Source organism: Oncorhynchus mykiss, chromosome 9 (assembly GCF_013265735.2).
Source record: "Oncorhynchus mykiss isolate Arlee chromosome 9, USDA_OmykA_1.1, whole genome shotgun sequence".
Lineage (NCBI taxonomy): Eukaryota > Metazoa > Chordata > Actinopteri > Salmoniformes > Salmonidae > Oncorhynchus > Oncorhynchus mykiss.
The window spans coordinates 68,119,119-68,180,066 of NC_048573.1; the positions used below are offsets into that span (position 1 = coordinate 68,119,119).

Genomic DNA, 60,948 nt, shown 5'->3' on the forward strand with positions numbered 1-60,948 from the left:
CAGTGAGCTGAGATAAGGCGGAGCTTTACCTAGCATAGACTTATGGATGACCTGGACCCAGTGGGTCTGGAGACGAAAATGTAGTGTAGAGGTGGATCAGGGAATCACCAGCAGCAAGAGCGACATCGTTGATATATAGAGAAAGGAGTTGGCCCGAGAATTGAACCCTGCGGTACCCCCATAGAGATTGCCAGAGGTCCGGACAACAGGCCCTCCGATTTGACAAACTGAACTCTGTCTGAAAAATAGTTGGTGAACCAGACGAGGCAGTCATTTGAGAAACCAAGGCTGTTGAGCCTGCTGATGAGAATACAGTGATTGACAGAGTCGAATGCCTTGGTCAGGTCGATGAAGACGGCTGCACAGTACAATCTTTTATCGATGGTGGTTATGATATCGTTTAGTACCTTGAGCGTGGCTTAGGTGCACCCGTGACTAGCTCGGAAACCGGATTGCACAGCAGAGAAGGTACGGTGGGATTCGAAATGGTCAGTGATCTGTTTATTAACTTTGCTTTCGAAGACTTCAGAAAGGCAGGGCAGGATGGATATAGGTCTATAATAGTTTGGGTCTACAGTGTCACCCCCTGGAGGAGGATGACCGCAGCAGCGTCCCAATCTTTAGGGATCTCGGACGATAGGAAAGACAGGTTGAACAGACTGGTAATAGGGGTTGCAACAATGGCAGTGGATAATTAAAGAGAGGGTCCAAATTGTCTAGCCCAGCTGATTTGTACAGGTCCAGGTTTTGCAGCTCTTTCAGAAGATCTGCTATCTGGATTTGGGTGAAGGAGAAGCTGGGGAGGCTTGGGCAAGTAGCTGGGGGGTGCAGAGGGGGGTGCAGGGCTGTTGGCCGGGGTTGCCAGTAGGAAAGCATGGCCAGCCGTAGAGACAGCTTCTTGAAATTCTCAATTATGGTGGATTTATCGGTGGTGACAGTGTAACCTGGCCTCAGTGCAGTGGGCAGCTGGGAGGAGGTGCTCTTATTCTCCATGGACTTTAGTCTCCCAAAACTTTTTGTAGTTAGAGCTACAGGATGTAAATTTCTGTTTGAAAAAGCTAGCCTTTGCTTTCCTGACTGACTGTGTGTATTGGTTCCTGACTTCCCTGAAAAGTTGCATATCGCGGGGACTATTTGATGCTAGTGCAGTCCGCCACAGGATGTTTTTGTGCTGGTCACGGGCAGTCAGGTCTGGAGTGAACCAAGGGCTATAACTGTTCTTAGTTCTATATAATTTTTTTTAAATGGGCATGCTTATTTAAGATGGTGAGGAAATTACTTTGAAAGAACAACCAGGCATTCTCGACTGAAGGGATGAGGTCAATATCCTTCCAGGATACCCGGGCCAGGTCGATTAGAAAGGTCTGCTCTCAGAAGTGTTTTAGGGAGCGTTTGACAGTGATGAGGGGTGGTCTTTTGACCGCGGACCCATAGCGGATGCAGGCAATGAGGCATGATCGCTGAGATCCTGATTGAAAACAGCAGAGGTGTATTTGGAGGGCAAGTTGGTCAGGATAATATCTGAGGGTGCCCATGTTTACGGATTTAAGATTTAAATAACAAAGATGTCAAACTGGGTAGCCCAAACTTCAATCTGAAGGATTAATGGTTTGTATCGACTGAAATGCATCAACGGTTTTGTGATCTGGTAATAAGTGTGTAGAATAGAAAATCTACATTGCTTTCAAATGTCCTGTGCGGTTTGTGAACGTCTTGAAAGCTCCATCACTCAAAAGTTAGACAAATAGGAGAACTGCTCCGTCACAACGGTTTATAGCAGAATAGCCATCTGGAATATTGGGTGGGACATGTTCCCCTCACATGCAAAATACACCTACGCATGTTATCAATGAAAACAATATGTATGATCTAGGACAGTTCTCAAACTGTCAGTCTGTTTTCTTTTAAGCTTAGATGGTCAGACTTGATCGTCGACGTTGTAATCGTGTGAGTGCACAACATATGATTAACATTTAGCACTATTATTCAGAGAGACTCAAAATGGAGCGCTCTTGTTGGGGTGTAGGTTTGACCATAAACTGACCGTAACCCTTGCTGCACAGTAGGCAAGCATAAGGGTCTGAAACTGGATGCATGCTTCTACTGGGAGCCAGCGGTGAATGCAAAGGAGCGGGGGGACTTGAGAAGGTTGACAACAGGCACGCTGTGGCATTCTGGTTGAGTTTCAGGGGTATGATGGCACGGGAGCTAGGAGCCCAGCCAGCACAGAGTTGCCGTAATCCAGACGTGAGACTAATCTTGGTTATTCCAGACGTATAGTGCCTGGACTAGGAACATAACATACTTTGATAAATCACACACACAAAAAATAAAATAAACTGAACTCAAAAGGCCAAATCAAAATAATTTATTTTTTTGGGTGACGTTTCATACAGAGTTCTAGAATTTAGTGTCTCAAACACTTAAAATCAATCCGTTGCTATATTTGCTTGTTGCCACCCCAAATTTACAGAAGAATTCTACTGAAAACATTATGGAGAAAAAAAAAAGAAAAAAAAACTATTCCTGTAGATTCTCAAGCTTGTCAACATTAATATCATTACCATATGCTTCTAAAATTCTTTTCACATTACTTGAACAGTAAGATTCTTTTTAAAAACAAGTTAGTGCATCACCACACTACATCCCTAGCTGCTCACAACTCATTCATGAATAAACAGCCTCAGCGAGTGATTAACTCAATTATAAACGGTATTACAAAACCCAAAGTCAATGCATCAAGTATTTCTCTCAGCTGAAATCTCAAACAATATACAATGTCATCATCTGCGTGCTTCTTTGCCAATTCGCTCTCACTCACACACACACACACCTTGGGGAAACCAGCCAACCAACAGTAGGATTAAAATAAATAAAATTTAAGTAAAATAATGTTGTACAGTCCAAACTGAAAATCCTCACGTCAAATTTCTGTCTGTTTTTATCCAATTTTAGAACTGCAAACTCACCCTAAAAATAAACAATATGGTGGTAGATACCCATCTTTGACAAAAGTCAGCCTCCCTTCCTCTGGATGTTCAGCATTAGAACCAATACAGTCGTCCACACACGGCTCTAGCAAAGGGTTAATAATAATAATAATAATAATAATAATACCATACAGCATAGGATACGACACCTCTTCAGTTCAACTGGGACAAAGAGTTTACCCCCTGAAGGACTACATTACTAAGCCGACCTTTCAACTCGTGTTCATCCCAAATGGCATCCTAGTCCCTATATTAGTGCAATACTTTCGACGAGGGCCCTGGTCAAAAGTTAGGGCACTATATATATAGGGACTAGGATGCCATTTGGGACACAGAGCTTACCCTACCACGTCAACTAGAACTATAGGCAGCTGGCACATAGCACATGAAAATGGTCTGATTGTTTAACCCTTTACTTGGCTGCCAAATCTACTATATAGGCTAGCTAAATCCATCTCTGTTAACAGCACTCTTTAGCCCAGGGTTCCCAAAACCAGTCCCGGGAGCACATCTTGGTTTTTGCCCTAGCACTACACAGCCAATTGAAATTACACTCATCAAGTTGATTATTTGAAATCAGCCGTGTGGCATTAGGATAAAAACTAAAACGTGCACCCGAACTGAGTTTGGGAAACACTGCACTACCCCTACCTCAATCTGATACTTCTAAACAATATTTTTTAAATTTATTTTTTACAATACACAGAAATTAGTTGCTAAACCTGAATATCCTGCATTGATGTGGGTAGAAACCAAACAGATCTTGCCAAGACCATTCAGGCGCACTTGACCGCGTCAACCTTCCAGCCTGGTCCCAGATCTATTTGTGCTCTTACCAACCCCATTGTTGTCAATGTCAAGCCAAACATGACAATTCCACAAGTAAAAGGCAGAAACAGACTGGCACCCATCAACATATAATTTCCTAGGTTTCCAAATACAAATATATCAGGAAATGAATATAAGAGATGAAATAACTTGAAAATGAACAGGAAACTGCGATCTAAACAGGCTGAGGAATGCTCTTACCCCAAGTGGACCTCCGTTTGCAACAACAAAGCAGAGTCACATACAGTTAGCTGACAAAATAAGGGAAACACTTAAGTAAATGAGATCAACACCGGTGTGGTTCCTGAGTTAATTAAGCAATTAACATCCCATCACACTTAAGGTTGAATAAATAAGTACTGGCCAGGCCATTATTTTGGCTACCATGGCTATGCCAATATAGGATGACAATGCCCCCATCCACAGAGCACTGACAATGTAAACCATATGCCATGGCTGTCACCAGATCTCAACCAAATTAAACACTTATAGTAGATTCTGAAGTGGTGCCTGAGACAGCGTTTTCCACCACCATCAACAAAACACCAAATTAGGAATTTCTTGTGGAATAATGGTGTCACATCCTTCCAATACAGTTCCAGACACTTGGAGAATCTATGATGCCACGGTGCACTGAGGCTGTTCTGGCAGATCGTGGTGGCCCAATGTCCTATTAAGAGAGACTTTATGTTGGGGTTTCCTTTATTTTGGCAGTTACCTGTATATGCCACATAGACAGCTGGGGGGGGGCGGGGCATACAACTGTAACTTCATTATTACCAATTATTTTGGTAGAATTCTTTACTGATAACATAGGTGAGCCAATCATTAACAACGCTCATATCATTAACATTTTTCATGAATAAACATTATTAAGAGGATCCTGTCTAACTGGCCAATTTCAGGTAGTTCGATTCTTGAATCCCAATGAGCTGTTCATTTGTTCCATGAAAACCAATGAACTGAACTAGCACTCTGTTCCAATCTGTTTGCTTAGCAACAAATCGAAGCAAAAAACAGATCTCAATCAATCACATCTTATTTCAGTCAGTCATTCATCCTTGACGAACGTACAGCAAAGGAACAAAAAAAAAAAGATAGTCGTTGTTAGTGATATCTTTGTTATGTACACAACATATGCATGTATGTTAAGTTCTTTAGTGCATATGCTCCTTGTAGACCAACATCTATTGTTTAAAATCTTTTTAAAAATGTAGAGGGCCCAGTGTACAACCTCTCCCCGGCAGAGAGGCAAAGGAAACTAACTCCAAATAAATCACAGATTTTAAATTGGGCTAATAATAGATTTGTTTACGAGGCCTAAATGATATATTTTTTCCTTTTTCATATCACTCCGAAAGTTAGTTGATACTTGTTTAGATGTTGGTTCTTTCTCCTGGATGTCCCCAGGCTTCCATTATAACTTCAATAACAAAGCTTTTCTTTCTTTCTCTGGGACAATGTTCCAGGAGGCAGGGGGGGGGGGGGGGGGGGGGGGGGGGGGTTACCACTAAGGTTGTTACTTTTATATGCATTGATTTTCTTTATATATATATATATATATATATATCCATATATGTCACACTTTTGTTTGTTTTCATCAGTCATATCAGAAGTTTTACTTTGGCGATACCGGGGGGATGTTCTGCTCTTTGCCAGTGTGTCGGGGGCATCCTTGGGGGGAGCTGCGTCGGGCCAGTTGGGGACCCCGTCTCTGTTCATGGAACTTGAGGCCCCCAGAGCCCCCCTGTCTGGGGGGTCCATTGTTGCGGTAGTACCGTCCATCCCGGGAGTCACGGTCTCGATGGTCACGGTCACGTGGTCGGCTCTCCTTGCACTCCCAGCCCCCATCCCTCTCCTGGGCCTTGTCCTGCCGATCTCCCCTGGTGTGGTCGTCTGGGCTGGTGGTGGAGCTGGATCCTGGCTCCTCTGCTTTGTTGACACGCTGCTCACGCAGCGGCTGGGCTGGTGTGGAGGAGGCCGAGGCTGGGGGGCCTGGAGGGGGGGCTCGCTGGCACACCTCGGCATAGCTGAGCTTGCGGGGCTCCTGAAGAAGAGAGAATTTTTAAAAAAGAGTTAGATGTAGATATTTGGGCTAAGGTCAGAGAAGGGAAATTAATTACATTTCATAAGACAAAGAAGCAATCGTTATCTAACACAGATCCAATCATGTGTAAATGGCTAGAGTAGAGGTCCAGTATTATCCATGGTGTCTTACCAGTGGTGCAGGGGTAGTAGTGGTGGTGGTGGTGGTGGTAGTAGAGGCCAGGGTGCTCGGTGTAACTGGTGTAGAGGACACTGTTCTGGGTTGGGGCTTGGGGCCAGACACAGCTGGCTGTGTGGAGGGGGGTCCGGTTGGGTTGGCCCCAGAGATAGCACGTCTATGTGGGGTGACTTTGGGGGCTGAGGGCTCTGCCACCCTATCCCACTTCTTCTCCTGATGTGGTACGCTACAGAAGAAAATTAAAAACACCATTAGGACTGAGGCAGACCTGTACCTCCCTGTTTGACCTCTACATATCGTGATTCTAGTCAATTCAACCTTTACATGAAAATGCTGAGGAGCAGAATGACCAGCTGATAGGCCTAAGACGTAGAATACTTTCCACTCGTAGGTATTCATTTAGTCTCTAAACAAAGAGTACGTGAAATGACGGAACAACTGACCCTCAAAAAAAATGAGCAGACTTCAGCCTGTTTCCTTACCTGGGGGCTGGGACAGGGGCGGGGGGTGCTTGAGGGTGTACAGCAAGTTTGGCTGTAGGCTGAACAAGACTAGAGACAGACACTGCCTCCTCATGTCCTGGGGCGGCACTCACTTCCTTGTTGGCTAGTTCCGTTGTCTACAGAGAGGAGGGCACACTGAAGTGAGCATATGACTTGATCTGCATGTGTAACTCCCATTTTCCATTGATGTGTCAAAGTGTGATTTATACAACAGTCTTAAGTTAATTGTATCCATCTCAGTATTAAGGTATGAACAACCACAGGGATCCAGTGTTTACCTTGTCCCTGTTCAGTCCTCGCACCACGTCAGACATCCTGTTCTCCAGTAGGGGCTCTCCCTGGGTACTGGCCACACAGCCCGGCAGCGGGGGGAAACTAGTAGTAGCCAGGTCAAACTTAGGGGGCGCCACCTTTACCTCAGCCAGAGGGACGGGTCTCTGGAAGGACCAAGAGAGAACATTATGAACATGTTAATGCCCTCAATGAGGAAACTCATTTTGCACCATAAAACTCAATGTACATCCACACAATGTAACAGCCATTAAACCATAAGCTTAAAAACAACAGACATGCACCAGGAAGTAGATAACCGGGTTGGTCCTAATTAAATACGTTATGCAAAAGCCAACTCTACATAGTTACTGTAGTTAATTTTGTAACGTTACCGTGATCCGCTCATCCTCTCTCCTCCTTCGCGTGCCTCTGTATGTCGTCCTTCTGTAATGGAGGACAGAAGAGATGCTTCTCTTTTAGAGATGGTGCTGAAATTTGTACACTTGGTTCTCTGTAAACTGGTTGGTTTTACATTCTCCATCTCAGACCTTCAGATCTCATAATCTTAGCCCTCATCGGGACAGGTGTAGAAGATAATAGCTTCGGGGAGAGGAGGAGCAGAGGTAGAGAGGAGGAGCAGAGGTAGAGAGGAGGAGCAGAGGTAGAGGGGGGGAGCAGAGGTAGAGGAGAAAGAATCCTAAAACCATTCTCACTCCACAGCCTGATTTCCCTCCTGTGCATCAAGTTGTCATCACTAGGTCTGAGATGACTCAGAGGAATTCACCACTTCAAAAACCCAACTTCATTGTTCCAATATGGGGGAACAATACCTCACTGTGTGTTACGTCAAAACATCGGGTCCAGATAATTTTTACCAGTTAAAACACCAAGGTTAATAATAGTGTCAGGCTCACCTTCCACGTACAGACATGCTTCCGTCATCATTGGGGTCCGAGGAGGTGGAGGAGAGGTGGGGGAAGGTTGAGGTCGGGTCCGGAGGGGTCTGGAGGGGCCCAGGGTTGGTGGTGGGGGGCTGAGGGCTCCTCAGGCCAGTCAAGCTCTCCAAGGGGACAGGGGCCACAGATGTAGGGGTCACTTCACCTGGTCTCCCCACCTGGGGTTTCACATGGTTCCTGGAGGACGAAGGAGATGTGATAACAGATCCGACCAGGTTTAGATACATCTGGGTCGTATTCAATAGGCCCCAAACAGAAAACTGACAAACAGGGAGGGACTTCCAGTACGAAACCAAAAAGAAAAATGTAATTATGTTGCAAAACGTTTTGCTACGGTGTTCCCTAATGAATACGACCCAGAGTTAGAGGCTAATCTTGGCACAACTGGGACAGGAATATGTGGTGGGCAATAAAATAATAGCATGCAGTATGTTGGCCAACTCCTGATGACAAATACAGAGGCAAGCAAAGAAAACCACAAAAATATGAACTTGGTAAGAGATTATTACAATACTTCCTCTTTTCCGCTTCCTTCCATTGGTTCATTTTTTCTAATCCATACATGAAAACCTTCAGATTTCAATCTTAGCGCTCATCAGGACAGATATATATATATATATAAAAATATAAATAAATAAATTCAATGAGAGGGAGAGGAGCGCACCAGACCTAATCTCTACAGCCTGCAGTTCCTCTATGAACATCAATGTTTTCGTCTTAAGATCCAACCAGTGTTTGCATAAGAGTACAATAGAACGTGACACTTTCATTGTGTGTTCCTGCTATGGTCGGATTCTTACAAATGTAAACTCAGCAAAAAAAGAAATGTCCCATTTTCGGGACTCTGTCTATCAAAGATCATTCGTAAAAATCCAAATAACTTCAGATCTTCATTGTAAAGGGTTTAAAACACATTCCCATGCTTGTTCAATGAACCATAAACAATTAATGAACATGCACCTATGGAACGGTCGTTAAGACACTAACAGCTTACAGACGGTAGGCAATTAAGGTCACAGTTATGAAAACTTAGGACACTACAGAGGCCTTTCTACTGACTCTGAAAAACACCAAAAGAAAGATGCCCAGGTTCCCCGCTCATCTGTGTGAACTTGCCTTAGGCATGCTGCAAGGGGGCTTGAGGACTGCAGACGTGGCCAGGGCAATAAATTACAATGTCCGTCCTGTGAGAAGCCTAAGACAGCGCTACAGGGAGACAGGACAGACAGCTGATCGTCCTCGCAGTGGCAGACCACGTGTAGCAACATCTACACATGATCAGTACATCTGAACATCACACCTGCGGGATAGGTACAGAATGGTAACAACAACTGCCCGAGTTACACCAGGAATGCACAATCACTCCATCAGTGCTCAGACTGTCCGCAATAGGCTGAGAGAGGCTGAACTGAGGGTTTGTAGGCCTGTTGTAAGACAGGTCCTCACCAGACATCACCGGCGACAACATCGCCTATGGGCACAAACCCAATGTCGCTGGACCAGACAGGACTGGCAAAAAGTGCTCTTCACTGACGAGTCGCGGTTTTGTCTCACCAGGGGTGATGGTCGGATTCGCGTTTATCGTCGAAGGAATGAGCGCTACACTGAGGCCTGTACTCTGGAGAGGGATTGATTTGGAGGTGGAGGGTCGTCATGGTCTGGGGCGGTTTGTCACAGCATCATCGGACTGAGCTTGTTGTCATTGCAGCCAATCACAATGCTGTGCGTTACATGGAAGACATCCTCCTCCCTCATGTGGTACCCTTCCTGTAGGCTCATCCTGACATGACCCTCCAGCATGACAATGCCACCAACCATACTGCTCATTCTGTGTGTGATTTCCTGCAAGACGGTAATGTCAGTGTTCTGCCATGGCCAGCGAAGGGCCCGGATCTCAATCCCATTGAGCACGTCTGGAACCTGTTGGATCGGAGGGTGAGGGCCATTCCCCCCAGAAATGTCCAGGAACTTGCAGATGCCTTGGTGGAACAGTGTGGTAACATCTCACAGCAATAACTGGCAAATCTGGTTTAGTCCATGGGGATAAGATGTACTGCAGTACTTAATGCAGCTGGTGGCCACATCAGATACTGACTGTTACTTTTGACCCCCCCTTTGTTCAGGGACACATTATTCAATTTCTGTTAGTCACATGTCTGTGGAACTTGCTCAGTTTGTGTCTCAGTTGTTGAATCTTGTTATGTTCATACACATATTTACACGGGTTAAGTTTCCTTAAAATAAACGCAGTTCACAGTGAGCGGATGTTTCTTTTTTTGCTGAGTTTATTTGTTAAAAAGCAGTGGATGCATTTCTCAATGTAAACCACCATACAATATTAACAAGTGGCTTCCCGTACCAGTTCTCCAGCTCAAATTAGATTACTTTTTAATTCAGGTTGAAATGGCAGTTGACAAATTAAAATGTACCAGCCAAATATTTTGGACTGACCAAATCTCCATTGCCCTGGCTACAGAAGCAAGTGGTCTTATTTATACAGTCATCATATGAATCAGATGTCATAGGATCTCACTCACTTCTTAGTAAAGGACATGTTTTTGGTAACATGACTACATTACCAAAGTACAGCTGTAATAATGAAACCTCTAAATTAAACTTAAGAGATAAATGAAAAGAAACCAGATGGATGGATGGTCAGGATGATGAGAGAACAGTTGACTAAATGGAGGGCTTGCTAGGTCAATTAGCCTAACTATGATATGGCCAATTTAGAGTCGCTCATATAAAACAGCGTCTATAAGTTAGGTCAAATGAGTTAAATTCTAGAACATACTGTATCTTAACATTGATTATGGTAAAGTTAATGAGCTGTACTGTTATAAACCACTATAAGATGTTATGAATGGACAAATCTTGCTCTTAGAGCCAAGGCTTGGGCCCAGTTCTAGATTTTGCCATTAGGTTGTCGACTGGTATGGTAAGAGATGGGTTAAAACTGAACTGTTATGAACTGACAAAGCGATGAAGCTGATTCTAGACAGTATAATGGCTGTACCTGAATGTATTTATTACTTTCTTTCTTGAATAGAGGGGGACACTGTGGGGACAGACCGTAAGAGAACAGGGAGCGGTTCAGTCAGTAATACCCATAAACTACTCATATTGAAATGCATCCTCTTTGTTTTTATGGAAGCCTAAATGGCATATACACTGCATTCAGAAAGTATTCAGACCCCTTAGTCCACATTAAGTTACAGGCTTATTCTAAAATGAATTAAACCCCCCCCCCCATCAATATACACACACACAATACCCCATAATGGCAACGCAAAAAGAGGTTTAGAAATTGTTATTTTAAATAAAATATATCACATTTACATAAGTATTCAGACCCTTTACTCAGTACTTTGTTTTAGCACCTTGGGCAGCGATTACAGCCACGATTCTGCTTGGGTATGACACTACAAGCATGGCACATTTGGGGAGTTTCTCCCATTCTTCTCTGCAGATCCTCTCAGGCTCTGTCAGGTTGGATGGGGAACGTTGCTGCACAGCCATTTTCAGGTCTCTCCAGAGATATTCGATCGGGTTCAAGTCCAGGCTCCGGCTGGGCGACTCAAGGAAATTTCAGAGACTCGTCTCGAAGCCACTCACTTCTGCATTGTCTTGGCTGTGTGCTTTGGGTCGTTGTCTTGTTGGAAGGTGAACCTTCGCCCCAGTCTGAGTGTTCTGGACAGGTTTTCATCAAGGACAGCGCTGTTCATCTTTCCCTCGAATCGGACTAGTCTCCCAGTACCTGCCGCTGAAAAACATCCCCACAGCACGATTCTGCCACCTAGCTTCACTGCAGTGGTGGTGCCAGGTTTCCTCCGGATAGGACGCTTGGCATTCAGACCAAAGAGTTCAATATTGGTTTCATCAAACCAGAGAATCATGTTTCTCATGATTTGAGAGTCTTTAAGAACTCTGTTAGTGACCATGTTCTTGGTCACTTCCCTGAACAAGGCCCCTCCTCCCCCAATTGCCCAGTTTGGCCAGGCAGCCAGCTCTAGGAAGAGTCTCGGTGGTTCCAAACTTCTTCCATTTAAGAATGACTGAGGCCACTGTATTCTTGGGAAACTTCAATGCTGCATAAATGTTTTGGTACCCTTCCCCAGGTCTGTGCATCGACACAATCCTGTCTCTGAGCTCTACGGACCATTCCTTCGACCTCATGGCTTGTGTTTGCTTTGACACACACGGTCAACTGTGGGACCTTACAGTATATAGACAAGTGTGTGCCTTTCCAAATCATGTCCAATCAATTGCATTTACCACAGGTGGACTCCGATCAAGTTGTAGAAACATATCAAGGATGATCAATGGAAACATGATGCAACTGAGCTCAATTTTGAGTCTTATCGCAAAGAGTCTGAATACTTATGCAAATATGTTATCTGTTTTACAGTTTTTGCTCTTTATCTCCCCAATGGTATCCAATTGGTAGTTAGTCTTGTCCGTACGGGAGTTTGAGCGATGGGACTCGGGAGAGGCAAAGGTCGAGAGCCATGTGTCCTCTGAAACACAATCACGGAAGCCAGCCGCACCAACATGTCAGAATAAGACACCATACAGCTGGTCGCTAGAGCGCAATGGGACAATTGTGCACCGCCTCATGGGTCTCCAGGTCGCGCCCGGCTGCGACACCGGAATCAAACCAGGATCTTTAGGGACACAGCTACCACTGTGACACAGTGCCTTAGACCTTTGCACCACTCCGGAGGTCCTGTTTTTTTTTTTTTTATGTTTAATACATTTTGCAAAAGGTTCTACAAACCTGTTTTCGCTTTGTCATTATGGGGTATTGTATGTTTGTTTTACTCCATGTGTAACTCTGTGTAGTTGTTGTACGTGTCGAACTGCTTTGCTTTATCTTGGCCAGGTCGCAATTGTAAATGAGAACTTGTTCTCAACTAGCCTACCTGGTTAAATAAAGGTGAAATAAAAGCGTGTGTAGATTATTAAATTAACAAAATTCTTCATCAAAGTTGAGAATAAGGTTGTAACGTAACAAAATGTGGAGAAAGTCGAGGGGTCTGAACACTTTCCGAAGGCACTGTATATCTGACGGCCACAGACTCATGAACATGAATATATGCATTCATCAACTGTCAGTCAAAAGTTCAACCCAAGTCAACCCTTTTTGGATGAGCAGCATAAAGTTAACGGCAGACATACTGTGTGCTTTTGATAGATAATCTTGAATTAAAAAAACACCCTCAATCTACAATTTCTGTGTGGCTGAAGCCTTGCTCTACAGAGAATTAAAAACAAAATATCAAAGTCCTTTTCAAGTCACCAATGTTCCTATGGTTTAACCATTTACCCCACTCACAAACTGGCATGCATGGGTTCGAAGCAGATTCACTCACAGAAAGAAACTCATTGCACTTCAGAGAATACTAGACCAACTTTCAACGTACCGGTTTCTGTTGAAGGGGCGAGTTATGTGGAGGGAGTTGTTGCCAGTCTTGTAGTGTCCAGGAGAACTGAATCCATTCACAAAGCCACTGTTGGGAAATGGTGCCTGAAGAGATGGGGAAATAATATATATTTTTTTCTTAAACAGAATTTCTCCTTTTTGTCTGATCAGCCTAACACACACACAGATGGATTGGAAGCACAGGGTCAGCCGCAGTGTACAGCAATCCCCTTTATACAGATCAATGTTGAATAAGCAATAACTTTAAATATTTTTTGATTGGAAATGTCATCTCATGTACAAGAGAAGTTACCAAGACTAACCTATATAAATGAATTAAATTACAGTTAACACAATTTACTAGGATTAATTTATAGCGTTCTGCATCTCACCAAATATTTTCAATATTATTTATAACACCATTTAAAAGGATAAAGTTTACGATGCTCACCAGCGGAGTCTCGAAGTAGGGTGTAGGAGAGGTTGTCCAGGTCTGTGGTACAATGCCGTAGAGAGGGTACTGCTGCTGAGGGCTGTACACGTGCTGCATGTACAGGTTAGGGTTGTACTGGGTCTGGGTCGGGGCAGACTGCTGGGCTGTGTACAGGCTGCTGTCCATGCTACGGTACCCATTCTTAGCAAAGAATGTGTTGATGGCTTTTATCCTCGCCTGGAAGGAAGGAGTATAACGGGTTTTTTATAAACTTGTGAAATGTGTCTTTGGCTTCACAACATAATTGGGAAGGGAGGAGAGATCAATAAAGGGATGTGCTAGTTGAGGGAAATTGCAGACTTAATTTGCAAGTGATTGATAGTGTTATAATGCAACTCACCATGATAGGTTTTCCCTGAAATGTTTTCACCTCTTCTCTTAGATATCTGTGTGCCTGAAAAGGACAGAAAGACTCAGACAGGAAGTAATTCTGATAAGGCTTCTGATTGGTGTAATGGGCATTAAGCTGTTAACACTGCTTTATAAACCAATCAGATCAAACTTACCTGTTGAGCATCAGTGTCAGATTGGAATGTGATGTACCAGTTGTTATTGTGCGCAAACTCTACACTAATGACTTTCGGACAGTCATCACTTTTAAAGAGAGCCTCCACTTCCTTAGGGAACAAAGAAGAAAAATGTGATTAAATACAGCAAATAAGATTAAATACAGCAAATGTGCCAGCGTTGTGATTTACGGAGGTGTACTCACACCAATTCACCTTTTTCAATAAGACAATGCCTGTAACATGGTTGTATATTGATTATAACATGACTAACATGGTTGTCTTACCTCTACAGGTGTCGTCTCAGGAACCTCCCTCAGTATGATGATGCAGCGTTTGTGATCAGGACGCACCTTCTCTCCTTGCTCATCCACCTGAACCATTGGAGAGGCTGAGAACCACAAGCATGTCAGGCTCAGGGACACAAATGACATCATTATCGATCCACATACAGTAACTAGCATTGTAGTGGGGTGGGTCCATCCCTCTTCTACACTGCCATAAACATAATGCCCTAGGTGTGTTTTTTTTTTTTAAACGTACCATTCGATCACAAGCCCACGTGGTCACAGAACTGTTTGTGCAGTCTTGCCGACTCCTATGGTCACGGTATTGCCATAGGAGTTGGCAAGAAAAGACGAAACAGATTTGGGACCAAGTTACATGGTTCCAAAAAAAGTTGGGAAAAATACAAATAAAAGAAAGGTTTAGTCCCCTTACATCGGAGCACGTCCAGGATGAGCTCCATGTCAGTAGTGAGGGCCTTGATGCTCTCCATGCTGGCGATGGTCCATATGGGGACAAACTGGTCACTGTCCATCTGGGACATCAGGTATAGGTCCTTGGACAGGTTCTCCCTACACAACAAACGAGGGACAACGGTCAAATCGTAAAAGATGCATGCTATCAACCATGCACACGTATTCGAAGGAATACACTCATTACAATCACTTATCCAAAAAACCACAATACTCTGGGGTCATTCAGCAGGGCATAATGTAGTAAAATGTTTTGCAACTAAAAAAATACAAGCAGTTATTGGACAAGTTCAGGTAGTATCTCCCATTTCAAACATAGGAACAACTACGCTCACCTAGAGGTAGAACACCTAACCTAAAACATGTGTCCTCACCGAGAGAAGTAGAACTCCAGCTCTTTCTTGAGGGACTCTGTCAGGTTCTCTGACGAGAGGGGCTGTTCCTCGGTCAGCTTGGTCTCCCCTTCAAATCAACATGTGTTCAGTGAGTATGCAATAATGTCAGATAATTACATAATTACATGAGGCCCGAAAAGACATGTAAGAGGTCTGCCCGGATAATGCATTTGTAACAGTGTTGTAATTTGTCAGTGAGAAACATACAGCCTTGTGGCTATGATATAATTAGACTAACAGTCTTAATCTTATGGTGGATTATGGGTACTTTAGTTTAGTCCATCATGCTTTAACTAACCCAAGGTCCCAGTTGTAGTCTCAGCAGGGGTGAACGCCAGGTCTGGAGGATCCATGCCGTTCACAGTGATCTCAGCTGAGGCTGCTGCGGAGGAGCTGCTGTCCTCCAGGGTGGTGAAGCCTACCATGTACGGTTTACAACCAGTGGAGGGCACAGACTCGGAATAACCTGGATGGGAGAGAGTGGGAGCGACAGGGGCACCATTATTATTCGATTTATTAGTTAAAAGAATAATAGTGTAAGAATATTTAGTCGCCCATTTGAAATACTAACTGCCTACAGGCCTGCACTGGGACGGAAAGAGGGTGCAACAGGGTTCCCCATGATTGACTTCCTATATGTCTCCTGCTGCACCCTCTTGGCCCTTTTCAATAAAGAGAGATGATGTTCTCAATAAAAACAGCCCTATATATATATATATATATCAGTACATGTGGCATTGATATCACGTATACTGCTGTCAGCAATAATAGCTCATCGTGGACTAATAAAGTTTATTGAATTGATTTGGTGGATAAGATGAAATCCCCTTACAATGTAAAAGTGCTTTGAACATTTGGAAAAGTATTATATAAACCAAATATGATTATGATTCTTAGATAGGGTGCCAGCAACGACAGGGTTGTGGGTTCAATTCCTACTGGAGCATAATATATATTTTTTATTTTATATGTACTTTACACGCAACAATAAGTTGCTTGGTTAAAAGTCTGCTAAATGGTACATACAGTAATATTATGTTATTAAACAGTATATAGTATATGTTATTTCTCACCTTCAGTGATGTCAGCCGGCGGCCACTGTGCTCCGTCGGGGCCATCAGCAGGGGCCTGCCACACCTTGGCATTGGGGTTCAGACCTGCGCCCTTGGAGGTGACCTTGGAACAGGGGCCCAGGAAATACAATGGAACGTACGAATTGAAAAATGCATATATAAAGCCGCTCCAATCCAAGACAACATTAAATAGATTTACATGATGTATGTTACCATACATTACACCATACACAGTGATACATACACTCTGATAAAAGCAGGATGTTCTCTTTACGGGTGTGTCCTCCTCTGATTGGCCCCATCCCAACAAGGGAAATAGACAACCACCATTTGCATTTACACATACTGAAAACAAAACAAACCCAAATCCGGTTGAATTTATGTTCTAGATTGACTCAGTTCTCAGTTAACCGAGTTAATTAGAAAATCGTTGAAATTGTGCATGCTGCAAATTGGTTTATCAATTTTACAGCAGAATGTAGCAGGCAGGTAGCCTAGTGGTTAGCGCGTTGGACTTGTAACCAAAAGGTTGCAGATCGAATCCCGAGCTGACATGGTACAAATCTGTCGTTCAGCCCCACCGTTCCTATGCGTCATTGAAAATAAGAATTTGTTCATAACTGACTTGCCAAGTTAAATAAAAGGTCAAATAAAATAACCATCATGTAACTAATCACATTTATTCAGGATTACAGGCTCAACATTTACTGAAATACAGTACACCAATAATACAAATGTCAACCGAATTTGTTATGTATCAAACGCCTAAAAAAAGTGTTACATTTGTTTCCGTTATGTAAGCATTGGCACAACACACAAACCCGAAAGACGCATAAACAACGCAAGCCATTGGAAACCAATTTAATTCGTGGTAGATTCCCATAAATGTTTTTCATTCCAACCACTGATTGATAAATACGATCACAAAACCACTATCAGTCACTGGCGAATCGCGAGTATGTTGTCCGGCCTACATTTAAAACAATAAAAGATGCTTACCTCAAGAAATAAAATCATTTTATTATACTTTCTTGATAAATAATATACAGACACATATCATATCAGACACATATCATATAACGCGAGCAGAACTTGAGATGCTTTACTTTTGTAGTTTAAAGTTCAACGTGCGGTGCTCGCTCTTCTCCACCTACATCCTTGGCAGTGGGACCCACATGTATCTGCAGAGAGCGCGCTCTCTTCCGCACGCTTTACCGCCAACCCAAATCCAGAACGGCAGTTGGTAGACAGCTTTGTCAATCTCAAACCCGACAAAAATAAAAGGAGTCTGTTGCTCCTGCTACCCCTGCTGGTGAGCACTTCAACATCTCTGATGATATCTTGAGGCACGTGCCACTTCCTCCCAGTGTTCCAGAATCGATAGAACATTCTAAAATGAGTTTTCTTCCCGAGAGCATGTGCGGATCCCCAGGCGATACACTTTAAGGATTGGGTGGATTTTTACAAAATCTCGGCACTAATCCCAACCAGGCGTAGAAATCTCTTGTTGAGCTGTCAATTATGTTGAGTAGGTGTGAGACAATAGGCCGTAGCCAGGGGTGTCAATTTTAATTTGATCTTGTTTCACTCTAGGTAGGTAGTGGCACGTGGAAATAAATAAATATTACTAAAGGCACCCTTCCACTGGGGGTCGTTCCTAGTGACCACCTGCTACACAATTGATCTACCCTTCTCGTAGTCTACTACTAGCAAGAGCAGCTGTCACATCTCAATATATCCTGTTCATGATTGAGTGGTTTAAAAATGATTGTGATATGGAACAAACATTACATTGTACACATGAATTCAGTGAAAGCTGTCTGTCTAGCGAAACAACTCGGATTAATCTCGACATATGTGCAGTGTTTGCTAGATAGCTAGTTTACTGGTTGTATCTCGTTAGCCCCAGTTTTTAAAGTCGGCTGATATTTGCTGTGCTGCATAGGCCGGGTATTTGCAATACATGTTAGTTAGCTAGTTAGTCTGGCGAGATTAGGCTAGTTTATGCTAGTTTTTATTCGGTAAATGTGCTTACTGGTGAGGTTGCACAGCTAGTTGGGCGATATCCGTGCCTGCCATCTCCAATCGATAGTACAATAAATAGACATTTGTTACTGCATAATGATTACTCAGCAAATTGCTACATTTCCTAGCTTGGCTGCTAAGCTAGCAAATTCAATCGCTGCCAAAGTAGCTAACGTTAGCTGCCTAAACTGGCAGAAAAACGTTAGTTTGGCTATTTAGCTTAACTGGCAAATTAAGTTATTGGGGGACTACTCATTACTCTAATTTTGAAGGACATAGTTAAGAACGCGTCAAACAATATATTCATGCTTTTAGCTAATCAGTCGTTACATAGTGTATCCAGCGACAGCGAATCAATCATTCAGCAAAACATATGGTAACGTTAGCCATAAATCTCGATGTGAATCAGATTGGTAGCTTGCAGAAAATATGGTAATATTCTTGGCCTCAGCCTATGACTGGAGCATGACCCTATTTAGAGAAGGGCAATGACGGCAGGCGACAAATCAAGTTGGTGGGACGAGATGGCAATGGCAGGGGATGGTGTGTGTAGACTAGCTAACGTTAGCTTAACTAGCTAGTAGGCGTAGAGGCCGCAACTCACCATGCCGCCTGATCCTCCCCCGATCCCAAGTGGTGTCTCTTGCTCCCCACAGGTCTTCGGCCCCGGATCAGCCTCCTCCTGCAGCAGCCGCGGCTCTCCGCCCTGGTCCGAACTCATCGGCCGCTCTTGGCTCACGTCTCCCCCGTCGTTTTCCTCCCAACCCCCCGGCCCGTGTTCCACCCCCTCGTCTCTCAAAGTACAGGTTGCTGTCTACAATCAATCGGGTTATCTCCTGCTAGACTTCTTTAGCCAACACCAAAAGATAGCTAGCTAAACAGCCAGGGCTAGCAAGTAAGCTATCCTACTTAGCTAGCTAGTCAGCTAGATATTAATCAACGTTGGTGAATCAAGTTCGCACGACAATATACTACAGACGAAAACTATGCCAGCGCATGCCTCTACTTTTATCAACCACCTTTTTCACTAATGTTTCTTCCACCCAAAATTTAACAAGCGTCAAAGCCGAAAGGCGCATTCCTAGCCGGGCGACCGAAGCGGACACGCACCTTTCCTAAGAGCAGGCAGACATTGGTAAAGGGCGCCACCGTCCCGACTCACACTGCGAGCTGCAAATGACCTTAGGAACGTTCGTATTTTCTGTTTCCGGTTGACAAACGGATATACAAACAAGTAGCGTCTTTTCTTTCTTGAAATACTGTACTTTTATTGTAGGCTACAATACATTTTGTACGTTTTATCAAAGAATGGCAACACATTTTTGGGGGAGTCGCTATAACGTCTCCAAACCATTGATTTTATATCAGAGGATCACTGGATATAGTGTGATGTGATGTTCTACATTTTGGCAGGATTATGAAAGCTACTATTCATACACAAAGTAGAACACCACTTTCCTTGGGTTCTTTCACATGTACATTTAACAACAAAAAATCTCCAGCCACATAAAAATCCCACCAAGTATCATATCTCCTACAACAATTCAGCTGAGCCATAATAGACCACATCACATTTGTTTTATTTTCCAAAGGTTGATGTAGCACAATCTGCATCTGGCTCCAACACTTGCATGGGGTTGGTGAATGTTGTCTTGGCCTCTTGGAACAGTGGATTTTGAGTCTGTAATAAATAAATAAAAAATGTAGGAAATAACACTTAAATCTAGCAACCCATCAACATAGTTTTTGTCCTTCAAAGGGTCAGCAAATGCCTCAAATTTTGAATCACACTCGTGCTGCCTTTTTCTACTTTTGACTGTGTTTTTGGATGGTGCATATTATAATTGTCCCTTTCTCTCTTTTCTTATACTCACGTCTTCCCAGCAGATATTTTCCTTATCCTTCAGGAAACTTCTACGCTCCCGCTGGTAGGACACTTCTAACATCAGCCGGTAAATTATTATCATGATGACACCCAGTAAAACGATTCCTACCACTGCCTTCCCCATGTTTATAATCCATGGGTCAATCCCTCCTTTCAGGAATTGAGGAAGACACCACAAGACAAGAGACAAAAAATACACAATTTATTACCAATGGGTGTTGCTTAGGATTGGCTTCGGATAATATACGGAAGTTCTCTATGGGGAAAATAAAGTTATTCTATAATTTACAGTTTGACAATATAAAACTTACTTGGAGTATCTGTGTAGTAGACAAAGATGTCACCAGTATTTATGAGGAGTTCCACATTAAAACGTACAGTATCATCCTGACAGGTGAATGATTGAGTCCCATTGATGCGGATAGGCTTGGCAGAGCCACAGGGATGGTGACACATGTTTATGGCTGACTCATGTAACATGCAAGCAACACAGGCCCTAAAACACGCACCAAGGAAAATGTTTTATTTGGTCCTTCGTACTCAAATATACAGTATATAGCAACCAACTAATAGTAATAGTGTGGAAACAAAACTGTAGCTAAAGTAATACGTTGCACCTGTTGAAATGATCATGGACTAATATTTGGAAGATAAAATGTCCTGTATAGCTCTATTGGTAAGAGTGCCATGGTTGTGGGGTCAATTCCCTCTGGGATTACATACAAGTTGCTTTGGATAAAAGCATCTACTATGTGGCATATATAGTACATCAGGTTTATCTCACCGGTATGTGTCACATGGTGCCAGGGGCTTGGTGCAGTGGCTGCCAAAGAAACCAGGGTGACAATGGCATTCATTACATTCACACTGTCCTCGGTGAGAGCAGATTCCATCGTTACTGGTCTGGCACTGATCTGTGAGGGTAGAGCATTCACATGCAGGGCCTGTGTAGTTGTGGAAACACTCACAGTTACCACAGTCACACCTCCCATTACCTGCAGAACAGACATATACACGGACAGAACACATACAGGGGCGTTAATAATCTCAATACAGACTGTACTAAAAACCCTCTCCAGCTCTTTTGAGCCAGATAGGATAATAATTTTCAGCATATTAAACTAAAGTGGTTGAGAAGAAAAAGCAGTGAAACCAGGTGATAAACACATTCTAAAGGACATTTTAAACACCCCCATTCTAAACCTAACTTCCCCTTACCGCCACAGATCATGTTGTTGTGACGGTTACAGCTAATGTCGTCACACTGGCAGTGTTGGCCCCTGTGTTGGCCCCAGCAGATACATTGGCCACACACACAGCTCCCATGGCCGCTGCACAGTGGTGTGCCTGTGCTGTTTGTCTGTGCAGGTGAACACAGGGTCTCTAAGGCCAGACTGGTGTCTTTGTCCGGCTGTGTTTCACACTCACAACGCTGGCCTGTGTGTCCTGAATCACAGCTGTAAAACAACCATGGTCAAGTAGAGAGGAGATTCAGCAACTCTTGGAGGACAATGGAATTAAATAAAAAAGCTAATTTTCTGTTAAAAATAGAGCCAACGCATTTCAGCTTTTGGCCTTCACACAGTGATTCTATAAGTCAAATGTATTCTCAAAGCCCTTTTAACATCAACAGTTGTCGCAAAGACCTTTGCAGCAACCCGGCCTAGACCCAAAGATCAAGGTTATTGGTTTCAACAAAGCACTGATGTCTGCACCACATCAATTTCAACCAACATACAGCAGCAAGATGATGAAATGTCTCTCTTCAATACACAACTTAATGCTGAAGATAGTGAAAATCAGCACGGCTGTAAGTTGGGTGCCACTACCTACCTACAGATACCACAGTGGAATGTTCCATTGCCATGACACTGGGATGACTGTTCCTCGGAGTCCTGACAGTCACAGTCACACAGCGTCTCCACGGTAACCCTCAGCTCTTCATTGATACCCTGCACTTTGATGATGAAAGACTCTGTCTTGGACAGACAGCTCGAGCTGGTCACAGTAACTGTGAAATTGACCTATACAGTCGAATGATCAATAGGGTTCATAAAAGCAGTTTTTTATTTGTCTGGTCCCCTGGGTCTCCACATGCTGTACCACATTTTTGTTAACTGTAGTGGATGACTAAGTGCAAACCTAGAATTATACCTTGGCTTTTCTGAGTCAGTTGTATTGACAGTGCTTTTTGAGTATACAGTTCACTGGGCATTATTAGAGGACGTTGCTACTGCCACAGTATTTAACCTGCCAGTTGCTTTACCTGTTGATTGGTTCTGACATCACTGCACTCCCCTCTGTCCTGCCCCTGAGCTAGCCTGTCATCACCACAGTGGGAGTTGTAGGAGACCCCCAGGCCTGGTGGGACGTCACGGTGCTCCAGGAGGATGGAGGACAATAGGTTCTGAGGAGGACATCAGTGGAAGAGGTCATCATGAATCTTTCAGTACAACTGAAATGCCATAGTTGGGTTTGTGCAGTAGGTATAAATAGACTCACGTTGCAGGCCTCAGAGATGAGCTGAACAACGTTGCTGGAGTCATCCTCCAGGAGGCCCACCACCGACTGGGGGATCATCTCACTGAGTGCCTGGGATGGGGGTTCAGAAAAGGAGTTTGAGGGTCATGTTCATTAGGGCACACTGTATCCAAAAGATTTAGAAATTGCTAAGGGAGCAAACTCAAGTCTTCAGTAACTGAATTCCTTACCTCATAGTTTTGAATATGCTGGTCTGTCACTGCAAAGATCAGCCTGATGTTATTGGCTGATAGGACCTGAGATAGGTGTCCAACTGAGGGATAGTCCTAAAATACATTTGTGTGGAGGTTGGTTTGTGAGAAGAGATAGCTTCCTAGGGACGGACATAGGGTTCACTCACATAAACGGTGTCCTTATTATAGAGCCCATTGCTATTCAGGTGGCATTTTCCGTCGTTAGGTTGGTAGATCCCAGCAAGCTTCCCATCACCTGCCAGGTGGAAGATATCGTCTGAGGTGTAGACCAGGATACGAGTTGCATTACCCCAGCCAATGTCATCCTACAGACAGGTTGGGTGGAGGGTTTTAAACTACATATACAGTACATACAATATTACAGTATATAAAAACAATGACTTAAACATTGTGCTGACCCAGGATTGACGGGCCGCCCCCAGGAAGTAAGGGTAGGAAACACATCCGCCCCACTGATCCTCAACAAGGGGGCCCCTCAGGTGTGTGTGCTCAGTCCCCTCCTGTACTCCCTGTTCACTCATGACTGCACGGCCAGGCACAACTCCAACACCATCATTAAGTTTGCTGATGACACAACAGTGGTAGGCCTGATCACCAACAATGATGAGACAGCTTATAGGGAGGACCGTGTGGTAGGGACCGTGTGGTGCAAGGACAACAACAACCTCTCCCTCAATGTGATCAAGACTAAGGAGATGATCGTGGACTAAAGGAAAAGGAGGACCGAGCACACCCCCATTCTCATGTAGTGGAGCAGGTTGAGAGCTTCAAGTTCCTTGGCATCCACATCACCAACAAACTAAAATGGTCCAAGCACACCAAGACAGTCGTGAAAAGGGAACGACAAAACCTATTCCCCCTCAGGAGACTGAAAAGATTTGCCATGGGTCCTCAGATCCTCAAAAGGTTTTACAGCTGCACCATTGAGAGCATCCTGACGGGTTGCATCACTGCCTGGAATGGCAACTGCTCGGCCTCAGACCGCAAGGCACTACAGAGGGTAGTGCGTACGGCCCAGTACATCACCGGGGCCAAGCTTCCTGCCATCCAGGACCTCTATACCAGGTGGTGTCAGAGGAAGGCCCTAAAAATTGTGAAAGACTCCAGCCACCCAAGTCAGATTGTTCTCTTTGCTACCGCACGGCGAGCGGTACCGGAGCGCCAAGACTTGGTCCAAGAGGCTTCTTAACAGCGTCTACCCCCCCAAGCCATAAGACTCCTGAACAGCTAATCAAATGGCTACCCAGACTATTTGCATCCCACCCCCACCCCCATACGCCGCTGCTACTCTCTGTTATTATCTATGCATAGCCACTTTAATAACCCTACCTGCATGTACATAATTACCACAATTACCTCGACTAACCGGTGCCCCCGCACATTGACTCTATAACGGTACCCCCTGTATATAGCCCCGCTATTGTTATTTACTGCTGCTCTTTAATTACTTGTTTTTCTTATCTCTTACTTTAAAAAAAAATGTTTTTACCTGTTGAGGTCTACACCTGTTGTATTCGGTGCATGTGACAAATAAAATTTTATTTTATTTTATTGGACTTTATGTACAGTATGCTGTTCTATGTGATTAGACATACTTAGGCCAGGCCAGTGCATAAAGGCTCAATGAAGCTTATTTGCTGTTCTTTTCCACGGTTTTCTCTCTAACTCTATTTTCAAAATACAGTTCTGAGTTCTATTGAAACACCAATCAGCCATTCGTTCTTACCTGACAGACAGCCACCTGCATGATGGCGTCAAAGCCTGACTCTGGGTTGTCTAGGTTACTGGAGATGCTCTGCTTGCTCACCTAAAGGCGTGACACAGAAGAGGAAATTAATAAAGGACTGACATGGCAATACCTTGAACCAATGGCGCAGGACAGAAGAAGAAGAAGGAAAATAAGACAAAAAGAAGAAGAAGAAGCCTGGAGTTGGAAGTGATGTTCTACAAGGAGTTCAAAGTCGTAAGTAACTCTACTGGCTCACCTTTCTCTCAAACTCTTCAACATCCTCAGTGAGCTTCAGTACATGTTTGAAGCTGAAGGCAGGCTGGCAGGGGTTCTTGTACCCCTCAATGCATGGGTTGGCCAGTTTGGCCTCCACTGTACTGACGTAGGGTACCGCCACCTTATCCACAAAGGAACCAAAGCCTGAGGGGGATAGAGAAACACTATGAGGGCTAGACTTTTGACCCCAAGTGTGAACCTCATCCCCAGGCTCAACTGCTGCAGCCGGCTGATGGATGAGATTAGCCTGAACCTGACAGGGATTGTCAACAGGTTCCGATCGGATCAGGCATAAACTTTCAGTCCAAATCAAAACGGTAAAGTGGGCAAACTTTCCTCTGCATGAATTGGTTGAGTTGGGCTGATGGGTGAATTGTATGCTCTGTTCAAGGGTCATATAATCTTACCGGTTGACGGGAAGTGATGGAGCTGAGATGCACAGACACAAGAAGTTTGAGAGCAACACCTTCCAAAGCCCCATAATGGCTGGACAGTGACACTCACCTATCCTGAGAGCACTGGTGATGTTCTTCATGGCAGTGGCCACCTCCCGTCCCAGGTTCCTAATATTCTTCAGGTCATCTTTCATGGAGAAAGACAGGTCCATCAGGTAGTACAGGTCTATGGGATAAACCTCTGCACGCCTGAACCTCACCTCAAATGACTGGGGCATGCCTGGGATTTAAACAGAAGAGGGTGATAAGAGGAAAAGTGATCAACCATCAAATGTGCATGTGATTGATCAAAGGAGCATTGATCAAACATAACATATTTTATACTTACTTAGGCCTTGGGCTATCAACAATCAATATCATATTGTATGAGATAGTAATATTAGCCTAAGATAAGTTATACTTGCAAAGTAAAATGTCCTCTGATTTCCCTATAATAATCAGTGGACCAATCAGTGGGGATAATTTGTAGAAGTTTAAATCCTCACCAGAACTGGTTGTTCTCTTGTTCTAATGACCTAATTTCAACCTGTTTTGTCTGCTGTCTACAGTCTTCACTGACTCAGGGGGGTGTGTGTGTGTGTGTGTGTGTGTGTGTGTGTGTGTGTGTGTGTGTGTGTGTGTGTGCCTGCCTGTGTGTGTGTGAGTCCTCAGTCCCTAAAAATAAATTGCTATCTAGAACCAAAAAGAGTTCTTCAGCTGTCCCCATAGCAGAACCCTTTGAAGAACCCCTTTTGGTTCCAGGTAGAACCTATTTGGGTTCCTTGTATAAACCTTTCCATGGAGGGTTCTACATGGAACCTAAAATAGTTCTACCTGTAACCAAAAAGGGTTCTCCTATGGGGAAAGCCGCAGAACCATTTTGGAATCCTTTTTTCTAAGAGTGTACCGACTCTAAGAGTGTGCCTTCCCGGCTTCCGTGTAAGTCCTAAGGCCTCACCAACTCTTAGCTTAAGGTGGAGGTTCTGTGGCTCTAGCTGAACCCCGTTCCCCATTGGCTCCTCTGCCCTGCTCCGTATTGCAGGCTGGGGGTTCAGGACCTGTCCGTCAGAGCAGTGTCTCTTTCTCAGTGCCTCCTCCCTGTCACAGCGACGCTCGTCTGGCTCCCCTTGCGCCAGGAAATCCTGCAGGTCAGAGGTCAACAGAACACAACTTTGACAGATGGCTTGAAAGTTTCTGCTTGAATAGAGAGGCATGTAAAGGATCTGAGGACTAATATGAATATTGTTGATACATACTGTATGTACATACTATGTTATTGCTATGGAGGTTTGTTTTGAGTGTAACCCACACCAAAGTAATTCAAAGCCTGGTAGAATGTTCTCAACAAATGTAAAAAATAATAACAGATTGAGATACCTTCTGTTTACACCAGGCACAGCCAAGGCTTCTCAGACACTCAGTGCAGGTGGGCTTAGACAGGCATCTTCCATCCAGGCCTAGAGAGCATGGACACAGAGGCATGCAGTCTGTCTGTGAAAAACACACCCTTTCAGAGGATGGGTTCTCCATTCGCTATGTGCATCGCCACTTACCCATAGATCCTCTCAGCTCAGTGAAGTGTATCAGAAGAACCACCACAGCCAGCCACACCTTTCTCATTGTCTGCCTATACAGAGAGAGAGAGAGAGAGAGAGAGAGAGAGAGAGAGAGAGAGAGAGAGAGAGAGAGAGAGAGAGAGACATTTTATTGTTTATTATCTATTTCACTTGCTTTGGCAATGTAAAAATATTATAGGACCACAAATACAAATCCCATCTAGACACTGTTGCCCTAGAGCACACAAAAAACGATACAGTACATACCTCGGCTAAACATCAACACCACATTTAACTTCCACAAAGCTGTGAACGATCTGACAGACAAGGCAAGAAGGGCATTCTACGCCATCAAAAGGAACATAAAATTCGACATACCAATTAGGATCTGTCAAAAAAAAACTTGAATCAGTTATAGAACCCATTGCCCTTTATGGTTTTGAGGTCTGGGGTCCGCTCACCAACCAAGAATTCACAAAATGGGACAAGCACCAAATTGAGACTCTGCATGCAGAATTCTGAACAAATATCCTCCGTGTCCAATGAAAAACACAAAATAATGCATGCAGAGCAGAATTAGTCTGATACCCACTATTCATCAAAATCCAGAAAAGAGCCTTTAAATTCTACAACCACCTAATAGGAAGTGATTCCAAAACATTCCATGACAAAGCCATCACCTACAGAGAGACAAACCTGGAGAAGAGTGTAAGCAAGCTGGCCCTGGGGCTCTGTTCACAAACACAAACAGAGCCCCAGAACAACACAATTAGACCCAACCAAATCATGAGAAAACAAAAAGATAATTACTTGACACATTAACAAAAAAACTGAGCAAACTAGAATGCTACTTGGCCCTAAACAGAGAGTACACGGTAGCAGAATACCTGACCCTGTGATTGACCCAAAATGAAGGATTAAATTGTCCCCCCGTCATCAATCTACACACAATACCCCATAATGACAAAGCAAAAACAGGTTTAGACATTTTTGCAAATGTATATAATAAAAAAACAACTCAAATATCACATTTACAGAAGTATTCAGACCCTTTACTCAGTACGTTGTTGAAGTGCCTTTGGCAGCGATTACAGCCTCCAGTCTTCTTGGGTATGAGGCTACAAGCTTGGCACGCCTGTATTTGGGGAGTTTCTCCCACTCTTCTCTGCAGATCCTCTCAATCTCTGTCAGGTTGGATGGGGATTGTCGCTGCGCTGCTATGTTCAGGTCTCCCCAGAGATGTTCTATCGGGTTCCAGTCCGGGCTCTTTCACCTTACAGTGACATTTTTTACTTACAAGCAGCAGTAAAATAACAATAGCAAGGCTTTATACAGGGGGTACCGGTACAGAGTCAATGTGGAGGCTTTATACAGGGGGTACCGGTACAGAGTCAATGTGGAGGCTTTATACAGGGTGTTACGGTACAGAGTCAATGTGGAGGCTATATACAGGGGCTACCGGTACAGAGTCAATGTGGAGGCTTTATACAGGGTGTTACGGTACAGAGTCAATGTGGAGGCTATATACAGGGGGTACTGGTTCAGAGTCAATGTGGAGGCTATATACAGGGGGTACCGGTACAGAGTCAATGTGGAGGCTTTATACAGGGTGTTACGGTACAGAGTCAATGTGGAGGCTATATACAGGGGCTACCGGTACAGAGTCAATGTGGAGGCTTTATACAGGGTGTTACGGTACAGAGTCAATGTGGAGGCTATATACAGGGGGTACTGGTTCAGAGTCAATGTGGAGGCTATATACAGGGGGTACCGGTACAGAGTCAATGTGGAAGCTTTATACAGGGTGTTACGGTACAGGTCCAATGTGGAGGCTATATACAGGGGGTACTGGTTCAGAGTCAATGTGGAGGCTATATACAGGGGGTACTGGTTCAGAGTCAATGTGCGGGGGCACCAGTTAGTCGAGGTAATTGAGGTAATATGTACATGTAGGTAGAGTTATTAAAGTGACAATTCAGAAACTTGTCCCAAGGCCACTCCTGCGTCGTCTTGGCTGTGTGCTTAGGGTCGTTGTCCTGTTGGAAGGTGAACCGCCGCCCCAGTCTGAGGTCCTGAGCACTCGAGCAGGTTTTCATTAAGGTTCTCTGTACTTTTCTCCATTCCTCTTTCCCTCGGTCCTGACTAGTCTCCCAGTCCCTGCAGCTGAAAAACATCCCCACAGCATGATGCTGCCACCAACATGTTTCACCATGGGGATGGTCCCTGGTTTCCTCCTGACATGACGCTTGACATTCAGGCCAAAGAGTTCAATCTTTTTTTCATCAGACCAGAGAATCTCAAATCAAATTTGATTTGTCACATGCGCCGGAAACAACAGTGAAATGCTTACTTACAAGCCCTTAACCAACGATGCAGTTAAGAAAATACCTCAAATAAATAAAATAAATTAAAAATAAATGTATAATTAAAAATATATACATATATAAAACAAAAACAAAAATAAATTTGATAAAAATATATATTTTTAAATTTCAATACATAAATAGATAAATTAAAAATAAATGTATAATTAAAAATATATACATATATAAAACAAAAACAAAAATAAATTTGATAAAAATATAAATATTTAAATTTCAATACATAAATAGATAAACAAATAAAATGGTCTGAGAGTCCTTTAGGTGTTGTTTGTCAAACTCCAAGCGGGCAGTCATGTTTTTTTTTACTGAAGAGTAGCTTCCATCTGGCCACTCTACCATAAAGGCCTGATTGGTGGAGTGCTGCAGAGATGGTTGTCCTTCTGGAAGCTTCTCCCATCTCCACAGAGGAACTCTGGAGCGCTGTCAGATTGACAATCGGGTTCTTGGTCACTTCCCTGACAAATGACTTTCTCCCCTGATTGCTCAGGAAGAGTCTTGGTAGTTCCAAACTTATTCCATTTAAGAATGATGGAGGCCACTGTGTTCTTGGGGACCTTCAATGCTACAGAAATGTTTTGGTACCCTTCCCCAGATCTGTGCCTCGACACAATCCTGTCTCAGAGCACTACGGACAATTCCTTCAACCTCACTGATTGGTTGTTGCTCTGACATGCACTGTCAACTCTGGGACTTTATATAGACAGGTGTGTGCCTTTCCAAATCATGTCCAATCAATTGAATTTACCACAGGTGGTCTCTGATCAAGTTGTAGAAACAGCTCAAGGATGATAATTGGAAACAGGATGCACCTGAGCTCAATTTTGAGTCTCATACCAATTGGTCTGAATCCTTATGTAAATATGGTATATATATATATTTTTTTTCTATATATTTGCAAAAATGTCTAAAAACATGTTTTCACTTCCTCATGACGGGGTGTTGTGTGTAGGTTTATGAGGGAAAAAATATATAATCAGGTTTTTTTAAATGTGGGAAAATGGAAAGGACTCTGAATACTTTCCGATACTTTGCACTGTATTTCCCTCAGATTACACAGAGCCACAAAGAATTCGAAAACAAATCCAAATTTGATAAACTCCCATATCTACTGGGTGAAATACCACCGTGTGACATCACAGCAGCAATATTTGTGACCTGTTGCCACAAGAAAAGGGCAACCAGTGAAGAACAAACACCATTGTAAATACAACCCATATTTATGTTTATTTATTTTCCCTTTTGTACATGAACTATTTGCACATCCTTAAAACACTGTATATCCATAATATGACATTTAAAATGTCTTTATTCTTTTGGATATTGTGAGTGTAATGTTTACTGTTCATTTTGTATTTATTATATATTTCCCTTGCTTTGGCAATGTAAACACATGTTTCCCATGTCAATAAAGCCCCTTGAATTGAATTGAGAGAAAGAGACCGACAGAGAGAGACAGAGAGAGAGGTAGAGAGAGAGAGACACACACAGAGAGAGACAGACAGAGAGAGAGAGACAGACAGAGAGAGACAGAGACAGAGAGAGAGGTAGAGAGAGAGAGACAGACAGAGAGAGACAGAGACAGAGAGAGAGGTAGAGAGAGAGAGAGACAGACAGAGAGAGACAGAGACAGAGGTAGAGAGAGAGAGACAGACAGAGAGAGACAGAGACAGAGAGAGAGGTAGAGAGAGAGAGACACACAGAGAGAGAGAGAGAGGTGCTGTCTTCAACAGTTTTACACTCTTGTTATTCTAGTTTCAGTTCCTCTTCACAGAGAGAGGGTCACCACACTGTTTCAGATGCTACTCAGCATGAGATACATTAATGTTGTTTGTTTAATGTACTTTTTCATAAAATATGCAATTTTAAAAAATATATGAAAACAGTCCCAAAGACACTCTTTAGTGTTAGCAATATCTTTACAAAGCAGCCAATTATATTGTTTCCTACTCCTAACCAACACAATTTGACCAGTGAGCCCAAGTTTTCTTCAACTAAGAACAATTGAAAAGTTTGACAGACATGTTACAATCTCATACCTGAGAGCTTCTGAACAGGCCCATTAGTATGACAGGTCTGTCACCTGCTCTTGAGGTTTCATGAGTTCGATGATAAAGAGTCGCGGTTACAGTAGTGTCCTTGTGACTTTTAGTCTGCTGGATTCGGACTTGAGTTGCACTTTAAGTTGTAAAAATGACTGACAAACCTGGATGGCACCAACACATCCACTTCTCTGTCTCCCAGTTCTGGAATCTCCTTCTGCAAGACAGGCTGGGGACATCAGGGACTTCCCAGGTGAAGTGAACGTTGAGGCAAGGTCCTGACAACAGAGTACATCCTAAAGGTAATGAATGTAAAGATACAGTACCAAGGTGACAGTAGAAGTAGGAGGGCATGGAGAAGGAATCCTGAGGTTAGGTTGTCTGTCTGATGGAGAGGTCCCTCTTTGACAAGTTTGGGTGAGATGTGAGAACACATGCAACTTTGGGTGTGTCCCTCCTTTGCATATCATCACGTTTAGCTTCTGAATGCTGAGTGAGTTCTCTATTTTGCAAGGCGGCCACCAGCCAATTCTCCCCTTAAAACATTAAACCTATTTTTTAAGATGATGTTATGATTCTAATGTTATTATTTTGCACTTTTGTTTTATTGGAGAGGAAAAGCATTAAAATACTGTAAGCCATGGAAAAATAAATCACAAGAGTCAAAATAGTAACAAGTGTTTAATTCTTGAAGAAAGGCAAAACTGGCTCCCAGAGCAGGGCAGCCCACCGAGTTCACTGATTAAGACGCGAAGAAAGAGTATGTGAGGAAAAATAGTTGAGAAGACCAAGGAGATCAGAAAGGAAACAACGGGCACAAAATAATGTAACTCTGGTTCAGATGATTAATTCATCCAGAAACATACATGTAAAACACACATAAATTTAATAAAAATAAATGACTATTCTTCCTCTTCCTCCTCCTCCTCTTCTTGCTCCTCATCTTCCCCCTATTCTTCTTCCTCCTCTACCTCCTCCTTGTGCTTCTTTATCAGTGGTGCGGGCATCGACACCCTCTTCTTGATCACATGTTCCATGTGGGCATGCTCAGATGTGTCCAGGCTGATATTGTATTTAGCCAAGATCTTCATGATGGGCCTCAGCTTCAGCCACCACGATGTCTTGGGGATGCGGTGCCTGGACAGGACAGCAGAGGGGGGGGGGGGGGGGGGGGGGGGGGGGGGGGGGGGGGGGGTGTAGAGGGATGTTAAAGGGACACTTCACCACTTTTTTACCTTTAAATCATTACATACCATTATGTCTACATACATAATGTGAAAACAGCGATGTAGTCAGAAAGAGAAGAGGGAATGTTCCTTTTCGAAACAGATATTAGTTGAGGGATATGCACTCACAATATCCACTTGAACTGTGGATCAGTATGAACAGGGTGTTAAAGTATGACTCAATTAATGTTGAGGAGAGTGAGCAACAGTCAGCAACTGCCACTCTCATGTTTTAGCGTCATAGTGCCTTGGGTTTCTAAGAAGAAATCTCTGAGAATGAAAGGATCTTACTCGAAGTCTGTCTGTTCATTAAGCTCAGCCAACGGCTGGAAGGTCAGTGCTCTCTTCCTCATGCCCAGCACACAGGCAGAGTCTGGGGTGTTAGCGAAGATACGACCTGGAGGAGAGAGAAGGCAGGGTGACAGATGGGGTCACATGGCGTTATACTCAATGAGACAAACGAACAACTGGTATCAGTAGGTAAAAACTTAGACTCTTGTTTAGAAAAGGTTCTATCTAGAACCTAAAACAGTTATATGGATGTCCCCATAATAGAACCCTTTGAAGAACCCTTTTTGGTTCCAGGTAGAACTCTTTTTAGTTCCAGGTAGAACTATTTTAGGTTCCATGTAGAACCTTCTGTGAAAAGGGTTTTTACATGGAACCAAAAAGGGTTCTATCTAGAACCTAAAACAGTTATTTGGCAGTCCCCATTGTAGAACCCTTTGAATAACCCTTTTAGGTTCCAGGTAGAACCCTTTTCTCTGAGGGTTCTATATGGAAGCCCAAATATTTCAACCTGGAACCAAAAAGGGTTCTACTATGAGGACAACCGAAGAACCCTTTTGGAATCGTTTTTTCTAAGAGTGAATTCAAAACGATGTGTATTTGGGTGCAGCAATATGCCTCTCATTCCTTTATCTCAGTATTTTTTAATGGTGACACCCCACAGCCTGTCTTACCATGTCTGTACATCTCCTTGAGTTTCTCTGTGAGCCACAGAACAGCCTTGGAGCCCATCTTTGTACCAAAGTTCCTGTCGAAAGGTGTCGGGGTTCCGCCCTGGGGAGAGGGAATAGGACAAAGGTGGGGGGGGGGGGGGGGGAGAAGGGAGAGTTAGAGAGGGAGAAGGGAGAGTGGAGTACAGGGGGAGAGTGGAGGACAAGGGAGAGAGTTAGAGGGGAGAGGGGAGAGTGGAGGACAGGGGAGTGGAGAGTCAGAGGGGGAGAGGGGAGTTAGAGGGGGAGAGTGGAGGACAGGGGAGTGGAGAGTTAGAGGGGAAGAGAGGGGAGAGTTAGAGGGGGAGAGTTAGAGGGGAGGACAGGGGAGGGGAGAGTCAGAGGGGGAGAGGGGAGAGTGGAGGACAAGGGGGAGAGTTAGAGGGGAGAGTGGAGTACAGGGATGTGGAGAGTTAGAGGGGGAGAGTGGAGGACAGGGGAGGGGAGAGTGGAGGACAGGGTAGGGCAGAGTTAAAGGGGGAGAGGGGAGAGTGGAGGACAAGGGGGAGAGTTAGAGGGGAGAGGGGAGTACAGGGGAGTGGAGAGTTAGAGGGGATGAGTTAGAGGGGGAGAGGGGAGAGTGGAGTACAGGGGAGGGGAGAGTTGAGGTTGGATTACTTAACTAAAGTTTATGTACTTCATGTTCTGGTTAAGTTTTATAAGTAATAAGGGAACATTGGAATTTCAGATTACTTTCTCAATTGAATTACTTGAAATGGAATTAAACCCAATTAGGAGCACTCTTGTAATTAATTGAAACTGTGGTTACATCCTAAATGGCACTTACTCCCTACATAGAGCACTTCTTTGAACACAGCCCTGGTCAAAGGTAGTGCACTATAAAGGGAATAGGGTGCCATTTGTGAGCAGACTGTTAACTGACCTGTTGCATGTGTCCCAGGATGTTCTTGCGGCAGTCGAAGACACCTTTGCCCTCCTCAGAATAGAGGGCGAAGATGAAGTCTGTAGTGTAGTTGGCATTGCATTTCTCATTCCTGAGACAGAGGAAAACATGAATGTACAGTATATTTACAGTTGAATTGGCATGGCATTGCAGTTCTCATTCCTGACCACAAACAGGATACAGAGCACGAGCACTGACTTTGCTGATAGCTGCTTTATGGAGGAATTATTTGCTTACCATAACCGGGTTTCCATCTAAGCATTAAAGGGGTTTAAAACTATCCTGCTAAGGACTCTGGTAGGATACACATGACAATCCTCAATGAAAGATGGATATGGAGGCAGGGCTGACACTCAAGGGTTTTCTCGTTTGGGCAAAGAGATGGCGGGATCGTTTTGAGTAGGTAAAATGTATTATGTGTGAAATAGGGGTGGAAACGCCTTTATGAGCAAATATTCATATAATAACCATGATACTGATGTAAACTTGGAGTCACTGATATACAGTTAAAGTCGTGAGTTTACATACGCTTAGGTTGGAGTCTTTAAAACTAGTTTTTCAACCACTCCACAAATTTCTTGTTAACAAACTATAGTTTTGGCAAGTCAGATAGGACATCTACTTTGTGCATGACACAAGTCATTTTTCCAACAATTGTTTACAGAAAGAGTAATTCACTTATAATTCACTCTATCACAATTCCAGTGGGTCAGAAGTTTACATGCACTAAGTTGACTGTGCCTTTAAACAGCTTGGAAAATTCCAGAAAATTATGTCATGGCTTTAGAAGCTTCTGATAGGCTAATTGACATAATTTGAGTCAATTGGAGGTGTACCTATGGATGTATTTCAAGGCCTACCTTCAAACTCAGTGCCTCTTTGCTTGACATAATTGGAAAATCAAAAGAAATCAGCCAAGACCCCAGAAAAAAATTGTAGACCTCCACAAGTCTGGTTCATCCTTGGGAGCAATTTCCAAACGCCTGAAGTTACCACATTCATCTGTACAAACAATAGTACGCAAGTATAAACACCATGGGACCACGCAGCCATTTTAGAGCTCAGGAAGGAGACGCACTCTGTCTCCTAGAGATGAATGTACTTTGGTGCGAAAAGTGCAAATCAAACCCAGAACAACAGCAAAGGACATTGGGAAGATGCTAGAAGAAACAGGTACAAAAGTATCTATATCCACAGTAAAACGAGTCTTATATCGACATAACCTGAAATGCTGCCTAGCAAGGAAGAAACCACTGCTCCAAAACTGCCATAAAAAAGCCAGACTACAGTTTGCAACTGCACATGGGGACAAAGATCGTACTTTTTGGAGAAATGTCCTCTGGTCTGATGAAACAAAAATAGAACTGTTTACCAATAATGACCATCGTTATGTTTGGAAGAAAAAGGGGGGGGGCTTGCAAGCCGAAGAACACCATCCCAACCGTGAAGCACGTGGGTGACAGCATCATGATGTGGGGGTGCTTTGCTGCAGGAGGGACTGGTGCACTTCACAAGATAGATAGCATCATGAGGGGGAAAATTATGTGGATATATTGAAGCAACATCTCAAGACATCAGTCAGAAAGTTAAAGCTTGGTCACAAATGGGTCTTCCAATGACCCCAAGCATACTTCCAAAGTTGTGGCAAAATGGCTTAAGGACAACAAAGTCAAGGTATTGGAGTGGCCATCACAAAGCCCTGACCTCAATCCCATGGAACATTTGTGGGCAGAACTGAAAAAGTGTGTGCGAGCAAGGAGGCCTACAAACCTGACTCAGTTACACCAGCTTTGTCAGGAGGAATGGGCCAAAATTCACCCAACGTATTGTGGGAAGCTTACCCGAAACGTTTGACCCAAGTTAAACAATTTAAAGGCAATGCTATCAAATACTAAATGAGTGTATGTAAACTTCTGACCCACTGGGAATGTGATAAAATAAATAAAACCTGAAATAAATCATTCTCTCTACTATTATTCTGACATTTCACATTTAAAAAAAAGGGGTGATCCTAACTGACCTAAAACAGGGAATTTTTATTAGGATGAAATGTCAGGAATTGTGAAAAACTGAGTTTAAATGTGTTTGGCTAAGGTGTATGTAAACCTCTGACTTCAACTGTATTGTGTGGTTCTCCCACTATGATTGGGGAAAGCATACCGTTTTTTAGGCTACAGATTAAATAAATTGTGATGAACTTCACAGGGTGGTGAAAGTCCCCGTGATGAGCTTGATGGTCCTTTCCAATAAATACATCATGTTCTCGTGACATGATGATCGATGCTTGGCTGCCGTTTGACAAACAAAATTAATCTAGCTCTTATCCCTAATAATCTCATCATGTACAGTAGGCTAGCCTGTATTTTCGGGCTGTTGGCTAGAGCGCATTTGCAACCAGAGTGGGCACATTTGCTATATAACACAACCGTTTTTGTGACAGCCATTATGGGCCCACTAAGGAAATCACTCTGGATAAGAGCATCTGTTAAATGCCAAAAATGTAACATGAGGGTGGGAGGGAGAGAGTTTTGGAAAATAACAAGTATGGCAGATTGAGATCTAGATGAATGAATGAATGAATAAATAAATAAATAAACAAATGAATAAATTACTGAATAAATAAATTAATGAATGCTTGGATGAAACCCACCTGAGAATCAAACCTCTCTTCACGTCTGTCTTCATCTTCTGCACGAGATGCTCTACGTTCATCTGTAAACCGGAGGTAGTCAGTCAGGACACATTCATATCATGTATACTTTTATATAGAGGAATCCTATAAACATTTATATAATGTATACTTAGTCCCCTCCTGTACTCCCTGCTCGCCCACGACTGTGTGGCCAAGAACGACTCCAACACCATCATTAAGTTTGCTGACGACACTACGGTGGTACTGTAGGCCTGATCACTGACAACGATAAGACAGCCTATTGGGAGGAGGTCAGGACCTGGCAGTGTGGTGGGAGGACAACAACCTCTCCCTCAACGTGAGCAAGACAAAGAAGATAATGGTGGACTACAGGAAAAGGAGGGTCGAACGCCCCCATTCACATATTCAGGGCTGTAGTGGAGCGGGTCGAGAGTTTCAAGTTCCTTGTTGTCCACATCACCAACAATCTATCATGGTCGAAGACAGTTGTGAAGAGCGAATGACAACACCTTTTGCCCCTCGGGAGACTGAAAATATTTGGCATGGGTCCTCAGATGCTCAAAAAGTTATACACCTGCACCATTGAGAGCATCCTGACCGGTTGCATAACCACCTGGTATGGCAACTGCTCGGCATCCGACCATAAGGCGCTACAGAGGGTAGTGCGTATGGCCCAGTACATCACTTGGGCCAAACTTCCTGTCATCCAGGACCTATGTACTAGACGGTGTCAGAGGAAGGTCCCAAAAAATTGTCAAAGATTCCAGTCACCCAAGTCATAGACCGTTCTCTTTGCTACCACACGGCAAGCGGTACCGGAGCGCCAAGTCTAGGTCTCAAAGGCTCCTTAACAGCTTCTACCCCCCCTTTCTACCCCCCCCCCTTTGTTTTTACACTGCTGCTACTCTCTGTTTATTATCTATGCATAGTCACTTTACCCCTACCTACATGTACAAATAACCTTGACTAACCTGTACATTGTATAGATTGTATAGATACATTATATACATTATATAGAGGAGACCTCATGTTTACTTTTATATAGATGTATCGTCAATAATTATATATTATACATAGGAAAGGTCTTGGTTTAACAGACACAGATTAAGCCTTGTCCTGGACTAGAAATCATGTTCAATGAAGATTTACAGTGCTCACATTTTTTAAAACCTTTATTTAACTAGGCAAGTCAGTTAAGAACAAATTATTATTTTCAATGACGGCCTAGGAACAGTGGGTTAACTGCCTTGTTCAGGGGCAGAACGACAGATTTTTACCTTTTCAGCTCAGGAATTCGATCTTGCAACCTTTCGGTTACTAGTCCAACAATCTAAATACTAGGCTACCTGACGCCCCAAAAAATACTACATTTTACTATAGTAAAAGTATACTATTGTATACTATAGTACTTACTATAGAATTATATAGTAAACTGTAGTATACTGCAGAGTACTATACTACACACCAGTGGAGGCTGCTGAGGGGAGGACAGTTCATAATAATGTTGGAAACCATGTGTTTGATGTATTTGATACCATTCCACTGATTCCGCTCCAGTCATTACCACGAGCCCGTCCTCCCCAATTAAGGTGCTGCCTACATAACATGTGTACAGCAGATCCCATTATTGTATGGGACACAATAATAATAATAATAGAAATGCTACCAAAAGTAATTTACTGAAACTTGTTACAGTCACCCATGATTCGCCAAACAATATTTTGAAAGAGGAAGTAAAGTACTATATGCATCTGTTATTGTTTCAGTATCCTCCATCTCCACTAACCGAAGCTCGTTGTATGGATTTTTTTGTATTAATAATGTAAAATTAAAAGCTGTACGGAAAGACTCATGTGAAGGAACAATTACAGAAGAGGAACTTCGAGATGCAATTAGGGAAAAGGAAGGTGGGATACCTAGTCAGTTGTACAACTAAATGCCTTCAATTGAAATGTGTCTTCCGCATTTAAAGACCAAAATTGGTTAAAGAAAATTGTGATAAATAAAAAAATATACCCGTTTCATTTAAGGACCAAAGAATTGGCAGCTGTGCCATATAGATTGCAAAATAGTTGGGAAGAGATTTTAGATGTACTGATTCCATGGCACATGATTTATGAACTGATATGCAAAATGATGCCGGATTCAAAACGTAGTATTGTTCAATTTAAATTATTATACAAAATTCTTGCAACCAATAGAATGTTATATATAGCTCTGCAGATTCTGATGCGAGGAGGCAGAGTCATTAGATTATTTATTTAGGCAATGTCCATATGTAGCTTGTTTTTGGTCACAGGTCCAGGAATGGCTGAAGAATTGCAACATTTACAATGAGCTAACTCTGCAGACAGCAATACTGGTTTGAAAAGTCAAAGTCAATCGACCAATAATATAACAATAATACTTTTAGCAAAAAATTGTATCTTTAATTTACGATCTGTAGAAACTATGAGAATAGAAAGGTTCAAAACGTTTGTGAAGTAACACAGCACAGTTTAAAGATATATGGCAAAAACAGGTGTGCAAAGCTGTCATCAAGGCAAAGGGTGGCTACTTTGAAGAATCTAAAATAGACTTTGATTTGTTTAACACTTTTTTGGTTACTACATGATTCCATATGTGTTATTTCATAGTTTTGATGTCTTCACTATTATTCTACAATGTAAAAATAGTACAAATATAGAAAATCCCTTGAATGAGTAGATGTGTCTAAACTTTTGACTGGTACTGTATATTTACAAACAAATACATATGGGGGATTGGAAATGATGCAGACAATTACTTTGATGAAAAACACAATCAATCTGCAATATTAAAGCTACCTCCTAAAAAAGTATATTTAAAAAAATATGTATATATTTTTTTAAAGGTGTACACACTGTAGTATCCCTCGATAATTTGTAGTACTTACTATAAAATGTTGTAGTATACTGTAGAATATTATAGTAAATACGAAAGTATTATATGCAAAAAAAAATGTAATAAATACTACAGTAACGTCCGCAAAAACACAACACCTTTTTAAACTATAGTAAATACTACAGTATTTCATTTGTATATACCCTGCAAATTCCCCTCCCCCATATAGCAATCTGTGTCACCCATAAGTGAGAAACCTACATGCAAGTATAGACCATATATTGTGTTCCTAAAGGTTATATAAAAGAGCTGAATCTCTGAACTATCTGTTCAGACCCCAGTCCTAACTACCAACAGGTTATATAAAAGAGCTGAATCTCTGAACTATCTGTTCAGACCCCAGTCCTAACTATCAACAGGTTATGGAAAGATGCTCTTCCAGTAGGTTTCCTGAAGGAGAAAGCCTCCACTTCTATGTCAAAGATAATAAAACAAAAACACTACAGTAACTACTTGTATAGTCTGCAAAAATACTACCCTTTTATTTTACTACAGTAATTATACTATATTTAACTGTACATACTACAGTATACTACAGTATATACTAAAGTCCACAGAAACACTACAGTGAATAGTACACTATAGTAGTTTTTTTTTAAATGTGGGATAGTCCAGGACTAAACTTAATCTGTGTCCGGGAAACTGGCCCAAAGATTTTCACAAGCTAGCATAATGTAGTGTTCTTTATGTACACGGTGTCTAAAGCTCTCAATGTCATCGGAGAGGGAGAGCGAGAGAGAGAGAGAGTGTATCCATCATCTCACCTCGAGGTCCCTGATTCCAAACTTGTCCTCATAGATGTAAGCAGCATCCGCCCCTGCAGCCAGACCTGCCATGGTAGCCAGGTAACCACAGTACCCTCCCATGGTCTCAATGATGAACACACGACGCTTGGTGCCTGCTGCTGACTGCTTGATCCTGTCACAGGTCTGTTATAGGGGAATCAGGAATCAAGAGAGGGGGAGAGAGGGAAGAAGCAAAAGTGAGCGTAGCGAGGATAGGGGCATAGTGATGATTCATTTGATGACAGTGAAAACACATATTAAACTGCTTCAGTTGAAGACAGACATTACATACATTTTAAGCAGGTCTCACAGGTGTTACAGAATGTGGTAGTTATGGTTTGGACTGTGGGATTGAGTTGGGTGATGTGATGTGTGACTCACATCATAGGAAAATGTTTTGCAATGGAGAATTGAACATTTGTTTTCTTATGGGACGAGCTCAGGTACAGCACCTCACAGTTTCAAAACATTTTCTCTCTACTGAACACAAACCAAATGTTGGTGATGTAATGGGGATGGTGTTGATGTATTACAGTACTGACCTAGGTGATGGTGTATTACAGTACTGACCTAGGTGATGGTGTTGGTGTATTACAGTACTGACCTAGGTGATGGTGTTGGTGTATTACAGTACTGACCTAGGTGATGGTGTTGGTGTATTACAGTGCTGACCTAGATGATGGTGTTGGTGTATTACAGTACTGACCTAGGTGATGGTGTATTACAGTACTGACCTAGGTGTTGGTGTTGATGTATTACAGTACTGACCTAGGTGATGGTGTTGGTGTATTACAGTGCTGACCTAGGTGATGGTGTTGATGTATTACAGTACTGACCTAGGTGATGGTGTTGATGTTTTACAGTACTGACCTAGGTGATGGTGTTGGTGTATTACAGTACTGACCTAGGTGATGGTGTTGGTGTATTACAGTACTGACCTAGGTGATGGTGTATTACAGTACTGACCTAGGTGATGGTGTTGATGTATTACAGTACTGACCTAGGTGATGGTGTTGGTGTATTACAGTGCTGACCTAGGTGATGGTGTTGATGTATTACAGTACTGACCTAGGTGATGGTGTTGATGTTTTACAGTACTGACCTAGGTGATGGTGTTGATGTATTACAGTACTGACCTAGGTGATGGTGTTGATGTTTTACGGTACTCACCGAGGTGATGGTGTTGAGGGCGGTGTCAGCTCCGATGCTGAAGTCGGAGCCGGGTACGTTGTTAGAGACAGTGGCGGGGATGACCACCATGGGAATGCACAGCTCCTCATACTTCTCCCTGGCTGTCACCAGCTCCAGACCACCCATAAACGCCTGGTGAGGGGACAGGAGGAGAGGGGAGAGTCTAGACCTGATGTTTACGAAGCATGTGACAAATACAATTTGATTTGATTTTGAGAGGGAGGTGAAAGGAGGGGAAGTGCAGCAGTGGGAGACACTACTGAGGTACCGGGCCTACTTGTCTTTTGTGGTTTTGTGGTTATACATTACATTGACACCTTAGTCATTTATCAAATTGAATTTAATGTTCTGAAGTAGGTAAGATAACCATATATCAAAGAAGACATACATGTGATGGGGTAGTCTTAGGACTCTTACCTCAAACCCTCCAATTATTACCAGAGAGTGGATATTGAACTTAGCAATAGTCAAGCTGATTTCCTCAATGTACTTAGAAGGCAGGACTCTTCAAATGAAGAAGCAGACAGCAGTTATTGTGTGAAACATCAGTGATATACAGTACTCACAAGCAGGGGAAGGGTTCATATTTTTTAATCTCTGCTCAAAAAATATTTTTACATTTTTTTACATTAACCCTGGATTGCTGATAATATGTATTGGCCAATGAAAGGCTTTGAAGCCAACAGTCGGCCGTATTGACACTCCCAAGTAGGAGCAGTCCTCCATAGGAATGAATGGGATTCCACAGTATAGAGAGAAATAGTAATGGCGTCTTTTTGTAGGCACTAAAGCCTACAAAAAGACAAAGCCTATGAGAAAATTGAATGCCGTTTTTGGATAAATGGCGAAAAATAAGGTCTGTGGAAAACACAGGCTTAGGAGATGTTCAATGAGATAATCTTTATCAGCTAACGTCACTTTATGGGAATTTTGGGGAATTTACACTACCAGTAAAAAGTTTTAGAACACCTACTCATTCAATGGTTTTATTCATTTTTACTATTTTCTACATTGTAGAATAAAAAACTTAATAATAAAACTTAATAAAAAAGACATCAAAACTATGAAATAACACATATAGAATCATGTAGTAACCAAAAAAAGTGTTAAACAAATCAAAATATATTTTATACTTGAGATTCTTCAAATAGCCACCCTTTGCCTTGATGACAATATTATACTATAAGGACATTTTTTAAATATGTTTTTTCATTTTTATTTTTATGTTTAGCTCACATAAAATAATGTAAAAGTATGCATTAAGGTGTCTGTAATAGAATAAACATGGTAAAAACAAGTAAAGATATAATTTTTTACTATGGTAGGGAATGCCAAGATGGAGGCGCAGTGGCTTCAAAACAAGACACCTGTCAGTCATCTAGTGTATATATAAATCATTGGTTCCACCCCAGTTGACAATACAAACTGAGTTGAAAAAGAGATATGATGTAATACCTCTTGGTGCCCAACTCAGAGCCTCCCTTCCCAGTCCAGCCTGACACTCCTGTCCAGGTGATGGGCACGATCTGGTCAAGGGGTAAAGATCAGTGGTCAGAGGTTTCAAGCTTCACTGGACAAGAGTTATTGTACCAGGCCTTGTTCTATCTTTAGATTATAGATGACCTGGTTCTGTAAACAACAAAGCATCCAAGCCTTATATACCATTATGTATAGGATTAAATGGACAAAAGGGACCTGATCCTAGATCAGCACTCCTACTCTGAGATGATTTACGAGTACAGGCCCTGATCAATAGAGGAGTTTAGGCTGAGACTAATGGGCTCTGCGTAGAGTGCAGTGCATAGTTAGTAATGTGTACGTACATTTCCGTGAGCGAGACCCTCAAACCCGTCATGAACGGCCAGCATATTGTGTCCCTGAATGATTCCAATCCTCACTGCAGAACGCACGGCAGCATTCATACCAGCACAGGGGGCACCGACGTTAACTATGGCCACATTAATGTTGCTCTGGAGGGGAGAGGTGGAGAAAAGGGGAGAGGTGGAGAGAAGAGGAGAGGTGGAGAGAAGAGGAGAGGTGGAGAGAGGAGGAGGTGGAGAGAAGAGGAGAGGAGGAGGTGGAGAAAAGTGGAGAGGTGGAGAGAAGAGGAGAGGAGAGAAGAGGAGAGGAGAGGTGGAGAGAAGAGGAGAGGAGGAGGTGGAGAGAAGGTGAGAGGAGAGGTGGAGGTGAAGAGAAGGGGAGAGGAGAGGTGGAGGTGGAGAGAAGGGGAGAGGAGAGGTGGAGGTGGAGAGAAGGGGAGAGGAGAGGTGGAGGTAGAGAGGAGAGGTGGAGAGGAGAGGTGGAGGTGGAGAGAAGGGGAGATGAGAGGTGGAGGTGGAGAGAAGGGGAGAGGAAAGGTGGAGAAAAGAGGAAAGAAGTTGTGGAGAAGAGGAGGAGAGAAGGGGAGAGGAGAGGTGGAGTGAAGATGAAAGAAGAGGTAGAGAGAAGGGGAGAGGAGAGGATAGGTGGGGAGAGGAGAGGATAGGTGGAGAGAAGGGGAAAGGAGAGTAGAGGAGAGGAAATGAGAGTAGAGTAGAGTAGAGTAGAGTAGAGTAGAGTAGAGTAGAGTAGAGTAGAGTAGAGGAGAGGAGAGGAGAGGAGAGGAGAGGAGAGGAGAGGAGAGTAGAGTAGAGTAGAGTAGAGTAGAGGAGAGGAGAGGAGAGGAGAGGAGAGGAGAGGAGAGGAGAGGAGAGGAGAGGAGAGGAGAGGAGAGGAGAGGAGAGGAGAGGAGAGAATGTGAGAGGAGAGGTGGAGGTGGAGAGAATGGGAGAGGAGAGGTGGAGGTGGAGAGAAGGGGAGAGGAGAGGAGAGGAGAGGAGAGGAGAGGAGAGAATGGTGATATATTGATCTGTTAGTGCTCTAGTTTTGTAACTAATTTAATGCAACTCCTGTGTTAATTGTGTAGGTGTTGTCCCTTACCTTGGTATCTGGAGGGTTGATGTGGGCTAGCATTTTGTATGTGTTCCAGTTGTTTTCAAAGCTCCTGGACAGGGCCAACAAAAACAGTGATGTAACATCCCACTCGGATGTAGTAGTTCCAGTAACAGGGAAGACATTGTTAGATTGGTAAAAGTAGGCTAGTGTTCTTACTTTCCTCTGAGCTTGATAGCATCCTCCCATCTATTCTCAGCCATGGCAGTAGTCACATCCTTAGTCTGAGGAGACAGAGAGAGGGGGGGGGGGTGCTCAGATATAGGTGAACACATTAGAATGGCACACATACAACAGTTGATGGGGCTTAGTGACTGATACTGACCACTTGGACACACTCCATGAGGGGCAGCCTGACAGCCTGGTTACCGGACAGACTGACCACACAGGCCGGGGTCTCTGGAGTGGCCTCCAACAGGGCCATCACAGCCTCCACACCCATCCTGCTGCCCTGGGGGAGAACACACACCAGGATTAGAGAGACACCACAGCCAGACACAATCACAACACACTAGAGAGACACACACAAACACACCAACAGAGCCTCCACACAAATCCTGTTGCAATTGGGATTGGGAAGAACACACACACACAAACACCATTACACGCACATGCACACACAAACACATCACATTACACCATTACACAGTCAGACATGCTTTTGCTCATACGCATAGAGAGAGAGAGAGAGAGAGAGAGAGAGAGAGAAAGAGGGTGAAAGAGAGAGAGTGTGAAAGAGACAGGGTGAAATAGAGAAGAGAGAGAGAGAGAGACCTACCAGGATTCTGTCGAAGGCGGAGGGGGTACCGCCTCTCTGCACGTGTCCCAGGACAGTGGTACGGGTGTCAAAGCCCAAATTCTTCTCCACCAACTACAAACGTAAACACACGGAGAGCTGCTAGCAACTGACTGTTTAACCCTATTCAACCCCTGGTAGACAACGCAGTAGAATATTAATGCTTTAACTCTGTGGTAATATTTGGGAAATGGGCTAAAAGTAACCTTGTCCACATAGAGTGAAATGGTTGGTGGACGAGACTACTCTAAAAGAGGTCTTAACAAACAAGCAGACAAAACCATTTGAACTGCTAGGAACAGTAATATGAGGGAGAGTTTGCTGACCTTCTTGATGTCTTCAGAGCCGATGGGTTTTCCATCTCTGCCCATAGCTCCCTCTGCCACAATGATCACATTCAGACGACATCCTCTGGCCCTTTGCTGTCAGAGACACAATACGTCAGTTTGGTGATTAGGTACCAAGGGTGGAAACAGATAACTGGAATGAAAGATTGTGGTGTAATGTGTATTTAAAAAGTACTTCAATATGGAGAAGAAAATAGAAAATAAGAGATGAAGAGAAGAGTAGAGGAGAAGAAGAAGAGGAGAAGAAGAAGTGAAGAAGAGTAGAGAAGAGAAGAAGAGGAGAAGAAGAGGAGAAGAAGAGGAGAAGAGGAGAAGAAGAGGAGGAGAAGAAGAGGAGAAGAAGAGAAGAAGAGGAGAAGAAGAAAAGAGAATAAGAGGAGAAGAAGAAGAGGAGGAGAAGAAGAAGTGAAGAAGAGTAGAGAAGAGAAGAAGAGGAGAAGAGGAGAAGAAGAGGAGAAGAGGAGAAGAAGAGGAGGAGAAGAGGAGAAGAAGAGGAGGAGAAGAGGAGAAGAAGAGAAGAAGAGGAGAAGAAGAAAAGAGAATAAGAGGAGAAGAAGAAGAGGAGGAGAAGAAGAAGTGAAGAAGAGTAGAGAAGAGAAGAAGAGGAGAAGAAGAGGAGAAGAAGAGGAGAAGAGGAGAAGAAGAGGAGGAGAAGAGGAGGAGAAGAAGAGGAGGAGAAGAAGAGGAGAAGAAGAGGAGAAGAGGAGAAGAAGAGGAGGAGAAGAAGAGGAGAAGAAGAGGAGGAGAAGAAGAGAAGAAGAAGAAGCGAAGAAGAGGAGAAGGAGAAGAGGGGGAGAAGAAGAGAAGAAGAAGAAGAGGAGAAGAAGAAGAGGAGGAGAAGAAGTGGATGAGAAGAAAAGAAGAAGAAGCAAAGAAGAGTAGAGAAGAAGAGGAGAGAAGAGAAGAAGAGTAGAGAAGAGGAGAAGAGAAGAGTAGAGAAGAGGAGGAGAAGAAGAGGAGAAGGAGAAGAGGAGGAGAAGAAGAGGAGAAGGAGAGGAGAAGGAGAAGAGGAGGAGAAGAAGAGGAGAAGGAGAAGAGGAAGAGAAGAAGAGGAGGAGAAGAAGAGGAGGAGAAGAAAAGAAGAAGAAGCAAAGAAGAGTAGAGAAGAAGAGGAGAGAAGAGAAGAAGAGTAGAGAAGAGGAGAAGAGAAGAGTAGAGAAGAGGAGAAGAGAAGAGTAGAGAAGAGGAGAAGAGAAGAGTAGAGAAGAGGAGAATAGGAGAAGAGAAGAAGAGAAGAGAATCCTGTCCAGAAGGCTAGTGTCAGTCTGTCTGTGATTGTAAACATACATCAGCCAGTCTTCTGCACAGATGCCCCTCCCATCCCTCATCTGGGGGCATCTCTGGGATGAACACCCAGTCAGCACCGCAGGCCAGAGCAGTCACCAGGGCCAAGTAGCCACAGTGTCTACCCATCACCTCCAGGATGAAGGTCCTCTGGTGACTGAGGAGAATAACAACGGAAACCTATTTGTTATAAACCAGGTGCCAAAGAGACAACAGAAACCGTGTGTGACAGCGATGACCTCTCCTCTCCTCACCTCTGTGCGGTCGTGGTGATGGCATCCACCACCTCTATGATGCGGTGGAGGGCGGAGTCTGTCCCGATGGTCATGTCTGTGCCACAGAAGTCATTGTCGATAGAACCCACCATGCCTACTATGTTGAGGTGGGACGACGTCTTGGCCTCGTCATCACTGATCTTACCTGGAGACAGAGAAGTCCCACACTTCTGTCAGTTATATTCAACAGCAATTCCACCAATGTAGCCAGGCTATCTGGTGTATCTGGGATCGCTCAAAATGTTTTATGGTGAAAAGAAATGACAAAGAATGCTGAAACTGCATCAGTGGTTAAGTAAATAAACCCTGTATTGGGTCTTAATAATAAATAAGCATTTTGTACTTTCAATGAACTATCCCATTTCAATGAACTATCCAATCTCAATGAACTATCCAATCTCAATGAACTATCCCATTTCAATGAACTATCCCATTTCAATGAACTATCCCATTTCAATGAACTATCCCATTTCAATGAACTATCCAATCTCAATGAACTATCCCATTTCAATGAACTATCCCATTTCAATGAACTATCCCATTTCAATGAACTATCCCATTTCAATGAACTATCCAATCTCAATGAACTATCCCATTTCAATGAACTATCCCATTTCAATGAACTATCCAATCTCAATGAACTATCCAATCTCAATGAACTATCCCATTTCAATGAACTATCCAATCTCAATGAACTATCCCATTTCAATGAACTATCCAATCTCAATGAACTATCCCATTTCAATGAACTATCCAATCTCAATGAACTATCCCATTTCAATGAACTATCCAATCTCAATGAACTATCCCATTTCAATGAACTATCCAATCTCAATGAACTATCCCATTTCAATGAACTATCCCATTTCAATGAACTATCCAATCTCAATGAACTATCCCATTTCAATGAACTATCCAATCTCAATGAACTATCCAATCTCAATGAACTATCCCATTTCAATGAACTATCCAATCTCAATGAACTATCCCATTTCAATGAACTATCCAATCTCAATGAACTATCCTATTTCAATGAACTATCCAATCTCAATGAACTATCCCATTTCAATGAACTATCCAATCTCAATGAACTATCCAATCTCAATGAACTATCCCATTTCAATGAACTATCCCATTTCAATGAACTATCCCATTTCAATGAACTATCCCATTTCAATGAACTATCCAATCTCAATGAACTATCCAATCTCAATGAACTATCCAATCTCAATGAACTATCCAATCTCAATGAACTATCCAATCTCAATGAACTATCCAATCTCAATGAACTATTCAATTTCAATTAACTATCCAATTTAAATGAAGTGTTTCCATGTGGACATAGATTTTTTTTGTGACCCTTCCCAGTTCTTAGGCGTTTTCCATAGTCCCCGTGGGGTTTGTCAGCCTTACCGGCTTTGACCAGGTCGACCAGCAGAGTGGACCACTCCGTCCTGAACTGGTTAGCTCCGGTTAGACTACCGTCACCCCCGATCACACACAGGTTGGTGATACCCAGCTTGACCAAGTTCAGGGCAGCCTTCATGCGGCCCTCCCTGGCTCTGAAGTCCATGCAGCGGGCACTGCCGATGACCGTGCCACCCTGGTAGAGAGAGACTCATTGAATCAGAAGAAAGACAAAGTCCCTCAGACCGGTGCAATACTGTAGAATACTATAGTAAATACTAAAGTATTATATGTAAAAACACTACACTTTTTAAACTATAGTAAATACTACAGTATTTAATTTGTATATACCCTGCAAATCCCCCCCCCCCCCCCCCCCCCCCCATATAGCAATCTGTGTCACCCATAACTGAGAAACCTAAATGGCAAGTATAGACCATATTTTGTGTTCCTACAGGTTATAGAAAAGAGCAGAAGCCCTGAACTATCTGTTCAGAACCCAGTCCTGCCTGCCTGCCTGCCTGCCCGCCCGCCCGCCCGCCTGCCTGCCTGCCCGCCCGCCCACCCGCCTGGCCAGGTCCCGACTCAATCCAAATACTCTGTGGGCGCAGAGGTCAGTTTGTGTTACTGGAGCCGACCGCTGTTCTCTCATCGTCATCATCATCATCACCATCTATGAACACTCTTGGTTGTGAGTCTGTATCTGTCTCTAATATTCAAATAAAGCAGAACTCTTGGTTTCTTGTCATTCATTTATTCATACCCTCTCTAGACAGTGAGTTTATGACAGTTGTGTCCTGACTCCTGTATTGGCATCAGTGGTTGTGAGTCTGATAACAGGACTCACCAGTTGCAGCATCATGGACACACTCTCCCAGGTGGCCAGTTTAATGTTGTCTCCTCCGTCCACCAAACCCTGGTAACCCTGGAGACACACATCATCAACACAAATACAAACTATTATCTTCAACGGGGTTTCACCCACACACGAGGAACACTGCCTTCTGAAATGGGAGACAACAGCATGCTACTACAGCGACACAACTTTGCTCTCAATGTGGTTTGTGAAAGAATCTATTTCTTGGCGGTGAATTTCTTAAACCTTCAGTCAGATCAGGAATGAATTAATAGTAGAAGACACTATAGTATGGGTGATCAGCAATGATAGACAAACACATTATCAAGTGTATAAACTTGAATCACAGAACTGTGATTGTGATTGTATTATATTCTACTGTATGTCTTTACCTCATGAACAAAGTAGACTTTGGCTCCAGTGTAGAGACCAACTCTGACTGTGGCCCTCACAGCCGCGTTCATACCTGAGAGACACAGACAGACAAACATGGGGTTTTCAGGACTGCCTGAAGGCTCATATAAGCATATAACAAGTTATAAAGCCTTACACATTTCAGTAAAGTGTTGCCCTGAGGGTCAATGCTCTGCACAAAAAAAATAATAGCTTGTCAAAGTTTACAGTGACGCACACGCACGCACACACACACACACACACACACACACACACACACACACACACACACACACACACACACACACACACACACACACACACACACACAGCTCACAATGGCAGTACAGTAGTTATGACGTAAAACAACCCGTTTCACCAATGCTAACATTTAATACTAAATCAAGTTTACGTTTAGATTCAGGGTTGTCATCTGTTGTGACGTGACTATCATTAATTTGATTTTATAAATGTACTACGTTTAATTGTTACTTGATTAATTGAATCACGTAACAATCATTTCATTAGGAATGTCACGTCCTGACCTTAGTTATCTTTGTTTTCTTTATTATTTTGGTTAGGTCAGGGTGTGACGAGGGTGGTATGTGTGTTTTTGTCTTGTCTAGGGTTTTTTGTATATCTATGGGGTTTTGGTATTGTCTAGGTAAATGTAGGTCTATGGGGGCCTGAATTGGTTCCCAATCAGAGACAGCTGTTTATCGTTGTCTCTGATTGGGGATCCTATTTAGGTTGCCATTTTCAATTTTGGTTTTGTGGGTTATTGTCTATGTGTAGTTGCCTGTCAGCACTCGTGTTATATTGCGTCACGGTCGTTTGGTTTCTTTGTTCGTTTGTTTAGTGGTTTTCCTTCAGTAAAAGGAAGAATGTATGCTTATCACGCTGCGCCTTGGTCTCATCAAGGAATTTGGGGCACCACGGGAAAAGTTGTTTAACGAGTTACTATTTCCCGACTTAAACTCTAAAGATATGCAGATATCTCTTACATAAATAACAGTCAATTATGAATGATTACCTCATCAGTCTCATTCTGAACGTCGCATAATCTTTGGATCCGAGAGAACCCTAGCCCTTCTGTATATTCAGTACTGCACAAATTGATTTAATAATGTATTCATTAACTAACTAAATAATGACACAGAATAGACATACACACTTACATGAGATACATGTCCCTAGTGGACTGACAAGGTATGACGGGGCCTCCCGGGTGTTGCAGTGGTCTAAGGCACTGCATCGTAGTGCTCGCTGTGCCACCAGAGACCCTGGATTCGAGCCCAGGCTCTGTCACAGCCGGCCGCGACCGGGAGGCCCATGGGGCGGCTCACAATTCGCCCAGCGTCGTCCGGGTTAGGGAAGGTTTGGCTGACCAGGTCGCCAGTTGTACGGTGTTTCCTCCAAAACATTGGTGCGTCTGGCTTCCGGGTTGGATGTGCATTGTGTCAAGAAGCAATGCGGCTTGGTTGGGTTGTGTTTCGGAGGACGCATGGCTCTCGACCTTCGCCGCTCCTGAGTCCGTACGGGAGTTGCAGTGATGAGACAAGACTATAACTACTACCAATTGGATACCACGAAATTGAGGAGAAAAAAGGGGGTAAAAAAAAGACAAGGTATGACGGCTTATAACACATATGGAGAGTGAGGGGTAAGTAAAGAGAGGGAGAGAGAGACAAAGAGAGACAACACATAGGGAGAGTGAGGGGTAAGTAAAGAGAGGGAGAGAGAGACAAAGAGAGACAACACATATGGAGAGTGAGGGGTAAGTAAAGAGAGGGAGAGAGAGACAAAGCGAGACAACACATAGGGAGAGTGAGGGGTAAGTAAAGAGAGGGAGAGAGAGACAAAGAGAGACAACACATAGGGAGAGTGAGGGGTAAGTAAAGAGAGGGAGAGAGAGACAAAGAGAGACAACACATATGGAGAGTGAGGGGTAAGTAAAGAGAGGGAGAGAGAGACAAAGAGAGACAACACATAGGGAGAGTGAGGGGTAAGTAAAGAGAGGGAGAGAGAGACAAAGAGAGACAACACATATGGAGAGTGAGGGGTAAGTAAAGAGAGGGAGAGAGAGACGAAGAGAGACAACACATAGGGAGAGTGAGGGGTAAGAGAGACATAGAGAGACAACACATATGGAGAGTGAGGGGTAAGTAAAGAGAGACAACACATAGGGAGAGTGAGGGGTAAGTAAAGAGAGACAACACATATGGAGAGTGAGGGGTAAGTAAGGAGATGGAGAGAGAGACAAAGAGAGACAACACATATGGAGAGTGAGGGGTAAGTAAGGAGATGGAGAGAGAGACAAAGAGAGACAACACATAGGGAGAGTGAGGGGTAAGAGAGACAAAGAGAGACAACACATAGGGAGAGTGAGGGGTAAGTAAAGAGAGACAACACATATGGAGAGTGAGGGGTAAGTAAGGAGATGGAGAGAGAGACAAAGAGAGACAACACATATGGAGAGTGAGGGGTAAGTAAAGAGAGGGAGAGAGAGACAAAGAGAGACAACACATAGGGAGAGTGAGGGGTAAGTAAAGAGAGGGAGAGAGAGACAAAGAGAGACAACACATAGGGAGAGTGAGGGGTAAGTAAAGAGAGGGAGAGAGAGACAAAGAGAGACAACACATGGAGAGTGAGGGGTAAGTAAAGAGAGGGAGAGAGAGACAAAGAGAGACAACACATATGGAGAGTGAGGGGTAAGTAAAGAGAGACAAAGAGAGACAACACATATGGAGAGTGAGGGGTAAGTAAAGAGAGACAACACATAGGGAGAGTGAGGGGTAAGTAAAGAGAGACAACACATAGGGAGAGTGGGGGTAAGTAAAGAAAGGGAGAGAGAGACAAAGAGAGACAACACATATGGAGAGTGAGGGGTAAGTAAAGAGAGACAAAGAGAGACAAAGAGAGACAACACATAGGGAGAGTGAGGGGTAAGTAAAGAGAGGGAGAGAGAGACAAAGAGAGACAACACATAGGGAGAGTGAGGGGTAAGTAAAGAGAGGGAGAGAGAGACAAAGAGAGACAACACATAGGGAGAGTGAGGGGTAAGTAAAGAGAGGGAGAGAGAGACAAAGAGAGACAACACATATGGAGAGTGAGGGGTAGGTAAAGAGAGGGAGAGAGAGACAAAGAGAGACAACACATATGGAGAGTGAGGGGTAAGTAAAGAGAGGGAGAGAGAGACAAAGAGAGACAACACATAGGGAGAGTGAGGGGTAAGTAAAGAGAGGGAGAGAGAGACAAAGAGAGACAACACATATGGAGAGTGAGGGGTAAGTAAAGAGAGGGAGAGAGAGACAAAGAGAGACAACACATAGGGAGAGTGAGGGGTAAGAGAGACAACACATATGGAGAGTGAGGGGTGAGTAAAGAGAGGGAGAGAGAGACAAAGAGAGACAACACATATGGAGAGTGAGGGGTAAGTAAAGAGAGACAAAGAGAGACAAAGAGAGACAACACATAGGGAGAGTGAGGGGTAAGTAAAGAGAGGGGGAGAGAGACAAAGAGAGACAACACATATGGAGAGTGAGGGGTAAGTAAAGAGAGACAAAGAGAGACAAAGAGAGACAACACTTAGCACCCTAACCACCACTCATTTGTATTAGAAATGCTATATATATTTATGCGTAGCTGTCCTTGATCATTGTTACATCTCTGTTGAACTCGACAACTCCTATGGTGAAGTTGTTGATGTCTGTAAGGCTCCGGTTTGTCCACCAGAGGTCACAATGTCCTTTGTAGAGCTTCTCTGGTAGTGGTGTGTTTGGTTATCTTCTAGTGTTGAGGTTGAGAGCTTCAGAGCTTCTCACCATTTCAACATGTTGACAAACGTCTCATGTCTTTTGGTATCAATGGTTGATTATTCAGGGTTCAGCTGCCAATCACTTTACACACCATTAGTATCCTGGCAATATACAGGTCTCACCATTTTAGCCACTGTGTAGCCACTGCTCCATGCTGTCTGGTATTGTAGTTTTAACCATTTGAAACGTTCAGCTCACGCTGTCTGTCAGACTGGTCTGTAGAGTTTAAACCATTTCGTAATGTTCAGCTCACACTGTCCGTCAGGCTGGTCTGTAGAGTATAAACTATTTTGTAATGTTCAGCTCACACTGTCTGTCAGACTGGTCTGTAGAGTTTAAACCATTTCGTAATGTTCAGCTCACACTGTCCGTCAGGCTGGTCTGTAGAGTTTAAACCATTTTGTAATGTTCAGCTCACACTGTCTGTCAGACTGGTCTGTAGAGTTTAAACCATTTCGTAATGTTCAGCTCACACTGTCCGTCAGGCTGGTCTGTAGAGTATAAACTATTTTGTAATGTTCAGCTCACACTGTCTGTCAGGCTGGTCTGTAGAGTTTAAACCATTTCGTAATGTTCAGCTCACACTGTCCGTCAGGCTGGTCTGTAGAGTATAAACTATTTTGTAATGTTCCGCTCACACTGTCTGTCAGGCTGGTCTGTAGAGTATAAACTATTTTGTAATGTTCAGCTCACACTGTCTGTCAGGCTGGTCTGTAGAGTTTAAACTATTTTGTAATGTTCAGCTCACACTGTCTGTCAGGCTGGTCTGTAGAGTATAAACTATTTTGTAATGTTCAGCTCGCGTTGTCCGTCAGGCTGGTCTGTAGAGTTTAAACCATTTCATAATGTTCAGCTCACGCTGTCTGTCAGACTGGTCTTTAGAGTTTAAACCATTTCGTAACATTCAGCTCACGCTGTCCATCAGGCTGGTCTGATATGTTCATTCTGTCATTTTAAGCACTCTGGTCGGAAAGGCGGTTCCATGACGCTGACACGCTCTTCTGACTTCATTAGGGTAGGCGGTTACTGACTGGGCACAAGTTTATATGAAAAACAATTATCTCATTTAGAAGGCCAAAATTACATTGCTATCTTCACAAAAGTATTTTCATATGTAATCATATATTTTATACAACATTTAGATGTAAACTTGACAGATAGAATGTGTTTCCTTCCTAACTTACAGTTACTGTGTTATACCATCATTAATGACATCACAAAATAGTAAACAATGTGACAATTATTCTTTAGACCACGCCGGACCATTCTTAACATTCCTATCTTATGAATATTGTTCACTCTCTTGGAAAAAAGGTTTTGGTGGCAAAAGTCTCTCTGTAACAAAGAGCGTTTCAGTCTTCCAATACTGCAGGGAAAGGAAGAGAAAATTCTCTCTAAATTTACGACCCAGTGGTAAGGTGTCAAGACTGGCACAGTCCCCCCCCATCCCTCTTTTGTGGGAGAGAGAGGTTCTGGCTATCTTCAAACATTTGCCTAGCTGATGGGTCCTTTGATCCACTGTCAGGAGAGTCATGACACATGGTTAAACACATTAAAATGACTTTTATAGCTCTAGAGTGACTTGATACCCATATGTCAATGCTTTATACACATAAATTTCATGTGTTATCAAGCATGGACATATGGGTATCAAGTCACTTGACATTTGTGTTTTGGGTTCAGAGTGTTTTGGCTACAACATTCAAAATGGCTCCTGCACATATTTTCAGAGTGAGAATAGAGAGGGTGTCATGTCTGTAAACAGATCTATCTGACTCTACTCTATATTCCCTCCATGCTCAGAACACTGTAAAGGCCACGGTGTGTGTGTGTGCACCCTTGCGTCTATGTGTGTTGTGGTTGCTCCATACACAAGCATGGACAGGATGGTCTCTAGTTTCAACAGAGCAGCTGTGGAAAAAAGCCTCCATAACATGACATTCCACAAAAAGGTCAGAGGGTCTAAAATTAGACCCACATTTTTTGGGGGGACATAGGATCACAAGGGGGAGACGGAGGGGAAGACAGAGGAGGAACAGGCGGGAGATAACAGTGACTCAAAGGAAAAGGTTAGGGGGCACATTTGGAATCCTAGAATTGGAATCATCTAGCAATGATACAAGTCAGCAATATTAACATCAGTCATCATACTATAGACAAACTGTAATGTATACCACGTCATGGCTGTTCAGGGACCAAGTGAAAGAAGAGAGTGACGTAGGATATTACCAGGATATCTATTCACTGTTGTGTAAAGAGTAATTAGACATATTATTCTGCAACTCTGCTAGGGGAAGATGCAGTCTACTATATAATAATCTCTTGTGGACATAGAGCATCTGAACAAATCACAGTTAACCGAGATCAAGTGTATAAAAATCTTTGTTTACATGCTAGCTGATGACTGGGCGTGAAATCATGGCCAAGAAGTGCAGTTATTTGTATGGGATGTCAGACTACACGTCCCAAAGTCCCATGGCTCTAAGAGTACAGGATAGCTATCATACTATACTTATCACGTTCTCCTCCCTGCCCTACCCACCACAGGGAAGGTAAAAGCCAAAGTCATCCATCTGCAACTGACACCTGGCTCCTGGGACTGAGCGACCAAGAACACAAGCCCCTCCAGCATCTGACTGGCATAGCTGATCTCAGTTGCCCTTTCAGTTGTTTTGTCTGCCTTACACATGCTTTGGAAGCCCTTCAGACAGAATAACTCCAGCCCTAACTCTTAGTTCAACTCAGGGTGTTTAGTTCAACTCAGGGTGTTTAGTTCAACTCAGGGTGTTGAGTTTGATATAAACTCCTTTGACACTGTGTCAGTTCAACCGAGAGAGCTGGAGGTCAGTCAAAATCAGAGAATAATGCTAGTGTAGGCTGGGACCTAAATGATGTGCTCTGTCACCTCCAGCCGCATGGGAAATGGCCCAAGACAATGCCTTTAGGACCAGTCAGCCCTTACTCCGTCAAGAGGCCCAAATGTAGGCCTATGTCTCTCTCTCTACCGTATCCAGAGGATGACTGTTGGAATATGTATGAGTAACCACATTTCCATCCACTGTTTTTATGCGTGTACAGTCATAACTAATACAACAGCATAAAAAATAACAACATCCGTGATGGAAACAGGACATTTCGGTAGAATTTTATAAATGCCGACAGATAATTTGTTTGTTGGACACGATGGGATCTTTTTGTGTCTGTAAAATCCTTTATTTGAGAAATGGAGGTAAAAAAGCCTTTAACACTCAAATATTGATATAATTACCATCATATTGAAGTAAACTTGGAGTCACGAGATGATATTTTGTGTGTTCCTCCCACTACGACTCAGTTTATTAGTCTACAGATTAAATTAATTGTGATGAATTTCACAGGGTGGTGAAAGTGCACGTGATGAACTTCACAGGGTGGTGAAAGTGCACGTGATGAACTTCACAGGGTGGTGAAAGTGCACGTGATGAACTTCACAGGGTGGTGAAAGTGCACGTGATGAACTTCACATGGTGGTGAAAGTGCACATGATGAGCTTGATGGTCCTTTCCAATAAATACATCATATTCTGGTGTCATGATGATAGATGCTTGGCTGCCGTTTGACAAATACAAATAATATCCCCTACCCCCTAATAATGTCATAACGTAGGTAGCCTACCCGCACTGTCTCTGCCAGCTGTTGGCTAGAGCGCACATGCCAAGACCACAGTGATCACATTTGCTTGATAACGCAATAGTTTTTGTGACAAAATCATTAGCACAGTTGAAAACTCATTTAACTTGTGTTTTTTATTTGATTACATGGGAATTTAACCGCAAAAGTTATTTAACTAACAGCTAAATGCTTTGTACACTGAGTATACAAAACATTATGAACACCTGCTCTTTCCATGACATAGAATGACCAGGTGAATCCAAGTGAAACGTATGATCCCTTATTGATGGCATTAGTTAAATCCACTTCAATCATTGTAAATGAAGGGGAGGAGACAGGTTAAATAAGGATTTTTAAGCCTTGAGACAATTGAGACATTTAAAAAAATATATATATACATTCAACTTTTATTTAACTAGGCAAGTCAGATAAGAACAAATTCTTATTTACAATGACGGCCTACACCGGCCAAACCCGGACGACGCTGGGCCAATTGTGCACCGCCCTATGAGACTCCCAGATGCAGCCTGGATTCGGTCCAGGGTGTTTATAGTGACGCCTCTAGCACTGAGATGCAGTGCCTTAGACCGCTGCGCCACTCAGGAGACATGGATTGTGTATGTGTGCCAAGACAAAATATTTAAGTGCCTTTGAACGGGGTAGGGTAGTAGGTGCCAGGTGCACTGGTTTGTGTCAACAACTGCAACACTGCTGGGTTTTTCATGCTCAAAAGTATCCTGTGTGTATCAAGAATGGTCCACCACCCAAAGGACAGCCAACTTGACACAACTGTGGGAAACATTGGAGTCAACATGGGCCAGCATCCCTGTGGAACGCTTTTGACACCTTGTAGAGTCCATGCCCCGACGAATTGAGACTGTTCAGAGGGGAAAAGGGGGTGCAACTCAATATTAGGAAGGTGTCCCTAATGTTTTGTACACTCAGGTGCTGGGCTAGTAACGTTGACATAATAACAGGTGCTGGGTTCATAAAGTTGACATAATAACAGGTGCTGGGTTCATAAAGTTGACATAATAACAGGTGCTGGGCTAGTAACGTTGACATAATAACAGGTGCTGGGTTCATAAAGTTGACATAATAACAGGTGCTGGGTTAGTAAAGTTGACATAATAACAGGTGCTGGGTTAGTAACGTTGACATAATAACAGGTGCTGGGTTCATAAAGTTGACATACTAACAGGTGCTGGGTTAGTAAAGTTGACATAATAATAGGTGCTGGGTTAGTAAAGTTGACATAATAACAGGTGCTGGGTTAGTAAAGTTGACATAATAACAGGTGCTGGGTTAGTAAAGTTGACATACTAACAGGTGATGGGTTAGTAAAGTTGACATAATAACAGGTGCTGGGTTAGTAAAGTTGACATATAATAACAGGTGCTGGGTTAGTAAAGTTGACATAATAATAGGTGCTGGGTTAGTAAAGTTGACATAATAACAGGTGCTGGGTTAGTAAAGTTGACATAATAACAGGTGCTGGGTTAGTAAAGTTGACATACTAACAGGTGATGGGTTAGTAAAGTTGACATACTAACAGGTGCTGTGTTAGTAAAGTTGACATACTAACAGGTGCTGGGTTAGTAAAGTTGACATAATAAAGAACAGACTGTATATGCTCCCAATCACCATCTAATACTTCTAATACTGAAGCACACGTACACACACACACACAAATGTGTACAGACGCACGCAGTCACACACACACAAACAAACCCACACTGTCTCTCTGATGACACACACACATACACTTCTTACCTTGGGCATCACCTCCTGAGGTCAGCACGGCGACAGACCGGCCGATACCCATCTTGGTTGGATCCATGCTTGTATGTGACATGGTGTCTACAGGGCTCAACTCCAACCAGGTGGTGGCACTAAGGAAGGAAAGGAGACGGCTATGGCTGATACTCTCCTATGGCAGATACCCTGCATCTCAGAGAGAGAATGGTAACGGCACCAGCTTTATAAGACACTACCCCCTGGTCCCCCCCCCCCCCCTCCCCTCCCCTCCCACACACACACACACACACACACAACTCTGGGCTAAATATACAGTACCAGTCAAAAGTTTGGACACACCCACTCATTCCAGGGTTTTTCTTTATTTCTTTTACTATGCTCTACAATGTAGAATAATAATGAAGACATCACAACTATGAAATAACACATATGGAATCATGTAGTAACCAAAAAAGTGTTAAACAAATCAAAATATATTTTAAATTTGAGATTCTTCAAAGTAGCCACCCTTTGTCTTGATGACAGCTTTGCACACTCTTGGCATTCTCTCAACCAGATTCATGAGGTAGTCACCTGGAATGCATTTCAATTAACAGGTTTGCCTTGTTAAAAGTTGATTTCTGGAATTTCTTTCTTTCTTAAAGCATTTGAGCATTTGAAACTACTACTAAAGGACACCAATAAGAAGACTTGCTTGGGCCAAGAAACACAAGCAATTAATATTTGACCGGTGGAAATCTGTCCTTTGTCTGATGAGTTCAAATTTCACATTTTTGATTCCAACCGCTGTGTTTTTGTGAGACGCAGAGGAGGTGAATGAATGATCTCCGCATGTGTGGTTCCCACCATGAAGCATGGAGGAGGTGTGATGGTGTGGTGGTGCTTTGCTGGTGACACTGTCAGTGATTTATTTAGAATTCAAGGCACACTTAACCAGCATGGCTACCACAGCATTCTGCAGCGATACGCCATCCCATCTGGTTTGCGCGTAGTGGGACTATAATTTGTTTTTCAACAGGACAATGACCCAACACACCTCCAGGATGTGTAAGGGCTATTTTACCAAGAAGGAGAGTGATGGAGTGCTGCATCAGATGACCTGGTCTCCACAATCACTCGACCTCTAAAAATTAGGGGGTTCAACATAGGTTCTTCTAAGATCCTCAAAGTTCTTTGAAGAAACTTAGGGTTCTGGGCACTGAAAATTCATCCCAAAAGGTTCTTCCAAGAACCCCATAGGAGGTGGGGTTCATCGAGGAACCTCCTTAT

At 43.2% G+C, this 60,948-nt stretch overlaps 3 protein-coding genes across 6 annotated transcripts; all 3 read right to left on the reverse strand.

Moving 5' to 3' along the window:
- Nucleotides 1-5,369: 5,369 nt before the first annotated feature.
- Nucleotides 5,370-19,615, reverse strand: LOC110532737 (la-related protein 4). Of its 2 annotated transcripts, none has more exons than XM_036988806.1 (16): nt 19,051-19,615; nt 16,422-16,524; nt 15,647-15,814; nt 15,328-15,415; nt 14,916-15,052; nt 14,483-14,586; nt 14,196-14,306; nt 14,030-14,083; nt 13,648-13,866; nt 13,198-13,301; nt 7,733-7,951; nt 7,211-7,262; nt 6,824-6,982; nt 6,525-6,661; nt 6,037-6,268; nt 5,370-5,865 (listed from the first exon to the last, which is right to left on the reverse strand). In XM_036988806.1, exons 1-16 carry the CDS (start codon nt 19,165-19,167, stop codon nt 5,437-5,439), a joined length of 2,433 nt encoding a protein of 810 aa, XP_036844701.1. In that variant the 5' UTR covers nt 19,168-19,615; the 3' UTR covers nt 5,370-5,436. The 2 variants fall into 2 exon arrangements, with proteins under 2 accessions (XP_036844701.1, XP_036844702.1); XM_036988807.1 differs by lacking the exon at nt 19,051-19,615 and adding an exon at nt 17,421-17,465.
- An 81-nt stretch (nt 19,616-19,696) lies between these two features.
- On the reverse strand, nt 19,697-31,915 carry LOC110532738 (integrin beta-7). 3 transcript variants are annotated; one of them, XM_021616853.2, is made up of 17 exons: nt 31,649-31,915; nt 27,059-27,132; nt 26,883-26,962; nt 26,464-26,647; nt 25,576-25,746; nt 25,052-25,215; nt 24,793-24,873; nt 23,213-23,371; nt 23,043-23,138; nt 22,834-22,923; nt 22,598-22,738; nt 22,165-22,355; nt 21,550-21,788; nt 21,116-21,326; nt 20,643-20,827; nt 20,321-20,478; nt 19,697-20,127 (listed from the first exon to the last, which is right to left on the reverse strand). In XM_021616853.2, the coding sequence occupies exons 2-17, from the start codon at nt 27,123-27,125 to the stop codon at nt 20,026-20,028; spliced, it is 2,319 nt and encodes a 772-aa protein (XP_021472528.2). In that variant the 5' UTR covers nt 27,126-27,132; nt 31,649-31,915; the 3' UTR covers nt 19,697-20,025. The 3 variants fall into 3 exon arrangements, with proteins under 3 accessions (XP_021472528.2, XP_021472526.2, XP_021472527.2); XM_021616851.2 differs by having other exon boundaries at nt 20,321-20,481; XM_021616852.2 differs by having other exon boundaries at nt 20,321-20,481; nt 31,482-31,915.
- Nucleotides 31,916-32,152: 237 nt separating this feature from the next.
- On the reverse strand, nt 32,153-59,930 carry LOC110532739 (ATP-dependent 6-phosphofructokinase, muscle type). The gene is made up of 21 exons (XM_036988808.1): nt 59,695-59,930; nt 50,452-50,525; nt 50,051-50,128; nt 49,210-49,399; nt 47,776-47,941; nt 47,525-47,678; nt 46,217-46,312; nt 45,873-45,965; nt 45,420-45,545; nt 45,254-45,318; nt 45,083-45,146; nt 43,987-44,133; nt 43,619-43,689; nt 42,581-42,668; nt 42,143-42,295; nt 40,952-41,116; nt 37,263-37,324; nt 34,592-34,703; nt 33,673-33,772; nt 33,002-33,107; nt 32,153-32,621 (listed from the first exon to the last, which is right to left on the reverse strand). The coding sequence occupies exons 1-21, from the start codon at nt 59,774-59,776 to the stop codon at nt 32,435-32,437; spliced, it is 2,379 nt and encodes a 792-aa protein (XP_036844703.1). The 5' UTR covers nt 59,777-59,930; the 3' UTR covers nt 32,153-32,434.
- Between the last annotated feature and the right edge of the window lie 1,018 nt (nt 59,931-60,948).

Excerpts from the sequence above, each read along its gene's own strand:
- LOC110532737 (XM_036988806.1), bottom strand. The coding sequence starts at position 19,167 with ATGAGTTCGGACCAGGGCGGAGAGCCGCGGCTGCTGCAGGAGGAGGCT. Across the intron at positions 15,815-16,421 it reads GCCGGCTGACATCACTGAAG|GTTATTCCGAGTCTGTGCCC; the intron begins GTGAGAAATAAC and ends TCTCCCATCCAG. Across the intron at positions 14,084-14,195 it reads CTGACACTGATGCTCAACAG|GCACACAGATATCTAAGAGA; the intron begins GTAAGTTTGATC and ends TGTCCTTTTCAG.
- LOC110532739 (XM_036988808.1), bottom strand. The coding sequence starts at position 59,776 with ATGTCACATACAAGCATGGATCCAACCAAGATGGGTATCGGCCGGTCT. Across the intron at positions 47,679-47,775 it reads ATCACCACGACCGCACAGAG|TCACCAGAGGACCTTCATCC; the intron begins GTGAGGAGAGGA and ends TATTCTCCTCAG. Across the intron at positions 45,966-46,216 it reads GCTCTGAAGACATCAAGAAG|TTGGTGGAGAAGAATTTGGG; the intron begins GTCAGCAAACTC and ends TTACGTTTGTAG.
- LOC110532738 (XM_021616851.2), bottom strand. The coding sequence starts at position 27,125 with ATGAGAAAGGTGTGGCTGGCTGTGGTGGTTCTTCTGATACACTTCACT. Across the intron at positions 22,924-23,042 it reads AGCATATTCAAAACTATGAG|GCACTCAGTGAGATGATCCC; the intron begins GTAAGGAATTCA and ends CCCCCATCCCAG. Across the intron at positions 20,128-20,320 it reads AAAATATCTGCTGGGAAGAC|ACTCAAAATCCACTGTTCCA; the intron begins GTGAGTATAAGA and ends TATTTATTACAG.